Genomic DNA, 72,089 nt, shown 5'->3' with positions numbered 1-72,089 from the left:
CTGAGTGTTGTCATTACATGAATGCAGATGGGCATTTTTCACAGGTAATGGGTAACTTCCCGTTTCTTCTTTCACAAACGAATGTGTTAATTTATGTTGCCTAATAAAACCTATACAACAGAAGACGTTCAGCTTAACACACAGATTTGCAAATTCTACCTTAATTATTTGTATGTGGTCGTCCTCACGTTATCTATCATTGATTTGGGATAGAGCGACTAGTTTATCAGGTGACCATCGGCTAAAAATGCTTAGGCCTATTGGTTTGGTGCTGTATGAGACATTTTACTGCACAACAAAATGATTTCACGTTGGGCTTAGAGGGCAAACGGTTCGATTTTACTTGATGTGTATGTGACCTGGCTGGTGGGGACGGGAGAAGAAGTCTATCTGTGAGCGTGTTTGCTGTGCTGAAGACGCTTCCTTCCACTCGCTGAACTGAACTGCTGCTGCAGCGCATCTGGTGTTAAAAGAAGAGAGAGGTCGGATGTGTGTGAGGTGGTGGCTCATTTCAGGGCATTGTTTTTAATCGCTCAGGTTTTCAAAAGATAATTTCAAACCAACCTCAGTAAAATAATAATAATTATTATTATTAAAAACTGAAGTTTCAAAAGGGCACTTTCGTTGATAAAGGGCAGAGTTGGTGGTTTAGCACCACCTGATGTCTATGTGTGCACGCCACTGCATATATATATATATATATATATATATATATATATATATATATATATATATATATACAGCCCCGTCGACAGGGGGGGACAACCGGGTCTGTTGTCCCGGGCCCCAGGGCCAGGGGGGCCCATCAAAGAGCCCAGCAATTTATTTTTTATTTAAAGTCTATAATTTTTAAATAATCTTGAAATCTTTCATTAATATAAAATTATGTACTCATAATAAGCTCAATGGCTAAAATATATATGTTTTTTTTTACCTATCTGCATATTTTCCATTAAGTGCATACACCCCCGCCTCCCACTGGAAAATGGTTTGATCCAGCACCGACCGTAACCGGCTGGTACCCGCCCAACAGCGGGAAACAGTGGTGGATAGTTTAAGTAAATACAGAAATCTGGAGTGCAGAAAAGAAAGGAAAAATATTTACCTAACGAATTTTAATGTTGCATTGTGTTCCACGTTTGAAAAGTGCTGGAATTTAGGCTAAAGTACTTGAAAATGTTTGAAATTGTAACTACATCGTTTCACAACAAATAGCTGTCTGACTGAACAGTTCTCGTGAAGACGTTAAGATTTGAGGGCGTTTTGAAAATAAACATCCATTAAATACTGTGATAAAAAGCGAATTATTTCCAATCATTTCGATTATATGTATAAATATTTAACTTAATTAAGTTTAACGTGCTGGAAAATATTGAAATGGACCTTGAAAGTGACGTACAAGTGCTTTAATTCCACCTTATAAAGGTGTATGAACCCTGCAAATATGACTTTGTTCATTGCGCTGAGGCGCGGCGCGCGAGAAGTTACAAAATTCGAGAGGCGCGCGATCTCGCGAATCAACAGCGCGTGAGGCCCTAGCGCACGGCGGTGCGACTGCGATTACGTCATTTTCGCGCGAACCAGAGTCAGCTGTCAGAAACAGCTTTGATGTGTGGCTATATTATATACTATATGCCATAACTCAAGGATTGTCTGCTACAGAGAAAATTCAAATGACGTGCGCGGGGGGGAAGGGGGGGGGGGGGTGGGCACATGAAACTTTCTTGTCCCGGGCCCCAGCAAGACTGTCAACGGGCCTGTATATATATATTCGGAAAACCTGAATATATGGAATGAAAGTCTGAATATATGGAATGAAACCTGACGTCTTCGACGCACTCGCGCCATTTTGTGCTTTCACTTGGAGATACTGGGTACGGCTGCAGGCGGTGCGTTATGGGTGAGGCAGCAAGAAATCTCGTAGCAGCAATCCTCAGTAATGAGGAGATGATTAATACCCTGGCCAGTGCATGCACGAGCCAAAATAATGTTGGTAACCGATTTCAATTTCGTTCAAACGACGACGAAATTTTATAACTTTTTCGCCGCGGAAGGCGGACTGCGCCGAACCACACAGGCCAGACAAATCCAGAAAGAAACATGTGTTCCACCTCTCAGGAGCACCCCCCAACAGTCTCTAGTTACAATCTTTGCCCGTTTGCTAGAAAGGGGAGATACAAGAGGTAAGACATACAGCCGAATGCATTGCTTGTAAACATGTGTTCCATTCATAACAATAGGCATAACCCAAAATATCAGATACATCAGGGTTGCTAACTCTCACGCAATGAGCGTTAGACACGCATTTGACTGTCTTCACACGCCATACATTCGATTTCTTACGCTGAAAAAATGTAGTTCATCTATCTCTGATCTACATCTATGATTCAATGAGTTACTAGTTCGATCTGGCACCAACCACTGGTGACCCCCCCCACCCCGGTTAACGTTTGACAGACATACACATACACAAAGTTATGGCTGGTTGGTGTATGTGATATATGTAGCACAGTTTCTTATTGTACACTGTTAAGACACAAATGACAATGACAATCAGTAATTAAAATAAACAGTTATAAAGGCAGTGATGTTAATAACCTGAAAGATAAGTGCAATGTATTGTTTTTTATGTCTCTAAGGTTTCAAGCACTAAGCAGTTCATGTTCAGTGGCTCAGTCATACACCAAAGAAGTAATTCTCCTGCCAGATCACACAATCACGCTCGTGCCAAGGCGTGCCACAAAAGCTTGGCTTTTTGAAAATGGACATATAAAATCTACTTTGGAATTTGGCTGTGACTGGGACTCTGACAAAGTAATGCAGGCAATAATATCAGCCTTCCAGCCAGTCGTGGAGGGATGCAGGTAAGCAATTGATCTGGGGTGGGTTTCCCGAAACGTTCGTAACTCTAAGTACTTCGTAACCTCGTACTTACGAATATTCTTAAATTTACGAGTGTTTCCCGAAACTCTTCGTAACTTACGTCGTTCTTAGAGTCGTTCGTAAGTTAAGAATCTCCGGACCCATTCGTAACTCACTAAGTACTTCTTAACTCGAAGCTCTCGTGCAGTTCTACTTCAAAAATGATAGAGGCGCTAATTTCACTCGCGCGGGTTTTAATCACGGCATTACTACCTTTGCGTTTATGTGTATAATTAGCCTAGTAGCCTATTTTCTTTTGAAGTATTTACATCGCATATACCACAATGTGTCAACAGAAATCAAATGTACTACTTTGAATTATTTAGCATTAGTTTATATCTTCCCAATATTTAATTAAGTCTCTCCGTTCGTCATCGTGCAGTCAACAGCGTTTCAGACTCAAAATTAATGTATTCTTTGCAAATAAATGGATACAAGTTGGCCTATTAAGCTTGTTTTAACTTAACCAATAAAATGGATTGATTAATCGGTAGCACATATAAGTAACTTGGATTAAGGCTAGCAATTGTGCTTGTGTGATGAACATAGCAGCTCTTCAGAGTACTGGCTTTGAATAGAAGACATAATTTAAGAAGACGACGTAATCCACGAAGCCATGTAGTTCGCCTGAATACAGAATTTTGCCCTTAGCTCCACGACGCAGTTACTGACCGCCCTCCGATTTTATGCCACAGACTGTTCTGCAGACTGTTGGTGATGCCCACGGACTAAGCAAAGCTGACATAAATGTGTGCATGCTGTTACTAAAGTATTGCTTCGCCATGCATATATATAGTTTAAAATATATATATATATATATATATATATATATATATATATATATATATATATATAGTTTAATATATATATATATATAGTTTAATATATATATATATATATATATATATATATATATATATATATATATATATATACTAGCTGACAGTGGGTATTCACTCTGAAGCTTGTATCAAATCCCCTGGTGTCCCTTCAGTAGCTGTGGGGCCCATTATCCCCAGTGCCTTCTCCTCCTCAACAGTGAAGGCACTTGTGGACATTTGACCTCCACCAGTCTTAGCCCTCTCCTTTCTGAGTCCTGCCCCCTTATTTTTGACTTGACTACAGTTTTTTGAAAACAGTAGACTATACTTTTGTTTTTGGCTCAGTTCACTCGACAGAAAGTTTCATTTTCTCTGCTTGTTTGCCAGGGTTTTGAATAACGTGTGAAAGGTTAATTGTGTGCCATGATAAAAGCCTACGATCGGTCACAATTGCAAAGGTAATAATATGTTCTACTCATTTTTTCCTTATACTTGAAATGTCAACACTTATTAGTTGTTAGTTTTTATGATTGTCATTTTGCCAATGATGCTTTTGCGGCGTAATTATGAAAAAATGTATGTAAATCGGTGGTTCGGTTTTCGACTAGCGGAGATTTTCCAGTGCAGCTGCAGAGGCGGAGTCAACTAAGAACTACTTATGGCGCATTTCCACTAGGGCCTGCTTGGCGCGGTACGGTTCGATACGGGTCGGTTTGTGAGTGTTTCCATTAGTACCAGGACCCGTTTAGCCGGCCCCTTTGGGTACTTTTTTCGTACCGACTCGCTCGAGGTTCTAACCGTTCCGAAGCGGTACAGTTCTGTGACGTGGAGGAACAGCATGACACTGATTGGCCAGGGAGTGTCGTCACAGGTTGCGTCAGGAGAGCGACTCCTCCGCTATGCTATGGACTCCTCAGCCATTTTTAAAACCCAAGGAGCGAAGTCTGTTCCCTGGTCAAACGCCGAGGTACAAACCTTTCTGTTAATAATCAGCGATCAAAAAATCCAGGGCGAACTGGACGGGGCCACTAGAAATGTAAAGGTTTTTAGCGAGGTTTCCGCGCTAATGGCCACTCATGGCTACCAGCGGTCCGTTCAGCAGTGCCGGTCGGTCCAAGCTAAAAAAGCTTAACACGATTACCGGGCGGTGAAGGACCATAACGGACGCAGCGGAGCAAACCGCAAAGACTGGAAATGGTTCCAGCAAATGGATGTCATATACGGTCACCGGCCAGCCAGTAACGGAAGAGAAAACGTGCTGGACACGACGATGTCGGTGCTGGAGGCCACGGAGAATGGTGAGTGTATTGTGATTTCACAGTTTTACTACTAGGCTCGTAAAAGATGTAATATGAACGTAATATGAACGCATCTATTGTAAACGCAGGAATTTAGAGCTGTGTTTGTAGTTAATGTTACCACCACAGTCACTACTGTACAATAGCTAGCTCTTAGCCTTGCTAGTTGCTAGTTAGCTGTAGCCATAGCAGCGATGACGTGCTACACATTTTGTGCAGTTACGCTATATTGTTGTTGCTTTCACGGGAATGCTTGTGTTTAATATTTGTTATTTTTTACGTTCAAGATTCCCCTTCCACTTACGAGGCGAGCGGAGTTGGCGGAAAATGTTTCCTTCAACCGGGCTTTCCTCGGGGTGCTTGGCGAACTTGTGAACACCATGCGAGACAGACGCCAGTAAAAGCACACAAAATGTTGCTTGTAGTACTATAAATATTTATTTCATATAAAGCTATACGTATATATTTGCTTTTTGCACTTTTTTAAACTATAACTATAATTTACATATGTTGTACTTTAAATATCTATATTTCATAATAAAGTTTGATTTCATTTGATTGTATGACTGATGCTTTTTATGCAGGGTGTATTCAGCCTGTTTGAGTAATACCAAATTATTATCAATAATTAGAGCAACCACATACAATAATGAAGATAAAGATAAATAAGATACAATAATGCTATTTGTTAAGGGGTGTTGTGCCGGTGTTGTGGTCGCATACAAATGTTGTCACGACACTACAACCCGCGCGCCAACAGCGACTCCACCCACATTGGGGTGGTTCACCATTGTAATGGAAACACAACGCGACCGTACCGTTCCGTTGCGAAGCGACCCGTATCGAACCGTACCGCGCCAAGCAGGCCCTAGTGGAAATGCGCCATTAGAACTCGTTCGTAAATTTGGAGACTACAGCCCTATCCGGACGGGATTAGTTTCTCAGGGGGTCCTGGGGTAATTTTCTCTTTTACGGGGGTCCTCTGTGATTTTAATCCCGTCCGGAACGAGCATGTCCGTGTTTTTCTCAGACGTCCTCAGAGAAAATTACAGGCGGAATTACCTACTGTTTTTCGCTGTACTCCGTGGTCGTCTGGTAATTTTAGTCCCGTCCGGATCCACATGTCTGAGTTTATACATGCAGACATCACCTCGCGTTTAATAAAACAGCTATATGTCCACTGCCACGCACCGTAGTTACACGTTGGGCGCGCGTTTTCACGGAGATCCACGTAAAGACAGCGGCGAGCGAAAATGGATTTACTGGATTTTTTAATGGATTTATTTTATTTTATTTAACGGATTTATTTAGCTATTTACATTCATTAGCGATTTTTTATAATGTGTTTTCTGTATTGGTTTAACAAAATAGCTTAACTTAAACGGAGATCTTAAATGCTGAACTGAACAGTAGTAAAGTTAAAAGTTAAAAAGGAATCATCAGAGTTGGCAGTGTGACATTATTAAACATGCTATCACGTGACAAGGCGATGTCATGTGACCGAGAAAGCCAAAAACTCACGGGTCCTCCTGTTTTTTCAATTGCTGTCCGGATGCAAGAGTTTTATCACTGAGTACAAGGGTGAAATATTTTTCACAGACGTCCCCCTGAAAAACTAATCCCGTCCGGATAGGGCTTACGAAGGCTTTTGGGAAACACTCGTAAATTTGGCGTTCTTAAAGTTACGTCGTTCTTAAAGTTGTTCGTAACTTTCTAAGATCGTTCGTTATCGGGAAACCCACCCCTGCTTTGTCACATATTACTGGTTCTTTTCATTTTTGCAATAATAAGATAATGTACTATAGTTTGGAAGGTTGTGTGAAAAGGTGTATGTGAATTTAAAGATTTATAGATAATTGAATGCTGCTCATTTTAAATACAGTCTTGACTTTAATACTTCAATACTATTAAGAATTATTATTATTATTTTTTATTAACTTTAGTTTGTCAATATAAAATTTGCCAAATTGACTTACTGGTACAACTATCAGAGCACATTTTTGTGTGCAGACTAGGGATGCAAATTATCGATTAATTCATTAATCGTTAGTTGACTGATCTTATCGATCGACTTTCGATTAATCGATAAGCGGCGTTTTTCACCTGAATTTCAGTGTTTCAATAGGGCTTTTAAAAATATCAGCTAAATATACTGCTCAAAAAAATTAAGGGAACACTAAAATAACACATCCTAGATATCAATTAATAAAAATCTTTGAAATCAGTTGAAAATCTCTCATTTCTACCTGTTGTCTGTTCCATTTGCACAAGAGCAGTTGAAATTGATTCACAATCAGTGTTGCTTCCTATCTGAACACGAAGTGTGGATGACTTTGAGTTACATTGTGTTGTTTAAGTGTTCCCTTTATTTTTTTGAGCAGTGTAGTTAAAACACTTTGTTCAAAAAGTATATATTATATTATGATAATTATATTGTATTATATTATATATTGCTCAAGTAATTATGCATGAGGAAATTATGGTATAACAAAATACATTCTTTCATTTTAAAAAAGGAATAAATTAAGGACTGGCTCAGTTCAATTTGAAACATTAGACATTTAAAAAAATGTTTAAAAAAAAAAAGAAATTAAATAGAGAGCCAAACAGAATATTATTGAGCCCATGTTTGGACAATGTTTCTAGCTTTGTAGTGAACACATGCTGTAACGCGACCGGAGAGTGCCCAAGTTTCCACAACATCATTGAGCTTGTCAGTTAAACTGTCAGCGGTGTGTCTATCCGACATGTTCGTCGTAATCAGCACTGCAGATTTTAGCTGCCAGTTCTCGTCAGTGTAGTGGCACGTCACAGTAATGTAACTTTCTGTTGTTAGAGCCGTCCAACAATCTGTTGTAAGGGCTACAGTAGTAGCAGTAGATAGCTTTGTTTTTAGCTCACTCGTATTTTTTTGTAGCGAGCTTCGAAAACGCTCGCCTTCCCAGTGTAGCTGTGATTTTAGGTTGACCAGGTGCACTGGTGATATGCAGGACAGCTGCATGCATGGTGTTCAAATGATAATTGAGTGAGCTAGTGGAACTGTTGTACTTCAATACCGCATTACACACAGAACATTTGACTTCTTTGCCTAAATTAGCAATGTTGAAATTGTAGCGACTACTACTCCTCGCAGCGAATTCCCTAACAGACAGGCACTTGGCCCTTTAAGTGACACTGGGAGAGCGGCGCCTGCACGCGCCAGGGGAGGGGAAGAGAACAGTGCTATTGAGTTGCGTGGAAAATAAAGTTTCCCTCCTTGGGATTTTCTGGATTACGCAGTTTCTGCCTCGTTTCCCGAACACGCTTCAAAATGGTCCCACACCGTACGTCTTTTCGCCCGCTTCATTTTGTTTTCCACTCTGGTCTTTCGCGACACGTGTTCACCTCTCGTACGCTCTGTTCAAGTTAATACAGGAGCGCTCTCTAATGATTAATCGTGATTAATACATTTTGATCGAGTAACGTCTTAATCGACAATTAATCGAAAGTCGATTAATCATTTGCATCCCTAGTGCAGACCAATTACGTACTAAACCGTTTTTTTCCAAATATTGTAGTGATGTGTATTAACTTTAGCAGAAAATGTATTTTTTTATTTACATCTATTCATTTATCCATAATCATCTGCATTGGACAACTTTTCTAGTTGCATAGTTTCTATTGTCACTAAGCACTATATACTTAATTCTTGTCTGGTCTCTCTGTCACAGTACTGCATGTACTAATATTTACAGTGGCGGACTTAGCAATTTGGGGGCTCATGGCGAATTTAGCTAGGGGGCCCATCAACATTAATATGCGAGAAATAAGTTCAGGTTCACACTACACGATTTTAGGCTGGTTTTTCAGTCGCAGACTGTTTTTGTAGATCGCCAACAGAAACTGTGGTCGGAGGCAAATCGGGGATCACTCGGCGCTCGCTCAGTCGTGTAGCGTGAACTGCTGAAAGACGCTCGCCGAGTGGTCGCCGACTCATCGCAGACGACCGGCAGATATCTAGCATGTTTAATATGTAGCATGTTTAATATGTAGCCCAGTCGGCGACTGTGAGTCAACAGCAGCGTCTAGCTTCATACAACTTTACTACAACACTGTGTTTAAGTTATTGTGACAGCACTGGAGAAATAGTGCGATTGATTATATCTATGTTCACTGCAACAGAGAGATTAAATAATTCTGGCAATTTGGGACTATGGAGTGGTTAAACGATTAAAAAAAATAGTAATGAAAATGTGGAGTACATGTACATTGTTTTTTTTCTTCTACGTGGTGTTGCTGGTTCTCGCGAGAGTTTCGTTTTCATGTTCTCGTGTTTTTGGACGGCAGCCAGATGAGTCGGCGATTCCCCAGTCGTTTAATTCGTGAGCCCGCGTCGCCGATCAGTCATGTAGTGTGAAAGCCACAACAACTCGCGATTACAGCACAACCAGTCGTGTAGTGCGAACGGCACAAAAACCTGACGACTGAGAAGTCGTGTAGTGTGAACCTGGCTTTAGCTAGACAAGGGGGCCCTACAGTGGGAGGGGCCCAAGGCAATTGCCTAGCAACGCCTCTATGCAAAGACCGCCTCTGACGACAAGTGTGGTTCTTACACTTACAGATTATGAATTACCAAGGCTCACAGGTGATATGAGGATTTGTTTTGTGCTCGAAAGCTTTAGAACGACATGGCTGCTTCCCTAATCTCATTGCTGCTTATAGCCACTAACCATTAGATGGTAGTGATGTGTCGGTCGCGAACGAAGGGTTCATACACCTTTACAAGGTGGAATTCAAGCACTTGTACGGCACTTTAAAGGTCCAGTTCAATATTTCCCAGCACGTTAAACTTAAATGAGTTAAATATTTATACATATACTCGAAATGATTTAAAATAATTCGCTTTTAATCACATTATTTAATGGTGGTTTATTTTCAAAATGCCCAATCTTAACGTCTTCTTGTTCTCTCATGTTTCATACTGGAATTATAAGAGGCTCGTATTTGTTAACGTAATACAAGAGAGTTGTTCAGTCAGACAGATATTTGCCTGGTGTAGCGTCAGGTAAAAATGTTCTTTCACCGCTTTTGCAGGAGTTTTTTATTTTCCAATGCCACATATCGTTTCGGAGAACACTGTAGTGAAGCGAAGCTCGCGAAAGTATAAACGCTTCCACCGTTCGCGCAGGGTCGGCGTTCGCCAACCCCCCGTCAACAAAGTACGTTCGCCACCCCCTCAAATAAGGAGCCATTTGGGAGCCGAAAGAGCCGACTCTTTATGAGGAGCTGAGCCAAAAGATCCGGCTCCCTAAAAATAGCCGAAATTCCCATCACTATTAGATGGCACTATTAAACGAAAGGGGGAGAACAACAATGTAGCAAAAGAGAATTCAAATGTTGACCAACTGGGATTAAACAAACGAACAAATCTCGCTGCTAGTGTGCGGGACGGAACCCAATATATTCAGACATTCATTCCATATTCTCAGACTTTCATTCCATATATTCATACTTTCATTCCATATATTCAGAAGTTCATTCCATATATTCAGAAGTTCATTCCATATATTCAGACTTTCATTCTATATATTCAGAATTTCATTCCATATATTCAGAATTTCATTCCATATATTCAGGTTTTCATTCCATATATTCAGACTTTCAAGTGGTGAAAGTCTGAATATATGGAATGAAATCTGACGTCATCGACGCCATTTTGTGCTTTCAGTTTGTGATGCTGGGTATGGCGACAGGCTGCTCGTTATGAGTGAGCCATCTCGTAATTCAGGGAAAATTTCTCCATAGTACTGTTGGCTAGCGTGCTATCAGCTGTGACTGGCCTGATTCGGAGGTGCAGTTTGTATGTGTAATCATATTCATGTTCAGATTCACACTGAAATCCTCAGAACATTACACCAGAAGCGGTAACCGTGTCGCGGCACAAAGGGCTTCCATGCGGGAAGATGAACCTCTCAGTCCTCCTAAACTGAACAGTGTGCAGATCCGCGCAGCACGGACTGGTTACCTGCGCAGTACACTGTGTCTGGACATACATACTGACTGACAGCACGGCGCACATCAGCTGATCAGTGGGCCGCGCAGAGCGGGCCCATAGTTTACATCAGTGACTGTGTTTCAGCCATTCACACAGATATATATGCACTATTACAATACTACTGAATGAGTGGCACTGTATGAATGTCTGTTCTGTAGGTCAAGTCGTATTGCACAAGTAACCGTCCGCGCTGCGCGGACATGCACACTGGTTCGGTTTGAGGAGGACTATGAGAGTTGTATCTTCCCATATGGAAGCCCTTTGAACATGAGTAAATTTACACAAACACCGCAGCTCCGAATCAAGCTAATAACCGCTGGTAGCATGCTAGCCAGCAGTACTATGGAGAAATGTTCTATTTATTCTGCTTGTAAGCAGTACGCCACCATAGCTCGTGCACTGGTCAGGGTATTTATCGTCTCCTCCGTAGAAAGGATTACTGCTACCTAGGGGTGTGACGATACACTCAGCTCACCAGAGACACAATATTGGGTTCACGAGAACGAGACGTGACGAGATTTTAAGAAAACTAAAATGACAAATTATATGACTGGACAACATACTTTTATTTAACTGAGTTACACATGCATTTTGAAATGTTTTATTAGAACTCTTAACATGCATGATGCAAGCATGAACTTAATAAACTTGTCCTACAAATTGAAATTAAAATAAAATTTCATAAAAGTTAAAATAAATAAAAATATTTCTCCTTTTTTCAAGCGCAAACAATACAGCGAGTCCCCGCTTAACGACGGTGTTAGACCGAAAAGTCCATCGTTAAGCACGTATTAACGACGGACCGTATTAGTCGCGGTGTACGGCATTATTTTCATACAATGTTTGTATGGTCAGTGTCTTATCAGTCACTCCTCTTCCCATTTATCATTTCCGCCGGGTACCCAAAATGCTGCCAAACAAACGAGCCTGCCGCCATACCTGGTACCACAAACTGAAAGCACAAAATGGTGCAAGTGACGTCAGGTTTCATTCCATATATTCAGACTTTCATTCCATATATTCAGATTTTCATTCCATATATTCAGACTATCATTCCATATATTCAGACTTTCATTCCATATATTCAGACTTTCGTTCCATATTCTCAGGTTTCATTCCATATATTCAGACTTTCATTCAATATATTCAGACTTCATTCCATATATATATATATATGTGTGTGTCTGTGTATACTGTATATGAATCTATACATGGCACGTAGTGTATATTTATTGTCATATGGACAATATTAATTCCAGTAATAATATGATTACAAAGCCACATAATGGCTTTTAAATAGTCCACCATAAGACCACCTAACAAGTTGTTAAATAGTCCACCATAAGAATACCAAACAAGTTGTTTTACGCAAAGTGCATCCTAAAGAACAACCTACAACTCTAACGTGGGTATTTCTTCCTCTTACCTATTTGTGGTGGTTAGTTTTAATCTAAGAATTTCAATAGCTTTAAAAAAACAGTGCACAGTGCTCTGCCTTGAAGACTGCCACTTGCGTCCGTGTTAACCGTGTTAAGGTAATTTGTACATGGTGCCTTAGACGTTGCAGAGGCGACAGCAGTACATTTAAAATAACATTATCTACAATTTAAACTGCTGTATGTTTTCGTAGTCCGGCCCGTATTTTCTGGGACAAGTTGGTTTTTTTCTGATCTCCGCTATACTGTCAGCCCGCACCAGCTGGCCCAGTCCGCGGCTGCGGTCCAACTCGTTCATGTGTTTACAGGCTCAGTCCTCGGCCCGGTCTAACTCATTCATGTGTTTACAGGCTCAGTCCGCGGCCGCGCTGAGCAGGTTAGTCTGACTGGAGCGGGGGAGGTAATAACACCGTTAAACAGCAGCGTGACTACGGCCCGGGGCCGCAATGCGCGGCAGTGGCTCCTCCACGGGCCGAGTTAAACCACCGGCGGCCCACCAGCCCACTAACCCATCGGCCCACCGGGGAAATCCCCGGTAGCAATGTATGCCAGTCCGCCCCTGGTATGTAGGCTTACAAATTCATGTTTAACTGAATAAACCGTTGAACACGAGTAGCCTACATTTTATTGAGCATGTTTTTTTTTCAAAAAACAAAGTAGAACAAAGTATCAAAGTAGAACAGCTTTCTCAAGCAGTCATTGATGCATTTTGGAAACAGGAGATGAGCCCCTGGTCTAATGCACCCTCTGTATTAAGAAACCCTATCTCAAAAACTGACTTTTAGTCATTACTTGGGTAGCACGCATATGAGCCATTTTAATATAGATTAATCTAGATTAATTTCAAGATTTCAGTGAGATTAATCTAGATTTAAAAAATTAATCTATGCCCACCCCTAATATATATATTATTATATATATATTATTAGTGTTATTCCAGACGTGACGTGTTCTCCTCCAGTGTTATTACAGACGTGACGTGTTCTCCTTCAGCGTTATTCCAGACGTGACGTGTTCTCCTCCAGCCTTATTCCAGATGTGATGTGTTCTCCTCCAGCGTTATTCCAGACGTGACGTGTTCTCCTCCAGCGTTATTACAGACGTGACGTGTTCTCCTCCAGTGTTATTACAGACGTGACGTGTTCTCCTCCAGCGTTATTCCAGACGTGACGTGTTCTCCTCCAGCGTTATTCCAGACGTGACGTGTTCTCCTCCAGTGTTATTAGACGTGACGTGTGTTCCTCTAGTGGGCTTTATCAGGTGCACTTTCTCTCTCTGATCATTTCTGTTGATCATGCAGCATTTCTGTTCTCTTGTGCATTACATAATTAATTCACAAGCATTGCTGAATTCAAACACACACACACACACAGATACACACACACACAGATTCACAAACACAGACACACACACACACACACACACATACCTTGTGATATTTGTACATGCAATCATGAAATCTTCTATGAAGATCTGATGTTCTGTGAAGAACTGATATTAAATGTCATTTGATTGAACTGAAGCAAATTGTAAGGATCTGGTGGATTCCTCACGGTGGTTTACGAGATTAACAGATAGCATGACACAAAATAAATATAAATAAATTGTTTTGCAAGATAAATAAATAAATTGTTTTGCAAGTCTCAAGTAAGTCCAAGTCTTTATCCTCAAGTCCCGAGTCAAGTCTCAAGCAAAGACAGTCAACTCAAGTCAAGTCTCGAGTCAAGACAAGCAACCGTCAAGTCAAGTCCCAAGTCTGAAACTTGGAATTTCAAGTCCTTTCGAGTCTTTTTTTTTTTTACAGGCACCAACGCTTTACAAATGCTACACTGATGCATTTCTTTACTCGTTTTGTTGGTGTCCGCCAGCCAAAAGATGACAGATCATTTACATTTTATCTTCTCTTAATTACATAAATGTACTTAAACAAGAATGTTTCGTTACATCATTTTACACGAAAATAGCAAGCTTCATCGTAAGCAAAATGCTGTCATTACGAATGGTTATTCTAACCATTTGGATAAAATGTTTAAATATAGACTAATAAAAGGTTAGGGTTATTTGTTCATTGTTTTCTGTTATTGTGGGGTCACGGTGTAGGCTACTATTGTTACCTGGAGATTCAGTGGGGTCACATATTCTGATGGCTGCCGTCAGAATTGGTGACCCCAGTTAAAAAGGCTCACCTGTACATCCCATTCATGATTTCTTTGTTGGCTGCAATGGTGAGGGGATGGTAAATCTTGTTTAAGTACATTTATGTAATTAAGAGACGATAAATGTAAATATAAACATCTGTCATTTTTTGGCTCGTGGACACCAACAAAACGAGTAAAGAAAGTGCATCAGCATAGTTTACGTAGCATTCGTAAAGCGTTTGTGCCTTTGAACAGAAACTGTGAAATAGCGCCCCCTGTGGTCACAAAACTCGACGGTCACAGAATCTGGTATAACGCCGGTCTGCGTCAGAAGGACGGAAATGAAATTAATGGGGTGCACTTTATAAATATTAATATGCGTTTAAAAATTTAGATTTGGGGTAAAAAAAAATCAAGTCTTTGCAAGTAAACAGGTTCAAGTCCAATTCAAGTCCCAAGTTATTGGTGTAAAAGTCCAAGTCAAGTCTAAGTCTCTGAATGTAAGGAATGCCGTCTGATATGTCCCTCCCAGCTACACCTGCTACTAATTACCACGCCCCCTTTTCAGTCACATATATACACCTTCCCACCACTTCCTCGTCGCGAAGTATTGCCGTTCCCATGCAGCATACCAAGCGTTTCCATTGCCTGTTCGATCTCCTGTGCTTTGACCCTTGCTTTCTCCTCAGACCTCGCCTCCTGTCTAGCCCTCCTGTACCTCCCGGATTCTGCCCCCCCGTTATGACCCTGGACCGTCCTGACCATCCCACGAAAACGCTGCTGTTGTTACTGCACCTAGCGCTAGTGATACTCATGCCGTTTCTTGTAAACGTGACTCATTTGAATAAAAGCGGTATACTTCCGCAGTTGGATCCCTCTCTGTCTGGTCAATACGTTACACTGAATATTTTTTCAAGTCAAGTCAAAAGTCTTAATATTAATGACTCGAGTCTGACTCGAGTCCAAGTCATGTGACTCGAGTCCCCACCTCTGGTGTCCGTAGTTTATTGTTGTACTGAAGGTCACTATAAAACGAACGGTTAGACAAAGTCAGTAGTAGCAACTAATAAGTAAGAGAGAGCAGTAACCATTCACGCAGGCAAGATGAACAGAAGCAGTGTTGCCAACTCCTCAGTAAGGAAAGTAGCTATTGGTTGTCCTAAAAGTCGGTAAATTACATCATCACCTAATTTGCATAATACATGTTTTCGAAGCTGTAAAGGAATAACGTTGGGAGAGAAAAAAGTGAGTAAAAACACCTAAATATGTTAGAACTACAATGAACAACATCTGTTGCCTGCCTGAAATAGGCAGTCACTTCTCAAAATAACTACTTGACTTTAATGCTTTGTATAAATAATTTTTACGTAAATTACATCGTTTTTTTGCTGTGTTGTTAAATGTTAGTATAAGAGTAGCAGTTAGCAGGAATGAATGAGGTGAGGAATGACTGAGACTGTGTGAGGTAAATTCAGTGATTTCTTTTCGTGTCTCACTGAAGACTAAAGCATTTATATTTACATCCCGCTCTGTAAATACGGGGTCGGGCATCAGCGGCAGGTTTGGGCATGCCTCAGTTCATTTGCAGTGTGGACGTGGAGCGGTGAGGGTCTGCTCGGAGTGTGAGACTGCACCAGAGACCGTATATATAATGGACGGTACATCACCGTTGACTCCCATTGTGAACTTTTGAAGCCACCAAGATGGCCGTATGGACACCACCATCTTGGATGCGCTTGCGCAGTAGATGAAAATTGGAGCTAGAGCATGCGCATTAGAACTGGTAGGCAGGACAGTATCTCCGCCAGAGACCGTATCTCCGCCCCAACATTCGTTAGGATACGCCCACCAGTATAGACACTTTTGACGTTTTACAAAATAAACAAAGGTAAAAGGTTTTAATACTGCTGTCGAGAGTTTTGCTGTTGAGCACGTTCACGTTTGAGTGTCTGGTATTAGATGTCAACCAACGCAGCTATTAACTGTCAATCACCTTATCGCCACACCCGTTTAAATAACACTTAATAACTTATATAAAATTTGTTTATCGTAGAGAAAAACACTGGGAGAGAAGAGAGTTATAGAATTGACAACATAGAATTGTTCAAAAAACGTATTTTACGTGTAATAAAAATTCAAAGTTTCTCGTCCGGCCCGTTCACTTACATGGAAATGGGCGGGGTTAAAAGTTGTACTGCAGCCAGCCACTAGAGGGCAGCTGACTCACAGAGGTTTCACTTTTCACTCGTGTCGTCCAGTCCACTTATATATATGGTCTCTGTCAGAGGCGGACGAAGTACTCAATTTCATTACTTGAGTCAAAGTACAGATACCACTGGTCAAATGCTACTCCGATACAAGTGAAAGTTGCATGTTCAAAATCTTACTTAAGTGAAAGTACTGAAGTACTTGCTTTTAAAAATACTTAAGTATTAAAGTACACCTTCCGTCACATTTGTAAAAAAGTTATAGTTTAAAAGTATTATACATCCTACCAAATCCTCTTTGGGCATAATATTCATACAGTCTTTGATAATAATCCATAAGGCATATTCCAATGATGTACATCATTCAGGTAGTGGTAGCAGAAAAGTTTAACCTACACTTTAGTTTAAGGAACAAAAACATTTTCTAAAACCACAATTCACTGATTAGCCTAGCCTAACCTGTTTAAGCAAATTATGTTACCATATTAAAAGTCAATAATAAAATGACGGTTTTCTCTCTTTGCTAGTTAGGTATTCAGTCATCCAATACAACATTATGCTACAGTCAATATAAACAAAGACAAAGTAAAATTAGCAGTGTGGCATCTTGGTAGTCTAACCTTGCTACAACCTTTTGCAGTATGGCTAAAGCCCACCAACTCCATGCCACCCAACATGCTAACAAACTCTTTTCAGAACTAGAAATCACAGCCACATTAGAATTATTGACATTAATTCTACACTGACATTAGAATGGAAACATTATTTGACAAGATTCGATTAACCCACACGGTTTCCCTTCTTGATGTTTCCGTAGTTTGAATTACTTGCCAATATAATGTTAACATTATTTATAGTGATCCTAGCAGACCTAACAGTGGAGTGAGCAGGCAAAGTCATTTCACTAGCCTTACTGCAAAGCTCCTCTGACTACATAGTCACTTAACAAAACATTTAGGCTGCATACCGTAATATACTTCCTCAGGTGGGACGGTGAATTTTGGTATGCAGTGATATAGTTTGTTTTTGGCAAACAAAGCATGCATTTAAAACGATAGGAATGATTCATCCGTTCAGAAAACTGGAACATTTTGTCGAGATACGGCCATGGGTGCAAAAGAGCATGCCAGGGTTGCCAGCTCTCACGCATTGAGCGTGAGACACACGCATTTGACCGTTTTCACACGCTCTCACGCCACAGTTCCGATATCTCACGCTGAAAAAAAATCTAGTTTATTTACCTCTGATCTATATCTATCAACCACCGGCGATCGCGATATAATACTTAATTTGTGTCCATTTTTCACCGCCCCGGTAACGTTCGCCACCCCCCGATCAACAATTTACACTCGCCACCAAGTCCAGGTTCAAATCTCCCTCCAAGCGATCTTGAAAAGTTGGCAACCCTGGCATGCTCCATCACCGCCGTCTCCGCTCATGTTGCTGTTATTTAAGAAAAGAACGACTAGCGACACCGAAATTGATTTTACACCTCACAGACACATCCTTGATTGCTGATAGGCTGTCACCTGTGAAAATACTATCGGGGGAGGGGAGGAGAGTTGTGTGTGGAAGTAACGAGTAACGAGAGCTGGACAGAAATGTAGTGGAGTGATAAGTACTGTATTTGTTATTCAACTGTAGTGAAGTGAAAGTCATAAGTATTTTAAAAAAAATCAACTTAAGTAAAGTACAAATACTCAAGAACTGTACTTAAGTACAGTACTTAAGTAAATGTACTTCGTTACTGCCCACCTCTGGTCTCTGTATATATATACGAGTCTCCAAAAGTCTCTAATAACACCACAAAAAGTCACTAGATTTGTCGCTAGTCGCTTTTTACTACAAAAAGTCTCTAGAGGGTCTGAAAAGTCGCTAAGTTGGCAACACTGAACAGAAGAGAAAGTCCCGCCCGCTCGTAGGGCAACCACAACTGACGTCATCAAGGGGTGATCATTACAATATCTTTGCAGCATAGCTTACCATAAAACCCGTTTATTATGTGCCATTATAAGTTGCATGCCAAAGCAGACAAATTAAGATGTGGCTCAGGTCTTTTGTGCCTGCTGTGGATATCTTCTATTACTACTATCCTGTCTATATCATATAAACTGATCAGAGTATTAGGAATCTTGACATCTTACACAGTGGATTCGTATGAGACGTGATGTGACGCCATCCATGCTGTATAAACACAAACAGTAACAGACAAACACCACAGAGAAACGGAAGAGCATGTATGATGTGTGCACAATGCAAATTAAATTTATCTGTTAGTGTGTGTGTGAAATCCTGTGAAATTTGAAATCCTGACCTCATTAAATTTAATTTGCAAAGAAACCACTATGAAAAAAGACCAACACAAACACATGACTTATTTAAGGGAATCCTGAAAGAGAATCTTGGGAAATCTAAATTCTGCAGTTTGAGGAATTACAGCTTTTCACATGATTTTAATACTTTTTCATACATTCACTGATTTACCCCATTTATTCATAATTTATGTCTCTGCTCCACCTATCCCTCTATTAATCATTCCTCCATTAATCACCATCACTTTAATAATCATCATCCCTCTAATAATCACCATCTCTCTATTAATCCTCATCCCTCTATTAATCATCATCCTTCCAGTAATAATAATGCCTCTAATAATCACCATCACCATCCCTCCATTAATCACCATCTCTCTAATAATCACCATCCCTCTAATAATCACTATGCCTCCATTAATAATAATGCCTCTAATAATCACCATCACCATCCCTCCATTAATCACCATCTCTCTAATAATCACCATCCCTCTAATAATCACTATCCCTCCATTAATAATAATGCCTCTAATAATCACCATCCCTCCATTAATTATGATCCCTCTATTATTCACCACCTCTCTATCAATTACAGTAACCAAAAAGCTGTGTATCCTCTAGGTAAGCAGGAACATGAACAGTTCACCACACACACACACACACACACACACACACATTCACATATACATACACACACACACACACACACACACACACACACACACACATACACACACACATATACACACACACACACACTCACATTATATATATATATATATATATATATATATATATATATATATATATATAGTGGTAGGGATAGGGATTATTAGAGAGATGGTGATTAATGGAGGGATGGTGATGGCGACAAGCAGGGAACAACACAGGCACGAGGAATAGGGAACCGGAAGAGGGCGCGTAGCCCTACGTGGCAATATGTATGTATATACATACCGGAAGAGGGTGCGTAGCCCTATATATTGTCATATTGTCACGTAGGGCTACGCGCCCTCTTCCGGTTCCCTGTTCCTCGTGCCTGTGTTGTTCCCTGCTTGTCGATCCCTCCTTGTCGTTGTCATGGTTTTGCTCCGTCTGCCACGCCCGTGTCGTCAGTGTTTCCACCTGTGTCTTGTTAGCGTTGTGTATTTATAGTCCCTGTCTTTCCCGTTTTAAGGACCATGGATATGGAATTCCCCTTAATAAATCTGGCTCTCCTCAGCGTTTGTGTCCGCCTCCTCACTCGGCAGCGTATGCTGCGTTACACATATATATGCATACACTGTACATACATACATATACATTCATATACATTCATATATTTGTATTATCATGGTGCCATTGCCTTTATGGTGCATTTATATTCCGTGTTAAAGGTCAGCAGAGTAAATGAAGTATTTAATGTATTTTACAGAATATGACTGAGTAAATGAATAATGTTTAATGTATTTTACAGATCATGACTTCTCGTTCTCATCCTTCATGTTCTGGATCGTTAGCAGAGAAACTGGTGCTGCCATAGCTGTCAACGACAGATCTTAGAGGAGCCCATCCTCACAGCTGCACAGAAGACATGAGCTTCAGGAATGGAGATATAAAGAGTAGTGATGAAAGATGTTGACACAACAATATGGAAAAATGATTATCACTTACACATGAAATTCTGAAACCATTTCTCGGAGCGATTCACCAAGCAGGAAGTCCACTCCCTCAGAGTAACCTTCTTATTCCTGTTTCTGTCACATGACCTACACACAAAAATCATGGTCATCCAAACAATGTATGTAAAGATTGCAGTGTTAATGTACAACAGAAGTGCAATACATTTCCAGGTCAAATCACACTCGTCGATTTTACTACAATCAACAAAAGAAACTTTTCTTGTCAGGGTTGGCTCCAGTGTGATTCCTCCTGCCACCACAAGGAGGAGCTCACAGGCCAATTCCAGGATGGAGCCCTCACAATCAGTGGTGATCTGCCACAGCTGTCTCCCTTCCTACTTCCTACAAACAATTAAAAAGCGCCGTAATTAGACCCTTGATTAAAAAACAGAATCTCGATCCGCAGATTCTAGCCAACTATAGACCAATTTCTAATCTCCCATTTATCTCTAAAATTCTAGAAAAAGCAGTTTACAATCAGTTAAACCATTATCTCCAATCAAATGGTTCCATGAAAGGTTCCAATCAGGGTTTAGACCGAACCACAGCACTGAAACAGCTTTACTCAGGGTAGTGAATGATTTACTAATATCGTCCGATAATGGGCTCATCTCGTTCCTTATACTGTTAGATCTTAGTGCAGCTTTTGATACTGTAGACCACAACATTTTGCTGGATCGACTAAAAAACACGGTAGGTATTAAAGGAGTTGCACTCTCCTGGTTTAGATCATATCTGACCGACCGCTTCCAATGTGTAAGTGTTAATAATAAAACATCTAAATCTGTTCAGGTTAAATATGGTGTCCCACAAGGGACAGTCCTAGGACCACTTCTATTTACACTTTACATGTTATCCTTAGCACGACATCATGCATAAGCATGACATCAGTTTCCACTCCTACGCAGACGACACCCAACTATATTTATCGGCTAAACCTGATGATTTAGGTGTAAACAGTGAAATTGAGAAGTGTGTAGAAGAGATAAAACATTGGATGGCGTGTAACTTTCTAGCACTAAATCCAGATAAAACAGAGCTAATAATAGTTGGGTCTATGGCAGCGAGAGACAAGATATGTAATGTAGCATTGAATCTACATTCCTTTACTATAACCCCCAGCGCAGAGGTAAAGAACTTAGGTGTCACAATAGACCCAGATCTCTCGTTCGATTCACACATTAATAATATAACTAGGGTAGCGTTCTTTCACTTACGCAACATTGCTAAAATTAGAAACATATTAAATACTAGTCATGCGGAAAAACTAATCCATGCATTCATATCCTCTCGCCAAGATTATTGCAATAGTATTCTAGCTGGATGTTCTGGTAAATCGATAAACAAACTCCAGCTGGTTCAGAACGCAGCAGCGCAAGTTTTAACGGAAACTAAAAAATTTGATCACATTAGTCCTGTACTATCGTCATTACATTGGCTGCCAGTTAGATTCCGTATTGACTATAAAATAATTTTATTAACATATAAAACACTGCATGGCTTAGCTCCAGAGTATCTTAGTGAACTTATTGATCATTACAACCCAGCACGTTCACTTCGTTCACAGGACGCAGGGTTATTAACTGTTCCTAGGATCAAAAAGATCACAGCAGGTGGAAGAGCCTTTTCTTTTAAAGCTCCACAACTGTGGAAGAATCTTCCTGCCTCTATTCGGGACTCAGACACTCAGTGTCAATGTTTAAAACTCGACTAAAGACTTATCTGTTTAGTTTGGCCTTTGAATAATCTGTTACTGTATGTGATGTGGTAAATATGTATCTTTCTTCTCCGAGGTTCACTTGGGGAGTAACACTGCAGTTGGAGCCTACAATACCAGTATAATCGCTCCGACATGGAATGAAAACCTGGCGTTCATCACAAGACATTTACATTGACAATATCAACACCCAGAACTTCCATTCTAGTTACCTTATACTTAGCCTGATTGTGTGATTTGTTTGTAACTTGTGTATTCGTCTGTATAATTTGTTTTTGTGTAATTTGTGTGTTAACGGGCTGCCCAATGGAGGATGGGTTCCCTTTTGAGTCTTGGTCCTCCCAAGGTTTCTTCCTATTCCCCACCATCTAGGGAGTTTTTCCTTGCCACTGTCGCCTTTGGCTTGCTCATTAGGTATTGGCTTGCCCATAGTATTGTTTTTTTGAGTAAATCTTTTTATTGTCAGTTTTAATTTTAACACTGAACATAGGGGAGCAGAGTACATATATTACAGAGATTTCCATTGCACAGGTTCATAAGACAACACATACACATTCATCTCACAGAGTGAGTGAACTAATGAGAGAGGAGAAAAAAAAATAAAATAAATAAAAAAAAACACCCCAACCCCTCCTTACATAGACATAGTCCCTAGGCGCTAAGCAAGGAGCTCGTCACTCCATATCTTATTCTGTATCAGTCTTTTACGCGATTCTGAACAACAACAGCGTATCAGGCCTTGAAGACAGGGAGAGAGGTTATTCTGGAATTGCTGTAAGTGAAAGCTTTTCCATAAAAGCAAAAAAAGGCTTCCATGATATTTCGAATTTGGAGAGAGAACCGTTCAGAGTGCATCGAAATCGTTCCAGAGTACTATACCGAAGGACATCTCTGATCCACTCGGGATATGTGGGTGGAGCAGGGAGCTTCCATTTTAATAAAATTAGACGTCTTGCTAATAAGGTCACAAAGGCCACAAAATCAGAGCGATGTTTTGGCAAGAACAGTTCAGGTGGTGTAACACCGAATACGGCTGTGACAGGGTTAGGATCAAACTGTAGCTCCAAAACCTCTGATAGTGTTGAAAAGATTTCAGTCCAGAACGTGAACAGTGATGGGCACTGCCAGAGCATGTGTATTAGGGAGGCGGGACTTTGGTGGCAGCGATCACATTTTGGGTCCACATCTGGGTAAATTTTGTTAAGTCTAACTTTAGTCCAATATACCCGATGAAAGACTTTACATTGGATCATTCCATGTCTGGCACAATAGGATGATGAATGGATCCTATACAATATTTGCTGCCAGTCATCATCGGGCAGGGGCACACCTAGATCCTTCTCCCATTGTTCTTTAAGATTCAGTAAGGGTGTAGTTTGGACCGAGCTAATTAAGTTGTATAGATGAGAAATAATTTAGGAAAAAAGTTATTTGAGGTGAGTGGGCAAGACAGAGGGAGACCACTAAAATTGAAATGTTTCCGAAACTGTTTCCAAATTTTTACTGATGATTTAACAACAATATTTTTGATGGTGGGGGGGCTGCCTTCATCTAATGGAGTGTGTAGAGTGGCATGCAAAGAAAAGGGATGGGAGGAAGTAGTTTCCAACTGTAGCCACTCTGGAGGAGATTGTAATGTACTGTAACAGGTCCAGTATTGCAAGGCACGTAGATTGGCTGCCCAATAATGGAATTGAATATGTGGAAGTGCCATGCCATCTAATGATTTTGGTAGCTGTAATAAAGACTTACGCAATCGAGGGGGCCTTTTGTTCCAAATGAACTCCAGAATTAAGGTGTCTAATTTTCGAAAGAATGATTTGGGAATGAAGATATGTAGTACCTGAAAGAGATATGTCAGTTTAGGGAGAGTGTTCATTTTGACAGTGTTAATCCTTGCATCTAGAGATAATGGTAGTATGGACCATCGGGTTAAGTCTTGTTTAATGGAGTCCATTAGGGGAGACACATTATGTTTAAAGAGGTTTTGAAATTTATCTGTGATGTAAACTCCTAGATATTTAAATTTGTCATGTACTACTTTAAAGGGTAGGGTAGATAGTGGGTATTTGGTGGCGGCTGAGTTGAGGGGGAACAATTCACTTTTGGACAGACTTAATTTATATCCAGAAATAAAACTAAACGAATCTAGGGTCCTAAGTATAGCAGGTATTGAGGTGGGTAGGTTGGAGACATAGATAAGCAAATCATCAGCATAAAGTGAGAGCTTTTGTTCCCTGTTGCATCTGAGTATACCGGTTATATTGTCGTTGGATCTCAGTGCTACAGCAAGAGGTTCTATAGCCACTGCAAAGAGCAATGGGCTAAACGGGCAGCCTTGCCTTGTCAATCTTTGGAGCGGGAAGTAATCAGAATTGAGATTGTTAGTCCTAACTGAGGCTTGCGGATTAGAGTAAAGGAGCTTAATCCAGTTTACAAACTTCTGTGGAAAATTAAATTTTTCTAGTGTATAAAAAAGGTAGCCCCACTCCACCCGATCGAATGCCTTCTCTGCATCCATTGATAAAATGACCTCAGGGTCATCATGAGTAGGGGGGTTATAAATTACATTCAAAGCACGTCGAATATTAGAAAATGCATGCCTATCTTTAATAAAACCAGTCTGATCTGGAGAAATGATGTTAGTAACCACGATTCCATACGGGTTGCTAGAAGTTTTGCAAGCACTTTATAGTCCACGTTGAGTAGTGAAATCGGGCGGTATGATCCACATTGCAAGGCATCCTTATCTTTTTTTAAGATTAAGAATATGGAAGCCTGTGTAAGAGTTTGAGGTAAATTGCCATTGTCAAGCGAGTCTTGAAACATATCTATTAGTAGGGGAGCTAGTTTATTAATAAATTTTTTATAAAATTCCATCGTGTACCCATCAGTGCCAGGACATTTGCCATTCTGCATGCTCTGCACTGTTCTAGTAAGCTCCTCAACTGTTATAGGTTCTTCCATTTCAGTGGCATGGTCCATGTTCAAAGTTGGTAAGCCGAATTTGCTAAAAAAGGTATCCAATGCCATGTTGATATCGGTGTTGGAGGCGTATTCTGATGTATACAATGAAATATAAAATTGCCTGAACTGGTCATTTATCAATCTAGGATCTGAGATAATACCCGTGGGGGTTTGTATCTGATTTATTTGCCTAGCTACAGAGTGCTGCATTAGTTGGTGTGCTAGTAGCTTGCCTGACCGGTCTCCATGTTCATAATGAGTGGCCCTGGATTTTAGCAACAATTCATCCACGTAGTTTGTACACAAGAGATCTAACTCTGTCTGGAGATTTAAACGTTGTTTATATATCTGGGGGTCTGGAGAATTAGCAAGCCTGCCATCCAAGTCCAAGATCTGTTGGGAGAGTTCAGAAATTTTCTTTTTTCTTGTATAATTTGTCCTCTAATATAAGCTTTCAATGTCTCCCATAGAAGAGAAGGTGATGTCGCGGGGGATTTATTTACACTAATGAAAAAATCTATTTCCGCAGATATAAATTTGACACATCCGTCGTCTGCCAGTAACCGATTATTAAAACACCATGGTATTGTTGAAGTATAACCCTGCAAAACAGATAAGGTCATTATAAGAGGGGCATGATCTGAAAGAACTATGGCGTTATACGTACAGTCCCGAACCTGTGACACAAACCTATTATCTACTAAAAAAGAATCTATCCGAGTAAATGTGCGGTGGACATGCGAGTAGAAGGAGTACTGTCTAGTCTGGGGATTGAGATGTCGCCAAACATCTGTTAGACCGAAGTCCTTCATCAATACTTTGATTGACTTGGCAGCTTTAGACGGTGTATTGGGCTTGGTGGAAGATCTATCTATCTTCGGGTCTAACCAGCAGTTAAAGTCTCCTCCCACCACCATATGGTTGATTGATAAGTCCGGTAATTTGGCAAAGACCTCACTGAAGAAATGTTCATTATCCCAATTAGGGCCGTAAATGTTAACTAAGGTGACGTTAGTATTATAGAGTCTCCCTGTGACCACAACATACCTCCCGCATGGATCTGCTATAATATCAGAGGCTCGAAACGGACTTGCTTTATGTATGAGATTAGCTACGCCTCTGGCTTTAGCATTGAATGTGCTATGGCAGTGATTCTCAACTGGTGGGTCACGACCCAAAAGTGGGTCGCGGACACGTTCTGGGTGGGTCGCGGACAGTTTGTAAAAAAATTTATATGCTACTCTTCTAATTTTGTACTCACCTTTTATCCTGAAAAAAGACAGAGAGGCACCCGTCAGACATGCCAGGGCTCCAGATTGCGACTAAAATCGTCGCAATCACGACCATAAATTTAAATTTGCGAGTAATATAATTATTTCACTCCCCATCAACAAATGCGGGAATCTGATCACCAGCGTGACTCGCAAAGCAGCGGAGCGCTAATCGCTAAGCGTTGAAAATGGCCAAGCGAAAAATATCGCATTTTTCACAGTCTACATCTCTGTCGGGCCAGAGACCGTATCTCTGTGTCGGACCCAAAGAGGACACACTTCTTCATAACCGTACATAGTTTTAAGGTAATTTTAATGGGATCAAAAGTCACTCGTATGCATACTAGTAAAGTTTGTTTCACGTTCACATATTCTTAATTCTTTCTCTCAATAACTTTGACAGTATTAGCAAAAGTTCCAGAATATGAAAATTCTTATTTGTGGCAACTAAGACAAACATCTACAACTTTGTTTACGTCAGGAATAGACGTATTTTAAATAGCAGACAACATGTTATTTTAAATGTGCAACTTTCACCACTGCAACGTCTAAGGCACCATCTACAAATTACCTTAACACGGACGCAAGGGGCGGTTGTGAAGGCCCCAGAGCACTACATACTGTTTTTTTAAATAATTTCAATAGCTTTTAAAAGGTCCTTTATAAGACCACAAAACAAGTTGTATTACATAAAGTGCATGGTGTATGGCAACCCACAACTTTTTTTTCTTTAATGGTTCGCGACTTAATGACAATGAGAAAAAGTGGGTCCTGGGCTGAGACCAGTTGAGAACCCCTGTGCTATGGAATATTTGACCTACCCAACTTTTACGGAGTTTGTTATGATCTAGTATCTTCAGGTGTGTCTCCTGCAGAAAAACAACCTGAGCTCCGAGATGTTGTAGATAATGAAGTATTTTACTACGTTTAATTGGTTGGTTAAGACCTTTGATGTTCCAGCTAACGAATTTGTTGAGTGGATTGCAGATTGACTACCGTGAATGTCAATCAAAATACAACCGTCAGTGCAGATGTGCGATTCATCTACTACTATTTTATGTGACGCGATCTACGCACATTCCTTCGCGATCGACCGACACTTCCTTCGCGATCGACCGGTCGATCGCGATCGACGTAATGAGCACCCCTGCTCTATAGTGAGTCCTAAGAACCTAAACTCACTGCCCTGAATATCTCGCTCCCCACCCTTTAACCCCCCTCCCCACTGCTGAAGCATCTCCCCAATCGAGATACGCGCAAAACCACCCTCCCCTGTATTAACTGCGATGAAACGCAAAGAGCGACCACACCAACTAAACATACCCTCACACCCGTTCCGTTGGGGCAGCGGATCTTAACATAATAAACAAGACTTTCCCCTATATAGGGAAGAGTAACATCATTAAGGCAACCTTATAGCAAGCAAAGAGTTCCATGTCGATTTGAACAAGGGTTAATATACCTAGGGTTGTATTTAACACAGCCTAGTTATAGGTTGCCCGAATTACACATCTATACCGCGTCTCCAGAGCGGTGGTCCGCTGAATTGTACACCTTTATACAGAATATTCAGTTTTTCCCACCTGCGATCTCCGGTAACAACTTTAAGTCCTTGTGTATTAACTCCTGCGTGGACAGCTGATCTTCGAATTTGCGTACATGTCCATCTAGAAGAGTAATCCTTAGTTCAGCTGGAAAGTAAAGCCCGAACTTAAGCCCTGTGTATTCCCGTAGTTGGCGTTTAACGTTGTAGAACTCAGCTCGTTTTTTATCCACGGAGCTAGTGAAATCGGGGAATCGGGGGGATGGATAACCTCCTCCCCTGGTATTGCAGGGCTGAGATTTCTCTTGCACACCATAGGATCAACTCGCGGGTCTGGTAGAAATGCACTCTGATCACAAAAGGCCGTGGAGGTTCATCGCCTTTGGGTTTGGCCCGGAGAGATCTGTGTGCTCGGTCTAATATGGGCTTCTCCTCCAAGTTAAGCAGCTCCTGCAGCAACTCACTAACAAACTCAGTTGGACGGGGTCCCTCGGTTCCCTCCTTAACGCCAAACAAGCGGAGGTTGTTCCATCTCTGGTGTCCTTCTTGGTCCTCACACTTCGTTGCTAGTGTTTTGACCTCCGTCTGGAGCTTAAGCAGAGACGACTCCATCTTAGTTATGGCGTCACTGTGGGAGGAAGTTGTCCACGAAAGTTCAGTCAGAGCTTCGTTATGGTCGTCAATCCTCTTGGTCAGTGAGTCAATGGAAGATCGAAGCTCAGAGGTTAACCTGTCAATCGTCCCGCATATTTCTTGACTCAGCGTACTTATCGCTTTCTTGAACAACTCGTAGCTCAGGCTAGCCTCCGGGCCGTCTTCAGGTTGCGGTGAAGCGGGTGATTCGACCGTCGTGGTTTTGCTGCGGCCTGAACGAGACGATTCTGATTTTTGTCGATTAGCTGCCATAATGAACCATTACACGCACCCAATATGATGTAGAAGGATCCAGAAGTTTACAGAGATCAAAGTTGGTGGTTAGGTGCGAATAAAGATGCACATATTAAATTAAATTAGTCCACCGCCCCACGGAGCTGATCAGTTAAGCGTCATACCTACATGCACCCCTAGTGGCCCCCCCATAGTATTGTTAACCTTGTAAATCCTGTAAAGCGTTTTGTGACAACATATGTTGTGAAAGGCGCTATACAAATATATTTGATTTGATTTGAGTATGTCTTAGAACCTCAGAACATTCATCATACAATTATGGAAGGAATTACGGAGGATAAATACTCATTATTCAGAACAACACTATGAAACATTGCTGTGTGTGTGTGTGTGTGTGTGTGTGTGTGTGTGTGTGTGTGTGTGTGTCTCACTAGAAGAATGCAGTAGCACAGTGCTCCTCTGTGTGTGTGTGTGTGTCTCTCACTGGAAGAAAGCAGTAGCACACTGCTTCTATGTGTGTGTGTGTCACTGGAAGAATGGTGTAGCACAGTGTTCCTGTGTGTGTGTGTGTGTGTGTGTCTCACTGGAAGAATGCAGTAGCACAGTGCTCCTGTGTGTGTGTGTGTGTGTGTGTGTGTGGTGTGTGTGTGTGTGTGTGTCTCACTGGAAGAATGCAGTAGCACAGTGCTCCTGTGTGTGTGTGTGTGTGTGTGTGGTGTGTGTGTGTGTGTGTCTCACTGGAAGAATGCAGTAGCACAGTGCTCCTGTGTGTGTGTGTGTGTGTCTCTCACTGGAAGAAAGCAGTAGCACACTGCTTCTATGTGTGTGTGTGTCACTGGAAGAATGGTGTAGCACAGTGTTCCTGTGTGTGTGTGTGTGTGTGTCTCACTGGAAGAATGCAGTAGCACAGTGCTCCTGTGTGTGTGTGTGTGTGTGTGTGGTGTGTGTGTGTGTGTGTGTCTCACTGGAAGAATGCAGTAGCACAGTGCTCCTGTGTGTGTGTGTGTGTGTGTGGTGTGTGTGTGTGTGTGTCTCACTGGAAGAATGCAGTAGCACAGTGCTCCTGTGTGTGTGTGTGTGTGTGTGGTGTGTGTGTGTGTGTGTCTCACTGGAAGAATGCAGTAGCACAGTGCTCCTGTGGAATCCTCTTATGGTGCAGCTTCTTTAAATCCCTCCTACTCAGGTTTCCATCCCTGTTGCGATCCAGCTGAGCAAATTTCCTCTGAGAGTGAGAGAGTGTGAAAAAGAGAGTGAGAGAGATAAGGAGTGAGTGTCAGAGTGTTATCATGGTTCATCAGACCACCACGTTGTCTTGGGACCCTTAAAAAACTACCTTAAACTGTACAGACTGGGATAAAACTTATAGAAACAATAAACAAGAATATAATGTAACGGTCCAGTTATCTATTAATATCTTTTGAACAGTCCCACAGTGTCTTTGAAAGGTCCAAACCCGAAGTTATATTTCAAGAAGGCTCAAAAAGAAACAGAAGTGCGAAATGCGAATTCTTCTAACGGGATGAGAGAAAGCGGACATTCAATTATATCATATTACGAAAACTCTGGCATGAACCTCCTACAAACAGCGATTTTTTTACAGCGTGCTTGCGATCACCGACATCGATTAGACAGCGCGATCGGAGAAAAATGGCCGCGGCTCAGTCATTATCATGTGGGGATATCCAAGTCCCTAAAGAATGCATGTCAATGAGAAATAGAGTATGTGAGTGTGAGAGAGTTAGACAAAGTGACTGAGTGAATGAATGAGTGAGGGAGTGAGCAAGAAAGAGTGAATGAATGAGTGAGGGAGTGAGTGAGAGTGAGCATGAGTATGGTTGAGAAATCTCAACCATAAAAAAACCAATGACACTGCCAAACTGAACTGTAATACAATAGTTTTGCAAAAAAAAATTTTTTCCAATTACACTAGATGCAATCGATCAGCCAAGACACATTTATAGTTAAAATTCTGCTTTAGTGTAGAGCAAATGTTGCACATAAAATGTAGCAAAAAACACTGGAGGTCAACAGCAACAATAACAGTCTATGTAAACAACACTTTGTAAATAAGTCTATGTAAATAACAATGCTGTGTAAGTAACAGCCTATGTAAATAAGTAAAATGTACACAAAGGTTTTTTTCATCTGCTCAAACCACATCCAGGTCACTGCCCAATAATGTTTTATAATAATGTTTTTATTTCACTTTTATACATCACAATGAGTATTATCATCCCTAAACATCAGCTAGACTGTGAAAACTTCATTAAGACCTAAATGTGATTTTACCAACTTTAGTGAAGTGTGGGCAGATGTTTACGAGGCCATTGAAGTTGCTGTTGACGTCCAGTCATTATGTTAGCAGTTAGCAGGTTTTGTTCTGAACATGTTGTCATCACTAGTTAACTGTGTCTGTGATGTTAGTAGGTGTGTGCGGTAAACAGGATGATGTCAAGTGTGTGCAGTAAACACGATGATGTCAGTAGTTGTGTGCAATAAACTGGACAGGGCCGGCGCCACGGGGGGGCGAATGGGGGCGTCGCCCCCTCAGGCGAGGTGTCCCGCCCCCTCAATGTAAAAAATAAGACCCATTTATTTTACAACAATCGCTACATGGTGCCCCCTCGGCCGCTCGACAATCGTTACACGCCATCCCCCGATCAAGAACTTACGTTTTCTGACACCCCCTCACTGTATATGTTCTGGCGCCGGCCCTGAAACTGGATGATATCAGTAGGTGTGTGCAGTAAACAGGATGATGTCAGTAGGTGTGTGCAGTAAACTGGATGATATCAGTAGTTGTGTGCAGTAAAATGGATGATATCAGTAGGTGTGTGCGGTAAACAGGATGATGTCAATAGGTGTGTGTGTAACGGTGTTAAATTGTTAAATCCTGCATAAATGGGTTGAGACTTTTATTTTGTAATCGGTCTATACCGTTTTGCATTGTGGGATTTCTGCAGCGGGAAGAGAATTACATTGCTGCAGGTAGGTGGGATAATCGTGGGTCTGAGATAAGTTATTAAAATCCATATTTGCACTATTTTGTATGTCTTAGATTCAACATCAATTTAACCTAATATGTAAGGTGATCTATAAATCGGATTTGTGTGATGTTTTCTCGTTTTGTATTTTTTTGTTGACCTTAATGTATTCGTATTGGAAAGTCCAAATTATAATACGGCATTTGTTTTGTTTAGGCAGACTCCACATTTTATCCCACCCTAAATATCATTTTATCAACCCATGTGCAGGTAATTTATTACATTTGTATTTTAAGTTGTTTGCATTTTGTATGTTCTATGTGCACCTCGTGGTCCCGCTAGCATGTGCGATCCAAAGCGTGACTAGCCTGGAACGTTATGGCTGCATTCCACGTGCAGTACCGGTGGTGACCACTGAGTGTACTTTTTGTTCATGTATATATATTTTTAAAATGGATGAAGAAATGTTTTGTGTGAGAAGCAGCGGGAAGAGAATTACATTGCTGCAGGCAGACTCCACATTTTATCCCACCCTAAATATCATTTTATCAACCCATGTGCAGGGAATAAATGACTTCATCCAATTGAGCGTCCTCATCATTTTCAACACAACGCAGAACAGTTACAAGTGCAGTAAACAAGATGATGTCAGTAGTTGTGTGCAGTAAACTGGATGATGTCAGTAGTTGTGTGCAGTAAACTGGATGATGTCAGTAGTTGTGTGCAGTAAACTGGATGATGTCAGTAGTTGTGTGCAGTAAACTGGATGATATCAGTAGGTGTGAGCAGTAAACTGGAGCAGAGCTGAAGCAGGTGATACTGAGGTTTATTTCAAACACTACAGAAACCAGTAGCGAACCGTGACCATTAAACCTGGGCCCGCTCCCCCACCCCCGGAAAAAAAATTGTTTCCTTTCCTAATTAACTGCAATAAATAAATAAAAAACAACTGAGACGACAGTACAGCTTTAGAAATGCAATAAACAATAATATCTGTACTAGATAACTTCTTAAGCAAAATAAGGTTCCAACAAAATAAGGTTCACAGCTCCGTGTTCCTCGGGAGCGGAATATGTAAACAACGTGCACGAGGGCATCAAAGGAATGAATCGAAACTAGCTAGCGGTGGTACGCTAACAACAGCTAGCGTCGCCACAGCGGGCGGAAATTATCATACAGTTAAGCCCGCCCACTAAGAGGGAAGATATGATTGGTCAATTTTGCTGTCATTTGAAACTGGTATTGCGCTGAATTATAACTGCCAGGCCCTCTGTAAAGGAACAGCGGGCATCACAGTCCTGATATGGGGAGACACAGGCTCACAGGCTTCCACTTAACCCCTCACCTTCAAACACAGATTGAATAGACACGGGTGAATAATTTATTTGCTTATATTTCTGTAATTGTTTAGATGTCGATTGTCAAATTGTAAGTAGATAAAACATTTTTTATAAATTCTATATATTTATATTTTAAGAATATTTTAGGCCCTCTGAGAGGGCATAGAGGGCCCTGACAGTTCCCCACTGATGGTAACACTCAAACAGACGACGTGGTGGGCTGAAGTCAAGACAAGGTCTGACAATGAAGCAAAATAACACACACACACACACACTCACACACACACACACACACACACACACACACACACAATACATGCACATAACACACATAATACATGCACATGACATGCACATAATACTCACACACGATATACACACATTAGAGTGTAAGTGTGACAGTAAGAGTGCACGTGAGTGTGACTGTGATAGTGAGAGTGCACCTTGCGAGTGTGAGTGTGATGGTAAGAGTGCACGTGAGTGTGACCGTGTGTGAGAGTGATGGTGAGACTGCACGTGACTGTGACCGTGTGTGAGAGTGATAGTGAGAGTGCACATGAGTGTGACCGTGTGTGAGTGATAGTGAGAGTGCACATGAGTGTGACCATGATAGTGAGAGTGATGGTGAGACTGCACGTGAGTGTGACCGTGTGTGAGAGTGATAGTGAGAGTGCATGTGGGTGTGACCGTGTGTGAGAGTGATAGTGACATCTTCATTGTATTTTAATTCATTTAGTTTCCTTTTATATACTACACCAGATTCATTGTACATGTATTGTTACCTGTGCAAGCTGCATTCTGTGTGAGTGTGAGAGACAGCTCTGTGTAGGAGCTGCTGTATAAGGTTTTCCCATTCTACTGAGCAGAAGGAACCAGTCCAACAGGCGGTATGGAAACTGGGCTAACTCTTGATCTGAGCACTCCTCTGCAGACCCTGCATCAAACATGCACACACACACACACACACACACACACACACACACACACACACACACATACACATATACACAAACACACACATGCATACACATATACAAATACACACACACAAACACACATACACCAACACACACACGCATACACATATACAAACACGCATACACACATACACAAACACACAAACACACACACGCATTCACAAACACACATAAATGGAACTGGATATTTGTGCTTCACACTGGACACATTACATTTGCACTCATTGGTAGTTTCTACTAATAGAATACATTTTTAACATGATGAAATAGTTGTTGAATTGTGAATAAGTAACGAAATACCAAAGCAAGGTCCATCGTGTGCCTTTGTGATGTGACGTTTCTTGCGACAGGCGTCCTTGTGGAGTAAACACTCATTACTGTAGGTCTTCCCCAGGACACTGCATACTGGTGTCTCCTGCCTATGCATACACACATCTTATTTATGTAAAAAATTATAGATTTCATGTTTTACCATTATATGTGATTACCCTTTAGAGTGTTTGTGTTTGTTATATGCACACTAGAGTACACCAAAGAGAACAGTTAAAAATGACACAAGGCCCTACCAAATTGTTAACTGCATATAAGCTATAGAGACAGAATTAAAAACAAAAACTATGTGAGACTGGGCTGGTAGAATGGGTTTAAATAACCCATTGTTAGGTTGTAAGGGTGTGGAAAACCATTGAAAGTATTTTAATGATCTGTTCCTTCACTAAGAAGCCACACACACACACACACACATACACACAAATATTCATGAATGGGCATTCAAGTGAGTAACAAGCATGAATGAATATCAGATTTCTCTTCAAAAAAACATTCAGTGCAGCAGTGCAGGCTTCATACTACACACTACACGTTACATGCTTCATACTACATGCTTCACACTACATGCTTCACACTACACGCTACACACTACATGCTACACACTTCACACTACACGCTACACACACAAAGTCTGATTGAAAACTCCCAATGGAGACAAACTGCTGTCGCTCAACAAGGTAAGACTGGAACACACACACACACACATATACACACACACACACACATATACATACACACACACACACACACACACACAGCTCAACCTCCACCCCATGGATATGGATTGGGGTGTGTGCTCCACCTTTAGTTTTCCTAAAGTCTACAATAAGGTCTTCTTGGTGTTGAGAACCAGGTTGTTAGTGGTGCACCACTCTGCTAGGTGCTGGACCTCTTCTCTGTAGGCCGACACATTGTTGTTGCTGATGCAGCCAATCACCGTTGTGTCATCTGCAAACTTAACAATTGTGTTGGAGTCGTGTATAGGTATGCAGTCGAAGGTGAAAAGAGAGTATAGCAGAGGGCTCAGCACGCAGCCCTGTGGGACACCGGTGTTGAGGACGAGAATTGAGGAGGTGTGGTTCTGTAATCGGACATGTTGGGGTCTGTTTGTTAGAAAGTCCAGTAACCAGTTGCTGAGGGAGGTGTTAATGCTGTAGCGCAGGGCTATTCAACAGAACTTCATCTGGCCCCCGGCCCGTCTACCCGCGGAGAAAAATTAAAGCCTGGTTTATACTAGATGCGGCCCGAGGGTCCGCGCGGCGAAAATGACGTAATCGCTGTGGTTCCGCCCGTGCGTGAGGGCCTTGCGCGCTGTCGATTCGCGAGGTCGTGCACCTCTTGAATTTTGTAACTTATGCGCATCGCGCCTCAGCGCAATGAACAAAGTCATGTTTGCAGGGTTCATACACCTTTATAAGGTGTAAAGCACTTGTACGTCACTTTCAAGGTCCATTTCAATATTTCCCAGCACGATAAACTTAAATAAGTTAAATATTTATACATATACTCGAAATGATTCGAAATAATTCGCTTTTAATCACATTATTTAATTGTGTGGTTTATTTTCAAAACGCCCAATCTTCACATCTTCACGTTCTCTCATGTTTCGTCCTTCATTTGTATGGATGAAAAAAAAGATATATTATTTTATATTTCCTATTTTTTAACATATAAGTAATGTGATTTTTATTTTACTTCTACAGCGCAGAATCACAAGCAGGTTGCAGAGCTTTCTGTGTTTGATCGACATAGAGATGCTGAGGACAATCACACACTGCACGGTCCATGAAGCCCACAGAGCAGATCAGAGCTGGAACCTGTCTGTCAGCGAGTTGATTGCTTTCATCGCAGTGCTTTTTCTGCGGGCAATACTCTGTCCGGTTGGAGCGGTGGCCGATTGTTGGTCTAATGGCGCATTTCCACTAGGGCCTGCTTGGCGCGGTACGGTTCGATACGGGTCGATTCGCAACGGAACGGTACGGTCGCGTTGTGTTTCCATTACAATGGTGAACCACCCCAATGTGGGTGGAGTCGCTGTTGGCGCGCGGATTGTAGTGTCGTGACATCATTTGTATGCGACCACAACACCGGTCGATGCCCCTTAACACATAGCATTATTGTATCTTATTTATCTTTATCTTCATTATTGTATGTGGTTGCTCTAATTATTGATAATAATTTGGTATTACTCAAACAGGCTGAACACACCCTGCATAAAAAGCATCAGTCATACAATCAAATGAAATCAAACTTTATTATGAAATATAGATATTTAAAGTACAACATACAGGGTTGCCAACTCTCACGCATTGAGCGTGAGACACACGCATTTGACCGTTTTCACACGCTCTCACGCCACACTTCCGATATCTCACGCCGAAAAAAAATATCCAGTTTATTTACCTCAGATCCACATATATCATTCAATACGTTTCTAGTTCGCTAGCTCTGGCGCCATCCACCGGCGATATAACACTGAATCTATGTCCATTTTACGTTCGCCCCCCCCCGCTCAACAAAATACACTCGCCACCGGCTCCAGGTTAAAATCTCACTCCAAGCGAACGTCAAAACGTTTACAATAGATGCGTTCATATTACGTTCATATTACATCTTTTACGAGCCTAGTAGTAAAACTGAAATCACAATACACTCACCATTCTCCGTGGCCTCCAGCACCGACATTGTCTAGCACGTTTTCTCTTCCGTTACTGGCTGGCCGGTGACCGTATATGGCAGGGGTAATCAATTAAATCTTTCCGCGGTCCATTTTTGGCAGATAGCTCAGACCTTAGGTCCGGGTCCGCGGTGGCGAACGAAAGTTGTTGAACGGGGGGGGCGAACGTAACACTCAAATGGGTGGTGAACGTAACGTCTGAAAATAAATTCTCCGGTTTAAAATATAGTCTCCCGTTAAAATTGTTTTGGCATTTGGGTCCGTATCCAGTTAATCAGGATTGTGATTGGGTCCGGACAGGACGGCGTTCGGGTCCGGATCCGGACCGCGGTCCGCCATTTGGTGATACCTGGTATATGGCATCCATTTGCTGGAACCATTTCCAGTCTTTGCGGTTTGCTCCGCTGCGTCCGTTATGGTCCTTCACCGCCCGGTAATCGCGTTAAGCTTTTTTAGCTTGGACCGACCGGCACTGCTGAATGGACCGCTGGGAGCCATGAGTGGCCATTAGCGCGGAAACCTCGCTAAAAACCTTTACATTTCTAGTGGCCCCGTCCAGTTCGCCCTGGATTTTTTGATCGCTGATTATTAACAGAAAGGTTTGTACCTCTGCGTTTGACCAGGGAACAGACTTCGCTCCTTGGGTTTTAAAAATGGCTGAGGAGTCCATAGCATAGCGGAGGAGTCGCTCTCCTGACGCAACCTGTGACGACACTCCCTGGCCAATCAGTGTCATGCTGTTCCTCCACGTCACAGAACTGTACTGCTTTGCAACGGTTAGAACCTCGAGCGAGTCGGTACGAAAATAGTACCCGAAAGTACCGGCTAACCGGGACCTGGTACTAATGGAAACACTCACAAACCGTTGCGAATCGAACCGTACCACGCCAAGCAGGCCCTAGTGGAAATGTGCCATAAGAAATATGCTGTGCCTGCAGTCAGGGACACGATGTCGCGTGACCGCTACAAAGAAATCATGCGGTACTTGCGCTTCGATGACAAGGACACCCGTGCGGAACGTGTAAAGAGTGACAGATTTGCTGCAATCTCGGACATCTGGCAATGTTTTGTACGTAACTGCACCCTGTGTTACACGCCAGGACAACACATCACCGTTGATGAGCAGCTCTTTCCAACCAAGGTCCGCTGTCCTTTCCTGCAATACATAGCTACAAAACCTGAAAAGTTTGGCATAAAGTTTTGGATTGCTGCTGATTTGAAGACCAAGTATATGTGCAATGCTCTTCCATATTTGGGAAAGGACCCCAGTCCTCCCAAGGGAGAAAGACTGTCAGAGAATGTCGTCATGAAACTCATGGAACCATATCTGGACAAGGGCAGAACCGTCACCACTGACAACTACTTCACATCCCTTCACATCACAACACGTATGCCTACAACGAGCACAAGATCGTTTGTTATCAGGAAACCCACCCCTGGACCAATATGATTGTAAAGACGCTATATAAATAAATTTGACTTTGGACTATTATTACATGAATTAAGCATAAAATGCGAATGAAACATATAAAACTGGCTAGTCTGTGTCTGGTGTGCTTTGAGAAAATCGCATGTACGCCTACTACAAATACAACGCGAGGATTTATTTCACTTAGAATGTTTAGCGCGATTCAAACCAAAGGATTCATTCCTATTCAGCATATGAATAATTATCTTTGCGCTATAAAGAAAGATAGATTGTAACTTTTGAATTGCTTCTTGGAGCTGTGATATACAGGAGCTGGCCAGGCTGAATTTCCTTGGAAAGGAGAGCGGGGGTCGGCGCTTCAAACACGCACCATGTCTTTAGCAAGACAAAGGGCACTAATCTCTTCACAGCGGGGAAGTGGGCTACTCGGTGGCTGATTTTCCTCGCGACTTTTTTCGTAGCGTTGGCCTTCCCAGTGTTAATACTGAATACATGAAAGATCATAAGTTGTGTCTTTATATCAACCACATGTCACAGTGTTCACATTTAGAGGCACATGGTCCTGTGGTCCTTTGTCCTTAAGGGCTGGAAAGCTGAATATTGGTTTCAAGAATAATTCATCATTCCTTGGTTGGAATGTTGTCAAGTTTGGTGTCTCTAGACTGAGTTCGCCAAGCTAGTTCCAGTAGGCTACGTCCCAATTTTATGTACAGTTCGGATTTGGAGTTACAGAGATCTCTGTAATATTTGTATCTTCAGTTCTGGATTTTAACACAGGACTTCCAATGGGTTTAAACTGTGGGCAATCAGATAAGGTTGGAATTTAGAATTTTATGGTCCTTCCTGACTGTGGTCCCAGTGTCCTCCTTTGTGCTTTGCTTTGCCTTAAGCATTTTAATTACTAACCGGCAATTGGGTTGTCACGTCTAGCCCTTCCCTCCTCCCTGGTCCCGCCTAGCTCCCCTCTCTCCATTCGTTCCTCCCTCTGTCTGTCACGCCCCCGTCTTTAGTGCCCACACCTGTGTCTCGTTTGCTCCCCTGTTTTAGAGTATATATTCCCCTCAGTTTTACTCCCCTGTGTCGGTCTTTGTGTTTCTATGTGTTCATTTCAACCCGTGCTGGTTCCCCCACGTTCGGTAGCCTGTACCCTCCTGTTACTCCTTCCTCGCGCTGGTCTGGTTTGTTCCGTTCGTCTTCCTGGTTTTGATTCTCATTTCTCGTAGTAGTTCGTTTAGTTATTCCTTTGTATGTTTTGCCCTATGTTGGTTTGTCTCACCTTAGTGGTTCCCTCTCTGTCTCCTTGGTTAGAGTTTTATGCCTGCCTGTTTGTAGTTCATGTCCTGTCGTAGCTCCGTTCTGTTCTTTCTGTAGCGTCATTGACTATTCTGGTTATTGTGTTTATGCTTGTGCTTGTTGGTTGTATGTTTGTTCAGTTAAGCTGCCCTGTGTTACGAGTGTTTTATGCCCAAGTGTCTTAGTCCTTATTTAGTTGGTTGTTTACCTGTCTAGTCCTTGCATGTTCTCCCCAGTCTACTCATCCCCTTACTTGGTTGCTCTCCTTTTGTTTAGTGTTTGTTTGTCTTATTTAAATAAATCACTTGAATACTTGCGTTTGCGTCACCCGCCCCTGTGATTCGTTACATAAAGACCGACCTAAGTATGACGCAGCAGGTACAGCCAGCTTTTTCTAGCCTCGCAACATCTCGTGTTGGCGATAATTTTCGTGACAGATTGGACAATCTCCAGTCATTTCTGGTAAAGGATCCTAGGGGTGCTCCCATATGCCTGCCCTCTCTTGCTCGTTGCCCGGATGTCTACACTGGAGAAAACAGATCAGCAGAGATGTTTGTACTGCAGTGTACTGAGTATGTCCGAGTACTGACTTGTCCCCCACCTCCAGACAAAGCACTTATTTTGTTTTTTCGATCATTACTGGAAGGTAAAGCGCTTGAGTGGGCGGACATAATCTTAGCCACTCGGATTGACGAGGCGTGGACCGTAGAGGGGTTCTACAGGTTAATGCGTCTTAGGTTTGCTGGAGTGACCCCACCTGCAGTAAACGTCTCCCCTGTTCCTGACGCCGTCCCCTCGGCGCATCCTGCTCCTGACGACGCCTGCCCTGCGTCCCCGGCTCCTGACGACGCCTGCCCTGCGTCCCCGGCTCCTGACGACGCCTGCCCTGCGTCCCCGGCTCCTGACGACGCCTGCCCGGCGTCCCCGGCTCCTGACGACGCCTGCCCGGCGTCCCCGGCTCCTGACGACGCCTGCCCGGCGTCCCCGGCTCCTGACGACGCCTGCCCTGCGTCCCCGGCTCCTGACGACGCCTGCCCGGCGTCCCCGGCTCCTGACGACGCCGTCCCGGAGTGCCCGGCTCCAGACGACGCCACCGCCCCGGCATCCCCGGCCACCTCTTCGTCTGATGGCGTCCGCCCGGCTACCTCGGGCCCGGATGACGTCCGCCCGGCTACCTCGGGCCCGGATGACGTCCGCCCGGCTACCTCGGGCCCGCATGACGTCCGCCCGGCTACCTCGGGCCCAGATGACATCCCTGTCCCCAGGGCCCCCTTGGCTTCCATGCTCATCGGGGCCTCCTCATCGCCTGGGCGCCACGGGGCCTCTTCAGCGCCTTTGCCTCCTGTGCTCACAACCCAGAGGAGGACGTTGCCTGTCCCTGCTGCCCGCCAGCGGACCCGGCCTGTCCCCGCTGCCCGCCAGCGGACCCGGCCTGTCCCCGCTGCCCGCCAGCGGACCCGGCCTGTCCCCGCTGCCCGCCAGCGGACCCGGCCTGTCCCCGCTGCCCGCCAGCGGACCCGGCCTGTCCCCGCTGCCCGCCAGCGGACCCAGCCTGTCCCCGATGCCTGCCAGCGGTCCCGGCCCACACCTGCGGCCCGCCGGCCCGTCCCTGCGGCCCGTTGCCTGGCCTCCCAGGTCCCTGCGGCCTCTCAGTCGGCCTCCCTTGTCTCCGCTGTCCCTCAGCCGGTCCTGACGGTGCCCCTGGACTTTTCCCCGGCTCCCCTGGACACTCCTCCGGCTCCGCCAGCACCCCAGGACGCTCCTCGGTCCACGCCAGCCCCCACGGTGACTGCTTTGCCCGCCTGTGGGCTTGGGGCTGGTTCTGAGCTGGACTGTTCGGACGCTGATGCTCTCGTTAATTCTGTTTTGCGCTCAACTGTGTTCCCCTTTTTGCCCTGTCCCCTCCCTGGTTTCCTGTTGGTCCCTGTCCCAGTGTGTATGTCTGTCCGTGTCCTTGTGCCCGTCCCTGTGTCTATGTCTGGTGGTCTCATCCAGGTCCCTGTGCCCGTGTTTGTTCCCCAGGTTGTTACCCATTTCGTCCCCGTCCCGGTCTCCGTTGTCGTCCGCCTGTTGTCTCCAGTGTCCTTGGTCCCTTCTGTTTCGGCCCCGTTGGTTCCGTCCCCTGTTTCTGTCCCCTGTCCAGGCCCGTCTGCTCCTGTCCCCGTGCAGCCTCCAGTCCCTCATCCCTGTCTTCCCTTACGTACGTCCTGCCCCGAGTCTGTCGTCCCTGTCCCAGTCTCGCCTGCTGGTCCCTGTGTACGTCGTTTTGTCCCTGTCCCCGGTGTCTGTTCCTCCCTCCCTGTTTGGCGTGCCCCGGTGTTGCACGCCCTGAGGGGGGGCTCTGTCACGTCTAGCCCTTCCCTCCTCCCTGGTCCCGCCTAGCTCCCCTCTCTCCATTCGTTCCTCCCTCTGTCTGTCACGCCCCCGTCTTTAGTGCCCACACCTGTGTCTCGTTTGCTCCCCTGTTTTAGAGTATATATTCCCCTCAGTTTTACTCCCCTGTGTCGGTCTTTGTGTTTCTATGTGTTCATTTCAACCCGTGCTGGTTCCCCCACGTTCGGTAGCCTGTACCCTCCTGTTACTCCTTCCTCGCGCTGGTCTGGTTTGTTCCGTTCGTCTTCCTGGTTTTGATTCTCATTTCTCGTAGTAGTTCGTTTAGTTATTCCTTTGTATGTTTTGCCCTATGTTGGTTTGTCTCACCTTAGTGGTTCCCTCTCTGTCTCCTTGGTTAGAGTTTTATGCCTGCCTGTTTGTAGTTCATGTCCTGTCGTAGCTCCGTTCTGTTCTTTCTGTAGCGTCATTGACTATTCTGGTTATTGTGTTTATGCTTGTGCTTGTTGGTTGTATGTTTGTTCAGTTAAGCTGCCCTGTGTTACGAGTGTTTTATGCCCAAGTGTCTTAGTCCTTATTTAGTTGGTTGTTTACCTGTCTAGTCCTTGCATGTTCTCCCCAGTCTACTCATCCCCTTACTTGGTTGCTCTCCTTTTGTTTAGTGTTTGTTTGTCTTATTTAAATAAATCACTTGAATACTTGCGTTTGCGTCACCCGCCCCTGTGATTCGTTACATGGGTCCTCCCTTCTCTCTGTTTCTTAAGTGGTGTGTACATCTCTGTACTCACCACGTTACATTATTAGCATCTGCTACAAACAAGCTTAGTGTCACAGTTAGTGTGTTACTTACAACAATGTAATGTTCACCCAGTTAGCTTGGTATTGACTTGCCACCAGTGCACCAGTAGAGAGGGTGTTCAGTCATGGAGGCCTCATAATGTGCCCGCACCGAGCCAGGCTAAGTGCAAGTACCCTGTCAATCTTGATCTTTTTAAAATGTAATGCATTAGTTGCATAAACATTTTCCTTGTGTTGGGACACTGAAAGACACCTTGAAGATCATATAGATTGTGTTTGATCCAGTTCAAAAAGTTGTTGCTGCAGGGCTTTTTATGTCAGAATCATTATTGTGAAATTTGAATTCTGTTTTTAATTTTTATTTTATAATCACTAATTTGGTTGCTATTTTCTTTATATGCCGACCTATATGTTTTTTTAATCTGAAAAACATTTGTGTGTGTGCGCACTTTTAAATTGTATTTCTTCATTTACCAGTTTAAGCTATTATACATCAGAAGTGTCATAACAGACCATTACAAATATAAAGTGATTTGCGACTACAGTGTCACTCAAATATTTGGGACTTGACTTGAGACCAAAGACTTGAGACTTGACTTGGACTTGAGATCAAAGAAAAATGACTTCTGAGCATCTAATTTGGATTAAGTAACTTGGATTAAGGCTAGCAATTGTGCTTGTGTGATGAACATGGCAGCTCTTCAAAGAGTATTGGCTTTGAATAGAAGACATCATTTAAGAAGACGACGTAGTCCACGAAGCCATGTAGTTCGCCTGAATGCAGAATTTTGCCCTTAGCCCCACGATGCAGTTACTGACAGCCCTCCGATTTTATCATATGATTTTATGATACTTTTGTGTCGTAATAATAAAAAAATGTATGTAAATCGGTGGTTCCGTTTTCAACTAGCAGAGCTTTTCCAGTGCAGATGCAGAGACAACTAAATTTGAAGACTACGAAGGCTTTTGGGAAACACTCGTAAATTTGGCATTCTTAAAGCTGTTTGTAACTTTCTAAGATCGTTTGTTATCAGGAAACCCACCCCTGGACCAATATGATTGTAAAGACGCTATATAAATAAATTTGACTTTGGACTATTATTATCAATGTGGTACTCCAGACGTGTTTTTGTAGTTGTGCTCTATATTGTACTCTAGGGCCCAGATAAGCGTGTTTTTGTGGCAGACTAACCATGGGCAGGTTGTCGGGCACACACATTTCGGTACAGAAACCTTTCCATTTTTTATCACCTGACACCAGGACCCAGTCGGACTGTAGCATTTCAGTACTGCACAAAGGGTTGCTGCAAAGACAATAGTAAAGAGAGTGCTTTATATACATTAAGATATAGACATTATATACATAAAGATATATACATATATATATATATATATATATATATATATATATATATACATTTTATACATTGATATATGCATTATGTACATTATATACATTAAGATACAGGCATTACATACATTAAGATATATGCATTACATACATTAAGGTATGCCTTGTTCTTCCTTTTTCATTCATTAAATCCCCCCTTATGGCTAAAATGAGTTTGATGAATTAGTCACTTAATTTGACTGTCTACATTTCATACCCATGGCATTCATCTGCCAACCCCTTCATTCATCCTTCCATTCTCTTATTGGAATAATCACAGATTACACTAATAAACAAAATAACAATCTGCATATTGGCTATGTATATTCCTTGTTTACTTTCATTCATTCATCCATACTCTAGAACAGGGGTACTCAACTGGCGGACCGCGGTCCGGATCCGGACCCGAACGCAGTCCTGTCCGGACCCAATCTCATTCCTGATTAACTGGATACGGACCAAAACAAAACCGTAGCATTTATATCAGGGCTATTGAAAAAACACTCCGTCACGAGTGTTACGTTTGCCACCCCCGCTCAACAACTTACGTTCGCCACCCCCCCCCCCCCCCCCCCCAACAACAAGCCTGCCTGGTTGATGCTTCGCGAGCGGCGCGAGGGTCCGCGCGGCGAAAATGACGTAATCGCTGTGGCTCCGCGTGTGCGCGAGTGCCTCGCGCGCTGTCGGTTCGCGAGGTCGTGCACCTCTCGATTTTTGTAACTTCGCGCCGCGCTTCAGCGCAATGAACAAAGTCACACACCTTTATAAGGTGGAATTCAAGCACTTGTACGCCACTTTCAAGGTCCATTTCAATATTTTCCAGCATGTTAAACATAATTAAGTTAAAAAAAACGCCCAATCTTCACGTCTTCACGTTCTCTCATGTTTCGTCCTGGAATTACAAGAGGCTCGTATTTGTTAACCTAATACAAGAGAACTATTCAGTCAGACAGATATTTGTTGTGAAACCAAGTAGTTACAATTTCAAGCATTTTAAAGTACTTTAACCTAAATTCCAGCACTTTTCAAACCTGAAACATATAGCAACATTAAAATTGGTCAGGTAAATGTTCATTCCCCTGTTTTGAGGGGTGTTTCTACCGCATATCGTTTCGGACAAAACGCCTATCGTTTCGGACAAAACGCTCGCGAAAGTATAAACGCCTCCACCGTTCGCGCACCGTCGTGACCCCCCCCCCCCCCCCCCCCCCCGCTCAACAACTTACGTTCGCCACCCCCGCCGCACCGGACCTCAGGTCACAGGTATCTGCCAAAACTGGACCGCGGACAAATTTAGTTGAGTACGCCTGCTCTAGAAACTCACTCTACAAACTCATGGATGAGGCTTCAACCAAATGTGACGGAAGTACTACGCCAGTATAATGGACGCATGGCACCAGCGTGACGAAGTGTGTGTGTTAGACAAAAGACACAGAGACAACTCTCTTCACGGGCAGTCGCTCTTTATTCCTGCACACAATCAGCACCAACATCACTGTTTTAGCTGTGGCTTTCGTACTCTCTCTCTAGCGATGTTCTCAGAGTCTGCCAGAATATACATACCGTTGATATGTACTCATGTCCGCATACACACTGTATACACACTATGACACCAAAGGGATGGCAGACATTATTACTCAAACATGAAAAGAAAATACAATGCTATAACGATCGTATAGTGATTTAGGACAACGTGCCGCTTTTTTTACATAGTTGACCAGCCTGGAATTGTGACGGGCGGGGGTGAGCAACAAAAAGGAAGCGATCACGCCAAGTCTCAGGGAAAAAGGATGGTTTAATAGAAAGTGTGCAAACCTAAAACCCGTGCAATATCTCCAAATTAAGGATATAATGACCAGCGGTCAACTGGTACAAAGACAAGACATATATAGGCAAACAAACGACCCTCAGGTGAGACGGATCACGGGCTCCGCCCACCTGAGGGACGCACATGACGTCACCAAACAACAACAACAACAGCCGCTGTGGACGGAGGTGGCCAGTAGGGGGCCGCCTCACCGTGACAGAAATGGATAATATTTCAAAGAATAATGGTGAAACAATACAGTAGGGGTGGGAGTCCTTTACTATCTCACGATTCGATTCGATTCCGATTTTGGGGGCCACAATTCAATTCAAAAATCGATTTTCGATTCAAAACGATTTTCGATTCAAAAAACAATTTGATTTATAAAAATGTCTGCTTCAGTCTATAAAATCTGCATGATCTACTACAGTCTGCTTTGCAAGACAGAACGACAAATACAGAAAATTAAGTTTCTTTCACATTTAATTAACAAAAGTTAAGTGCTTTGGTAAAATAAAATGGTTTTTGTTGTTACCAAAATTCTTGAGCTTCATTTTGCGAGCTGTCAGGGCTGGCTCGGATGCAGTTCCCCCAGCCGTCGCTAGGGGCACCAGAGTCAGTCCCAGACTAAACCGACGTAACCGTACGTTCTCAGCCAGTCTCTGCTTTCTCTGTGATTGCTTATCGTTTAATGGTGTCTCGCCACCTCTCTCTGTTATGCTTTCTCTTTACTTATTCGAGTATCTCATGCGTCGCTTTCTGACCCATCTCAAGTTTTCCCAATCCTGTATGTCTTCCTATCCGTTTTGCCTTTATTTTTGGGAAGGGTTTTATTTTGCTGCAGCGTTTTTTGCCAGTTACTTCTGCTGGTGTCCTTGGTTTTGTTTTCGTGTTGCATTTATCCGCGCTGTTTTTTAGTTACTGTTGTTGTTTTGTTTCTTCCTCCCGTCTCACTACGGTTGAGTGTTATTTTTCACGCGTTGTATTTTCCGCATTGGTTTTTTGTTTCTATTCACTACGTGCCCTCGCGGTTTTGCTTTTTATTCTCTTGCGCATTGAGTCTTCCGTGTTGTTTTGTTTGTTCGTTCTGGGTCGCTGTGCGCGTTTCCCTCTCACTAATACATTTGACGAGTGTGAAACGTCTTGCTCTTGCGAGCCGGCACTTGGGTCCACCCTTCTCTATATTATTTCTCACCCTTCTCTATATTAACGCTCCCGTGCTCACCGCGTTACACACGCCTTGCACACGAGCTACATTGTGTCCAGTTCGGTCTTCCCCGGCATTCGGTAAAAACCAAAATGAACCCATATTTTTGCCTTAAATGAAGACCAGACAGGTTGAATATCTCTTTCCTCCATGTGTTTTGAACCTTTTCCGCGCATGAGTGTGTCCCAGAACATGCTGCGTAAAGTCTCGCGTAATTTTGTAATTACGTAACGCGACACTTCACCACAACTTAGAATCGATTTTGGGACATTTAAAATTGATTCTGAATCGTAGTAAATGAGAATCGATTTTTGATATATGAATCGATTTTTTGGCACACAGAATCAGCCATAACATCATTTTTTCAGCTGCGGCTTTTATACTCTGGCAATAAAAATAACATTTATGTCTAGTGAGTGATTTCAATGGCGGAGTCTGCAAGCATAGCGTGGTTAGGCCTCGAAAGATTTAAACAACCAAAACACTTCTAATATTAGTTCGATGCTATGAATGTAAAAAATTATTATTAAATTATACATTAAATTAATTAAATTATTAATTATTATTAATTAATAAATTAATATTATATTATTAAATTATCTGACTTGAAATGGTGAAATTATTTCCGCCGCTCATTTTCACGAGTCACCTCTGGCGATGTTCTCAAAGTCTCAGGACCCTGCGTAACTCCAAAGTCTCAAAGGATATGGAAAGCCGGAAGAACAAAAGGTGTGAAAGCAGTTACGTAGCTGACTCACAGGATGTTGTTATTGTATAACAGAATTACAAAACTTGTAATGAACAATAAAAATAGATAAATGTTAGAAAAAAAGAAAACAATTAGATATGAAGGACTAACACCTTGCAATTTTGGCTGAAATAATTCATAAATCGCTATGCACATTTTTAACTCCATTACACCCACCCCACCTGAATTATGCCAAAATTACATGCACAAGGTAAACATCAAAAGCATATACAATACCACAGTACCAAGGGGGTTTGTCAAAACTGACTGCCTACCATCAAAAGTGCCCCATGATGACAAAGCGGCAAGAGAGGAGCGCCAGTCTCTCAAGCCAACCACAGGCTGTAGGATGCCTTCTACACCCCATACCACCCTAATCAGTATACACCATGAGGCCACTTATCAGTCAACTAAACTAGCAACTCTAATAGCAAAATAAGGGGGGGAAAGAAAGGAGAGAGAGGAAAAAAAAACTAAACATAGGCCTAAAGTGAGCACAATAGCAATATCTTGCTCCCTAATATCTGAACAATTGAAACATCGATCTGCAATACAGCCTTAACATTATTTTTAGCGTCACTGATGACATCTTGTCTATACATAGTGTGTATTAATTGGCTTGCTGGCCTGACAAATCGACCATAACGAGACCTGACAACTATGAAAGCGTGTGTGCCCTCAATCTGAGTTTCGGGTACTACTGAGTGCGAGTTTCAGGCTGATCAGCTATATGACCAAGAGGTTCCTGATCAGTAAATAGAGAGGCAACGTCATCAAGGGAAGCTGCAGTGTCCGAATAATCTGAATGGTCACTTGCACTTGCACTGAAATTGCTCTCAAGATTTGTGGCAGGACATGCTAGTGGTGACTCCTCTAGCCATTTCAGGGTTCTACCTTTAGAGCTGGAGCGTTCTTGGATTCCTTCAGGCTCAGGAATAGGGTTCGCACCGCTTCCCACTGACGGGCACTGTGTCACTCTGCCATTAGTCACACAAGCCTTCCTGCAGACCATCACATGCAGCTGGTCGCAGACCAGCACATGCAGCCAGTCAAGCTTCTTGTATGGACTAAGCTCGGATCATTATCCCACAGAACTCTGGCTACCTGTTCAGCAGATTGGTTTTTGCAGAGAAAGGCTTGCGCCAGCCTAGTGAGCTAGAGATCAGTGATGACCAGCACGTCAACAGACTTGTTGTTAGAGTTCTCTGCTGACCAAAAATCAATACAGACCAGTTGTAGTGGTCGTGATGTAATAATGTTCTCTAAAGGTGCTCGAGCATCTGGCTCTGCGGTTTTACTGACCACACACTGATGGCAGTGGCGGACGTAATCTCTCACACCTTGGTCCAGATGTGTCCAAAAGAATCTCTGCCTCACTAAACTGAGGCTTCTAAATTGGCCCTGGTGTCCCACGTGGTCAAAGTCAAAGTCAAATTTATTTATATAGCGCTTTTTACAACACATGTCACAAAGCAGCTTTACAATCGTATGGGTCCCTAATCCCTAATGAGCAAGCCAAAGGCGATAGTGGTGATGAAAAACTCCCTATAGTGTGGGGATTAAGAAGAAACCTCGGGAGGACCAAGATGGTCATGAATGCCTCTCAGGACCTCGTCTTTGAGCGAACTTGGGACAACAAACTGGAAACGTTTGGTTGTCGAAAGCTGGATATCCTGTAGAGAATTCCATCACTGGCTACAAGTTTCTCTCAGACTTTCAAGTATCTCAGGACCAGCATCGTCTCTCTCACCCTCTTGCGTCTAGACGGTCTGCAGTGTCTTTCCACATACATCAGTACTCTGGAGAGGATCTTGTCTTTGATCTGAGCATCACTGAGCTCTTTTGCTGAGTAGGCAGGTAAGGCATCGTGACCTGTGTAAGGTAAGTGGCTCAAAGCCTTGATGGCACAAGATCTGACACTGGTATCCCACTCTTTATGAGAGTTTAAAACTGCAGACATATCATCATTGCTCACGGCCTTAAAACACTGTATTCTCTGCAGTGAACTCTGTAGCTTGTCCGGGAGGTCGGTTGACCATCTGAAGGCATCCTGAACCGTGGCATTGGACACCACGTTGGCATCCTGGACAATGTTAGCAAATGGCTCATGCAATAGTCTATAGCCCACATTTGACTTCACAAATGGCACTCTGCTTAGGGCATCTGCAATAACATTTTGGGGACCTGGAATGTACTTAATGTCAATATCATATGAGGCCAGCTTAGCCACCCAGCTCTGCTCACAGCAGTCCAGTTTGGGCTTTGACATAAATTCAACGGATTGTCAAAAAAGATTCAAAATGATTGTCATAAATTCAACTAATTGTTATCAGTGAAAAGTGTGAATTTGTGTCCCTTGAGCCAATGGCTAAATTTATCACATATAGACCAGGGCCAGGAATTCCAACCAGTGGGCCGGATAATTTTTCTGAGACCGCGACAATGATTTACTAGGAGATGCTATGGGTCTGACCCTATTACCGTCAGTCTGCACATGCGACAGCACAGCGCCTATGCTGTCCTGTGATACATCAGTTGACAACAGGAATGGACGGTTGAAGACAGGGTGAGCCAGGACTGGCACTCGGGTGTCAAGTCTGTTAGTCTCAGCTTCTTTGAAGGAGACATTCGCTGAATCTTACGTGCGCCTCTATACTTTCTCTTCTGGCCAGATAGCAGTTCAAATAGTGGCTTGGCTATGGAAGAGAAACTTGACACGAAATGTTGGTAATAATTGATAACACCAAGGAAAGATCTAACATGTCTCTGGCAAGGCCTTACACCATCCTGCTCCATAATTCGATTTGACATAAGGTCAGCATTGGTCAGCTTCACAACAATCTCAACCTTTTCAGGGTCAGTGGAGACACCTTCCCCATTAATTATATGTCCAAGGAACTTAACAGAGTTCCGGAGAAAGAAACATTTCTTGGGAGCCAGCTTCAAATTATGACTACATAGTCTGGTGAACAGTAGCTCTAAACGGTCGAGGGCAACTGTCTCATTCGGACCAAAGACAAGTAAATCATCTAAGTAGCACAGTAGGCTCATGAAATTCGGATCCTCGAATATGCTCATCATCATCCGCATGAAGCTTGCAGGGCTGCTACAGAGCCCTATGGCGAGGTGATTGTATTCATACAGTCCCATCGGTGTGGTGAAAGCTGAATACTTTCTATCCTCCTCATGAAGCGGCATGTTATAAAATCCTGAAATGAGGTCCATAGTGCTAAACATCCATAGTGCTAAACAGAGAATTTCCTCCAAGCGCAGCCATGTAATCTGCCTGATAAGGGAGGGGATGTGCATCTTTCAAGGTCCTCTTATTAAGCCACCGGAAGTCTGTGCACATACGCAAATCTCCGTTCTTCCTCCAGACCAGCACTAGAGGAGATGCATATTCACTGGTCGACTTGCGGATTATTTCACGGCCCTCCATCTCATTCAGGAACCTGCATAACTCCTGGTACTGACTAGGCGGCACCCTCTTGAACGGGAGGCGGAAAGGCTGGTCAGAGAGGTGAATCCTGTGCACAAATCCCCTAGATTCCCCACAGTCGAGGTGGTGACGAGAGAAGACATCCTCATAGCGTAGAATGAGGTCAGTGAGTTGAAACATACCTTGCTCAGACACATCAAAGGATGTCACGTCCAGTCCACCCAGTCCAATTTGCTGGAGTCTCTCGAGTGCATTGCTTGAATTCGTCCAGCAATGTAGGCCCGCTAACATTGACAGGAACTGCTCCGATTCTGGGTCTGTATTGGAGGATGGGGACAACATAGCTGCCCAATAGTTGGCACATTTCTTAGACTGACGAAGCATGTGCTTAATCACATCAGTCCCCAGGATCAAGTCATCGTGCTGGCCTTAGACAACCAAAGTAGGAATGACCATCTCACATCCATACACTTCCATTTCAATATTATTATTACTTGGCCTTCACTTGTGCACCCCCGCATCCCACAAGCATGATATCCATGTCAAACTTGTCCTGCATGCGTAACATTCCGGCATCAATGAGTCTCATCATGCCTTACTCATGGTGTAGGTCCTAGATCCACTGTCTAGCATTGTTCCTAAAGTGAACTTCCTTCCAATAATAACAGGTGTATAGAATAGGCTGTCACTTCTACCAATTACACATATGTTCTGGAAAATAACATTATGCGAGCTTAGTTTTGCCATCTCATAAATCATCTCTGCGTCGAGTCCTCTCTCATGAGAGTTTCCTTGAGCACCTGTACAGCCTCCCTCCACAGACAGGTCGGCTAATTTCCCTCACAGTAATAGGAAACCCTATTACTGCATTCATTGCGAGAATGACCAGGGGTGAAGCATCCAAAGCACAATCTTTGCTTGAGACAGTGAGCCTTCATGGTATGTTTGCAAACTAGACATGCCCTATCAACTGAATTAGGAAGAGATCTAACCCCATTCCTAGGAAGGGGATTAGCCCGCTGCTGCACCTCATGCAGGTATTCATGTATCCTCTTTTGTATGTCTTTTGCAGTCCAGTCACTGATCGGCTTACATCTAAATGTCAAGGATAACTCTGGATCAGGACAGTGTTTAACAAACATTCGGGCTACTTCTTCACTGATATTGTCCATTCTCCGGCCTTGTCTGTGCAGGCCTTCAACAGCTAGGTCAGCAGCTTTGTTTAGTCTGATCCAGTAATCAACTGGGTTCTCCCTAGGTTTGGGCAGTGTGGAGTAAAAATCGGCTAGGGGTAGACAGGATGGAGCATCACTGAAATATTGCAGGAGTAGAGTGTAAATAATCTCTGGGTTCTGTCGTACATCCAACTAATCATCACAACGCAAGCCAACACAGTCATGGTCCTGTGGTAGGGAACTGGTCTTGTGACCGGAAGGTTGTGGGTTCGATTCCCAGGCCTGAGGTCATGACTGAGGTGCCCTTGAGCAAAGCACCTAACCCCAACTGCTCCCCAGGCGCTGGGCTAGGGCTGCCCACCGCTCTGGGCACATGTGCACCACAGCCCCCTAGTAATCACTAGTGTGTGTGTGTGTGTGTTCTAACTGCACAGATGGGTAAAAAACAGAGGACAAATTTTGATTGCGGTGAAAAATCACACTTGACAAATATGGCACATTTCACATTCAATTCTTACAACATCATTGGCTTTGCCTACCAACCGGCTCATAATCTCAGCCTGATCAGAAACCGGGCACTTCTGTTTTCTTAGGAGAGCTTTTTTCATGTCAATCCATTCACAGAAAGAATAATTATCAGAGCCATCCCCTCTAAATCTGAGCAGTTCCTTCTCTGATACGACATACACAGACGCTGACACTGTACAACTAGTGCTATTTGTGTCAGAAAGTCCGTCAGTGCTTGTATTACATTGTGAAGTGTTGTGTGGGGAGCTACTAGTGTTAATGACACCTGCTGACATAAGCTTAGATTCAATAGACTCACCTATCTGGACACCTAGTTGGCCTACCATGTCAGTGAATGGATGTAGCACCAAATCAGCAGAGGTGGGACCAAGTCAGTGTTTTGCAAGTCTCAAGTAAGTCCAAGTCTTTATCCTCAAGTCCCGAGTCAAGTCTCAAGCAAAGACAGTCAAGTCAAGTCAAGTCTCGAGTCAAGACAGGCAACAGTCAAGTCAAGTCCCAAGTCTGAAACTTGGAATTTCAAGTCCTTTCGAGTCTTTTTTTTTTAAACCAATGTTGCAGGTATATTTTAAATGTAAATAATAGACATGTGTTCTTTTTTAAATCTGTATTCTCCTCAAATCTTGATAAAACATGTGCAACTGAAAACACAAAGTATAAAAAAAAATTAAATTACACCTCTTTATTGCACATTTCAATTTGTTAAAATTAGCTGCAAAAATATTCATACTTTAAACTACAATTTTCCAGAAATAAATATTCTGTGAAAAAGTCATAAGTAGAACTCCATGTTCAAATAAAAAGTGCTGATATTTTCACAGTACAATACAAAGAACCATAACAGCATTTTCCCTCTCTTCTCTTATCTGGTTTCTTGGAGAACATGTGTGTCCATGTGTGAGTGACACAAGACAAACAAATATAAGAACTGAACAATTAACAGGAATCAGGAATGCAACTTTAGACATTTCAGTAAACTATTCTGCATTGCATTTGCAAAAGACCAAACTGACCAAAAGTCTGTATGTCATTTGTGCACGATGAGGCCGTAGAATGATGTCCCCATAGCTGAAAACTCGCTCCACTTTTGTCAATATATATTTTTCTCGACGTAGATGTCTTCAAATACACAATCCATGCTGAGATAGAACTGGATATGATGGTGACAGAGAGAGGCTCTCTTCAGATACAGAACCCAGGGTTGCCAACTCTCACGCATTGAGCGTGAGACACACGCATTTGACCGTCTTCACACGCTCACACGCCACACATCCGATTTCTCACGCCGAAAAAAAAATCTAGTTTATTTACCTCTGATCCTTATCTATGATTCAATGAGTTACTAGTTCGCTCTGGCACCAACCACTGGCGATCGATCGATCGCGATATAATACTTTCCATATAAGATGGAATTTGTGTCCATTTTACACCCCGCCCGGTAACAATTCACGTTCGCTGACCCCCCCATTTGATTGGTTGTGCTGCAGCTCATGCACACACACACACACACACACACACACACACACACACACACACACACACACACACACACACACAACGTACAGAGTGTGGAAAAGCAGAGGACCGGTCTGCGTCAGAAGGACGGAAATGAAATTAATGGGGCGCACTTTATAAATACTAATATGCGTTTTAAAATTTAGATTTGGGGTAAAAAAAATCAAGTCTTTGCAAGTAAACAGGTTCAAGTCCAATTCAAGTCCCAAGTTATTGGTGTAAAAGTCCAAGTCAAGTCTAAGTCTCTGAATATTTTTTCAAGTCAAGTCAAAAGTCTTAATATTAATGACTCGAGTCTGACTTGAGTCCAAGTCATGTGACTCGAGTCCCCACCTCTGCAAATCAGCTCCATCATTACTGGGTGTGGAAGCGTGTGTGCCCTCTCTCAAGAACTGCCCTGCTCGTGAAATACCAGAGTCCTGACAATGGCAAATACCTCTGGAACCCTCAGTCTTCGAACCTGAGGAACCTACCCCACAACCATGAAAAGTACTGGGACCAACACCATTATCTTCCAAACCATAAAACAAAGCACCCCCTCCCCCTTAGGACAAAATCGCTCTGAGGCCCTGGCAAGGAATCCTGAGACATGGCCAAATTTAGGAAACAGCGTAGCAGTAATAAACAGTAAAAAAAAAACAAAGAATGAAAACAAGAGCTAATAGCAATACACAGCTTGAAATGTTACATGTACTAACAGATTTTTCTTTCTTTTACACAATATATTTAACTAAAAATGTATATAAATATAAATCTTCAACAAGTTCAAATCTTCAACAACAAGGCATAAAGGCCAACAGTCCCTCGATCAACTGACACCAGTCCTCACGTCCTGCATTGCAACCACGCGGTGATCTGTGTAGAGCTGATCTTGAGATCCAAGGGGTCACAGCACCATTGTGATGGATGTACTATGCCAGCATAATGGACGCGCAGCACCAGCTTGACGAAGCATGTGTGTTAGACGAAAGACACAGAGACAACTATCTTCACGGGTAGTCGGTCTTTATTCCAATCTGCAGTAACATCACTATTTCAGCTGCGGCTTTCGTACTCTCTCTCTGGCAATGTTTTCAAAGTCTGCCAGAATATACATACGGTCGATATGTACTCATGTAAAAAAAAAGTCAAAAGTCAAATTTATTTATATAGCACTTTTTACAACACATGTTGTCACAAAGCAACTTTATAATCGTATTGGTCCGGATCCCTAATGAGCAAGCCAAAAGCCACAGTGGCAAGGAAAAACTCCCTATGATGGTGGGGATTAGGAAGAAACTTCGGGAGGACCAAGACTCAAAAGGGAACCCATCCTTAATTGGGTGGCCCACTAGCACAAGTCTGTGGTGCGCAGGATGGTTCTACAGATAAAGTTATGGTCCTTGTTCCCCGCCCAAGTAGTCACAGTCCCTTCGGTGCAGATGGTGAGCCTCAGGTAGGAGCTAGCATCGGCATGTCCTCTTGCGGAAATGGCACATCCAACCCTGGCATCAGTACATCCACCGGCAAGCCAGACCATCTCCCAGGTGCTTGCATGCAATCGTCTTGGGTAGAAGCATGCAAAAAGATAGACAATAAAGACTGAGCGTGTGGACATCAATTTAAACCATCATTGATATAAATGTACACAGCTCACGTGCCAGTGATTAGCATGTGGCTCCGGCAGGCTAATCTATAGCAACATAACTAAAGGAAGGGGATCGGAGGTGACCACAGTCATGAGGGCTCACTGAGACATTGCTTTCCAGTCAAGTCATTGTCACAACTGAGTTATTCCATGACACAGCTGAAAGACAGCGTCAACATCTCAGATTACCAGAAATCTCAACGTCTGGGGCCCCCGAGCCCCACACCTTGCAAGAGGATAGGTGAGTCTTAAGTCTAGATTTAAAGATTGTGTCAGAATCTCGGATTTGAGCTGGAAGACTATTCCATAATTGAGGGGCTTTAAATGAGAAAGCTCTGCCTCCGGCTGAAGTCTTACGAATTTTTGGAATTAGGAGAAATCCAGCATTTTGGGAGTCCAAAGGGCGAGATGGGTTGTAGGAAGCAATGAGTTTACTCAGATATTGTGGGGCAAGACCATTTAATGCCTTATAGCAGCGGTCAGCAACCTATGGCATGCGTGCCACCGTTGGCACGCCGAGGCATAATCACTGGCACGCGACATGCTGGACCAGCATCAGCAAAAAAAAAACCTGCGTGAGCGGCGGAGGCGTTTATACTTGGCGATCGATCGCGATATAATACTTAATTTGTGTCCATTTACACCTCCCTTCCGCTAACAAGTTAAAGTCGCCGCCCCCCCATGAACAATTTTAAGTTGCAAGAGTGGGACTAATATGATTTTTCTAGCCTTAGTTAGGACTCTAGCTGCAGCATTTTGTACAAGTTGTAGCTTCTTTATGGACTGTTTAGAGCATCCAATTAGAAGACTATTACAGTAGTCCAATCTCGACGAGACAAAAGCATGGACCAGCTTCTCTGTATCAGCTAATGAATGTAAGTGTCTCAGCTTGGCGATATTACGTAAATGGAAAAAGGCAGCCTTAGTGACATTGCATACATGTGCGTCAAATGAAAGATCAGAATCAATAGTGACACCTAAACTTTTTGCAGTAGATTTAGGTGTTAATGACAACCCATCTAGGGTAAGGGGAATATCTGCCCAATTGCTTTTAGCAGCTTTGGGCCCAAGAATCAGCACCTCAGTCTTATCTGAGTTTAGTTGAAGAAAATTAGACACCATCCAGTTTTTAATGTCCTGGACACAGTTCTCAATCTTGAGATTAGTAGTGAGATCATCCGGATTGGAAAATATATACAACTGAGTATCATCTGCGTAGCAATGGAAGCTAATGCCATGCCTACAAGTGATGGTGCCCAGTGGTAGCATATATAATGAGAATAATATGGGGCCCAGTACAGATCCTTGTGGGACACCATATTTTACCTTAGAATGCTCTGAGCATTCGTTATTTACTAGCACAAATTGGTAACGATCTGTCAGGTAGGACCTGAACCAGGAGAGTGCTTGACCTCTTATGCCAATGAGTGTCTCCAGCCTATTAAGTAGAATATTATGATCAATGGTGTCAAAAGCAGCACTGAGATCTAGCAGTATGAGAAAAGAAATGCGTCCTTTATCAGAGGATATTAAGAGATCATACAGTACTTTAGTAAGTGCTGTTTCAGTGCTGTGATGGGGTCTAAATCCTGACTGAAATAACTCTAATACATGTTCTGTCTGTAAGAAGGAAGAGAGTTGTGAAGAAACTACTTTATTTAAGATTTTGAATATGAATGACAGATCAGAAATTGGCCTATAGTTTGACAGTTCCTGGGGGTTAAGACCAGGTTTTTTAATTAGCGGCTTGATGACTGCTAGTTTAAATGAACTGTGAATGTAGCCCAGGCTCAGAGATTAATTAATTATAGTAAGCAAAGGTTCTACTTTGTTTTGCAGTAATTCTTTAAGTAGATGGGTTGGTACGGCATCTAGTATGCATGTGGAGGACTTAGCAGATTCCACCAGTGAAATAAGCTCCTCACGACCAATTGGGGAGAAGAACTCTAACAGGGTGTCAGAGCTGACCAGACAGCTGTCTAGGTGCATTTGCATGTTGACAGGCTCTGAGATAGCACTACAAATCTTTTGATCAATCGATCAATTGTCCGCATACACACTGTATACACACTACGCCACCAAAGGGATGGCAGACATTATTACTAAAACATTGTCTACTGATCGTATAGTGATTTAAGACAACGTGACATTCTTTTTACATAGCTCTGTTGACTAGCCTGGAATGGATAATATTTAAAAGAATAACGGTGAAACAAAATACAGTTACGTTACAACATACCTGCACACAATAAGCAGTAACATCATTTTTTCAGCTGCGGCTTTCGTACTCTCTCTGGCAATAAAAATAACATTTATGTCTAGTGAGTGATTTCAATGGTGGAGTCCACTAGCATAGCATGGTTAGGCCTTGAAAGTTTTAAACTACCAAAACACTTCGCTACGCAGAAAAATCTTATATTGGTTCGATGCTACGAATGTAAAAAAAAGAGTATTATAAGTTATTAAATTATTATTTGACATGGAATTGTGAAATTATTTCCGGCGCTCATTTTCACGACTCACCTCTGCCGATGTTCTCGAAGTCTGCCAGAATATGGAAAGCCGGAAGAACAAAAGGCGTGAAAGCAGTTACGTAGCTGACTCGCAGGATGTTGTTATTGTGTAACAGAATTACAAAGCTTGTAATAAACAATAAAAGTAAATAAATGTTAAAAAAAAAAGAAAACAATTTGATATGAAGGACTAATACCTTGCAATTTTGGCTGAATTAATTCATAAATCGCTAAGCACATTTTTTACTCCGTTACACCAACAAAACACAGAATGCGTGGTCAACATGTGGTTGATGTTTCAGGCCAACTGGGTGGGAACATAATCACGGGTGCTGCTATCTCTGAGAATGGTGTGCTAACGCATATTCCCATTATTGGGGCTGTATGTACAGTTTTCCCTAAGGAAAAACTTTTGTTTTTTTGTTTGTTTTCGTTGTGCTCTGCAGTGCTGTCTTCAGTGCTGTATCACAATGACATGGTCTGTCAACAAATTACAGTACAAACAGTAAAAAACTAAATGTGAATCTTGTCTAGTCTCTTGCAATCAATCTCCCACATACACTAAGGTGTAACTTACAATATACAATAATTGCATCGGTGGCATCGGTGTGGCTGAGCATGGCCTCATCTACCAGGGCGGGTAGGGTGGGTTTTACAGAGGAGCAGTCTGGTGTAAAAGTGAGCTCTAGAGTGGGGGTGGAGTGGGATGCCAGGCCTCACTATTGGGCCTTCTGGAAGAGGCTTAATTCAGCAAAACACTGATGAAGGTAGGTGTAAGCCTGATGACCCTGAGAAGAGCTTGCGGTGATGTGACTCCTGTGAAGAGCTCGTGGTGATGTGACCCCTGTGAAGAGCTCGTGGTGATGTGACCCCTGTGAAGAGTTCGTGGTGATGTGACCCCTGTGAAGAGCTTGTGGTGATGTGACCCCTGTGAAGAGTTTGCAGTGATGTGACCCCTGTGAAGAGCTCGTGGTGATGTGACCCCTGTGAAGAGTTTGTGGTGATGTGACCCCTGTGAAGAGTTTGCGGTGATGTGACCCCTGTGAAGAGCTCGTGGTGATGTGACCCCTGTAAAGAGTTTGCGGTGATGTGACCCCTGTGAAGAGCTCGTGGTGATGTGACCCCTGTGAAGAGTTTGCGGTGATGTGACCCCTGTGAAGAGTTTGCAATGATGTCGTATGAAGAGAGTGGGCTGGGCTGTGTGAGGTGTTAATGAATCTACTGGCCAAAATGAGTCTTTATTATATGTGACCTGATTTCTGCTGTTTGATCAAAATAATGTTAACATTTACGGCATTTGGCAGACACCCTTATCCAGAGCGACTTACTTTTTTTTTTTTTTTTTTTATCTCATTTTTATACAAGTGAGCAATTGAGGGTTAAGGGCCTTGCTCAGGGGCACCTCAGTCATGGCCTCAGGTCTGGGGATGGAACCCACGACCCTCCGGTCACAAGACCAGTTCTCTAAGCACCAGGCCACGACTGCCCACTTTGTTAACTGCATGTTTATCAATAAGTATTTATAAAAAACTTAAATATTATTTTTACAAACATTTTTAATGTCACCTCACCAAAATATATTTTCTTAGTGAGGAGACTTCTAAGGGTTGCTTGTGTGAGCAGTTCAAGGGGGGGTTGTCATTTTGGGCAATATAGTATGCAGAAAAATGTTATGTAAATGTTGAAATGTTGAAAATTATGTTTAGACATAAACACATGAAACATGTAGGATGCATGTATTGTCAGGTTATTCATGAAAAATAAATGTTCATGTTACATACTGCATGTTAAAGTTGATGGTCATGTGACTTGTCCTGTATCTTACCAGGGTTCGTCCTGCCCAGGTATGGTTTCAGCAAGTTTTCTGCTTGTCTTTGTCTGCGCTGGGCTCTCCCTCCCTTACACACACACACACACACACACACACACACACACACACCACACACACACCACACACACACGCACACACACACGCACACACACACGCCACACACACACACACACACACCACACACACACACACACACACACACACACCACACACCACACACACACACACACCACACACACACACACACACCACACACACACACACACATCTCAATTGTACATTACACACACATTACAATTTTATTGCAATGTATTGGGAATTGCTGTGATCAGAAGCCTGTAACTGATCTAAAAATCTTTTTTTTCCCTTCATTGTTGCATTCCATGAAAAGATTACAGTCCTGGAGCCCATGTGTGCAGAAGAATGTTATGGTTGGGGGATGGTAGTAAAATCTGTTTTATCTGATGTTTGCCTGTGTTTGTGATGGAAGAGAGGAGGAAAGATTTTTCTTTCTTTCTTTTGTATTTTTATTCATTTTATTTCAAATTCTATAATGGCCAAGACTCTTATTTAACATATTCTATAATTACTATAATTATTTAACATTTTCCTTGTGTTTTAAATTATTCCTGTTACACCTCAGCAGCTATTAAAGTTTATGCCACGTATTTGACAGTTTTTCTGTTAACTGAACTGAGAGATGCAGAGATATTATGAATATTAAGGGAATATAAGAAATCATGTGACATGCTATTTGAATATCTCTCTCACATCTTTAACTACACCTTGGTTTGAAGTGCTCCAGCAGTTATTACCATGGTTACTTACCAGAGTTATGTTGAGGTGCAACATCATAAGCAGCAGGACAAGCAGATGTGGGGAGAGTTTCATAGTGTAGCACAGAGGATTATCACTTATTACCCTGAGTGGGAGGTGTGTGGCTAAGACTGTAATACACTAGTATGCATGTGATGGTTCAGGCAATTGCTCACTGGGTTTCTCCACCGATGGGTACTTTCTACAAAAACAAATGTAAATTTGTTTATTTATTCTTACTTCATATACTTAGAAGCCATGAATATGCAATCTTATTATAATCATTTACATTATTTGGACACTCAAACCTCTTCCAAAAGAAATCAGATATTGTGTAGCATCAATAAAGGTGTTTTATTTAAACATTGGGCTATAAAAACACTACATGGAGCTTTAAAACTGAATCGCATGTGGTCTGTATGCTTTACTATTCATAAATATTTCATATTACAGTTTTCTCAGTCAATTTTCTTGAATCATGGCATTTTGCACAATAGTGAATGCTTTTCTGAAGACAATTTCTACAAACAGCACCATAAAATATATTACCAGCAAAGGTTTTAATGTCAGTAAACATGTTGGCGTCATCAGAACAACTGTCCTGCTATAACTATTAGTTTATCTGTTAGTCCTGCTGTCGTATTAACACTCTTCTAGTGGGATCAGTGTTATTATTTGGGGCAGTCATGGCCTGGTGGTAGGGAACTGGACTTGTGACCAGAGGGTCGTGGGTTCAATTCCCAAACCTGAGGCCATGACTGAGGTGCCCTTGAGCAAGGCACCTAACCCCAACTGCTCCCCGGGCGCCGGGCTAGGGCTGCCCACCGCTCTGGCCATGTGTGATCCACAGCCCCCTAGTAATCACTAGTGTGTGTGTGTGTGTGTGTGTTTTCTGACTGCACAGATGGGTTAAAAGCGGAAGACAAATTTCGATTGGGGTGTAAAAATCACAATTGACAAAATATGGCACATTTACATTGTCTTTGTTAGTTTTGTCATTCTTCCTTGTTGTCCTCGTTGAAAAGTGCTGGAATTTTGGCTAACATAGTCTACTTTAAAATGCTTGAAATTGTAATGGTATTTTGTTTTACAACAAATAGCTGTCTGATATTTACAAATACACAAGTACATAAATGTGATGTCAGGAGATACATTATTTAAATGTCAGGAGATACATTGTTACTGTTAAAAATTAACTTCCAATAAAGTGAGTATTGGAAAAACTCATTTTGCTGCTGAGTAATCTAACTTGTAATCTAACAGTTACTTTTGAAATCAAGTAATATGTAACATAAATTACTTATTAAAGGAGTAATCAGTAATCATATTACTTTTTCAAGGTAACTAAGCCATCACTGTTGGTGAAGTATAATATATTTTGAATGACGTGACAAAAGTCATTGATAACGTAGGAAACAGCAGACAGTTATACAGAATAATTTACTTGATTATGTCATGCATTTGTTATTTATTCAAAATGAATGAGAAATTTTGTCCAAAATTAATGAGAAATTGCACAAGATGATGGAGGTTGGAAAAGTAATTTTGAGAAATTCAATTCTGATCTTTAAAATGCACCAAAGGGACTGATAATAATTTTAGTTTTTAGTTTTAAGACAAACCTCACTGTGCTCATGCACATGTGAGTGGACGTTAGACTCCTAGAGGGTTAGACTCCTGGAGGGTTAGACTCCAGGACATTAGACTGCAGCCCCAGAGGAATCATTACAATAAGAATATGGCTGGAATAATACCCTGACCGTGTCACTAAGATATTGCAGAATAACTCTGAAGGTGACTGCAAGTACACCTGGAAGTTCAGTTCTGCTCTGACTCAAGACATTTGGTAGTATTTTGTAAACACTCCTATGCTACGTTTTGAAATTTATTAAATTCTTACCAGAATTTCCTCGTCTTTCTTCTTTTCACTTTGTTTATGATCACAGCATTTGTGCTGACTCTGCTCCCCTGCTTGATTGTGTATTGTAGCGTTTCTGCAGTGAACAACATAACTCTTCTCTCATCCTTCTCTCATCCTTCTCTCCACCCCCTATTTTCTGGGAAACAGGCTACACTGTTGCCAGAATCAGTGTGCATACGTGCACATGCATACACACACATGGATGCCTGTACAAAGCACACATGCATAAACACCCTTCACATAAACTATGAAAAACATTTAAATGTACCACAAAGCCTTCAGCTTGATAAACCCAGCACACAGAATACACAACACACAACATACAGAACACATAACACACAACACAGAACACATAACACACAACACACAACACATACCACACAGAACACATAACACACAGAACACATAACACACAGAACACACAACACAGAGAACACAACACACAGAACACATACCACACAGAACACATACCACACAGAACACATAACACACAGAACACATAACACACAACACAGAACACATAAAACACAGAACACACAACACAGAACACATAACACACAGAACACATACCACACAGAACACATAACACACAGAACACATAACACACAACACACAACACATAAAACACAGAACACAGCTCTTCTATCTCTTTTCATCCCTATTCTCACCCTCTGCTGGTCTGTTTTTTCTGCCTTTATGCCTGTAAGTCTTTGTGTTTGAAGAGTCATGCCAGCCTCAATGAATACCAGAACCTTCCTCTTTCATGTTTGCTTCTCTCTCTGTTTCACATAAAGGTTCATTATATTTAAAACTCTACACACAAAACTCACAATTGCTCACACAAAATGCAAAATGTCTCAAATCTCCAGCAAAATAACACACAACATTCAAAATGTCATAAACACATCTCAAAAGCAAGCACTGACATCACATTGCCAACACCTTTGTCATAATATGACATTTTGGATTCATCATGTTCACACTGTTGATCAAAACCTAAAGCTCTTCTTTCATTCATGGGATTCTATGTTATACAAAAGTGCAGAGAGACGGTGAAATACTCACAACACACATAAACAGTTTTCAAACCCAAAATATTTATTTTTTCCAAATAATTTGCTGTTGTTAATATAATATTTGTACAGTGCAGAAAAAAAATCCAACCACCACATGAAGTTGGACAGACACCAAACACATGTCTGAAAAAGCTGGGGGGTGTTGGCTGTGGTGAGGGTATGGATTGGGGGGTGTTGGCTGTGGTGAGTGTATGGGGGGTGTTGTCTGTGGTGAGGGTATGGGCTGGGGGGTGTTGTCTGTGGTGAGGGTATGGGCTGGGGGGTGTTGTCTGTGGTGAGGGTATAGGCTGGGGGGTGTTGGCTGTGGTGAGGGTATGGGCTGGGGGGTGTTGTCTGTGGTGAGGGTATGGGCTGGGGGGTCTTGGCTGTGGTGAGGGTATGGGTAGGGGGGTGTTGACTGTGGTGAGGGTATGGGCTGGGGGGTGTTGTCTGTGGTGAGGGTATGGGCTGTGGTGAGGGTATGGGTAGGGGGGTGTTGACTGTGGTGAGGGTATGGGCTGGGGGGTGTTGTCTGTGGTGAGGGTATGGGGGGTGTTGTCTGTGGTGAGGGTATGGGGGGTGTTGGCTGTGGTGAGGGTATGGGCTGGGGGGTGTTGTCTGTGGTGAGGGTATGGGCTGGGGGGTCTTGGCTGTGGTGAGGGTATGGGTAGGGGGGTGTTGACTGTGGTGAGGGTATGGGCTGGGGGGTGTTGGTCTGTGGTGAGGGTATGGGCTGTGGTGAGGGTATGGGCTGGGGGGTGTTGACTGTGGTGAGGGTATGGGCTGGGGGGTGTTGTCTGTGGTGAGGGTATGGGTAGGGGGGTGTTGACTGTGGTGAGGGTATGGGCTGGGGGGTGTTGTCTGTGGTGAGGGTATGGGCTGGGGGGTGTTGTCTGTGGTGAGGGTATGGGGGGGTGTTGACTGTGGTGAGGGTATGGGCTGGGGGGTGTTGGCTGTGGTGAGGGTATGGGCTGGGGGGTTGTCACTAGTTCACCCGCCAGCGCCAGGTGGAGAAGAATTCCTCAATTGGATTGAGAAAAGGTGAATATGGAAGCAGGTACAGAACAGAGAAGTGAGGATGGGTCACAAACCAGTTCTGAACCAGATGTGCCAGATGAAAACTGACATTGTCCCATATGACCACAAAACTTTGTTGATCTAGATTCTGCCGACCTTGGACAAGAATATTGAGAATTGCATCCAGAAAAGTTATGATATGAGCAGTGTTGTAAGGACCAAGTGTTGCATGGTGATGCAGGACACCATTATTGGTAATGGCAGCACACATTGTAATGTTTCTCCCACGTTGTCCTGGGACATTCACAATGGCCCTTTGAACAATGACATTTCTCCCCCTTCTCCTGGTCTAAGTGAGGTTCAAGTCCACCTCATCTATATAAATATACTCATGGCAGACATTTGCATCTGCATCCATCTCCAAAATTCTCTGTAAGAGACAAGAATATATATTTGCACACCTGGGCACAACCCAAAAATCTTGATATGTGCAAGTCTAATATACTGGAATTAGTTTTGCATACATACATTCACAAAGTCTTCACTCTGATGCTGTTCCTTTCAAATGGGACCCTGTATAGCTGCTTCATATGTAAGTGATTATTCTGCAGGACACGATGGACAGTGGACAAGCTTACTGTGTCCATGTTATGGAAAACAGTTGCATCGTTGACTATGTGGTGCTGGATCTCGTGGATTCATGGTTCAAAACAGACATCTTGACATTTGACCTACTTATAGGCCTATACTTAGCCAATGATTCGTTGGTGTTCAATAAAGTAATGAGTGCTTACACATATGAGGAGTGGGAGTGAATCACTGGTGATTTAGTGTGGCATTTTGATAGGTTGTGTTTGAAAGATGAAATCAAGTAACTTCCTGTTTGGTCTTTGTGTGTTAGGTAGAATCTTGTGTGTAGAGTTTTGCAAAATGTGTGTTTGGAAATTGAAAACTGAGTCAGACACTGAGAGTTAGTGTATGGTTTTGCAGATATGGTGTGGGGTTATGGTGTTTGAAGGGCATGTTTAGAAAATTGTGTGAGGAGAAAAGATTTAGTGTGTAAACAGTTGAAAAAAACTGTAATATTGTGTTCAAAAGCGCATTTTCTTACAGTTTTTTGCATTTGCTAAGACACAAAAAGTGGTCCTTATAGCACAATTTCTGAAACAACTAACCCATGTAGCCTATCTATTGACCGGGTGTGCCAAACCTTAAGCACATTCTCTGCCTTACACTCATTTAGAAATGCTAAAACACACTTTTTGCAAAACTTTAAACACAGTTCTTCACATAAGACACAACATTCAAAACTGAAAACCATGTGTTTCTTTTAGAAAACACTGCCACACAACTGCTACACTCACCTACCAAAATACCATACACAGTTCTCACACGTTACAACACTTCTAGCTAATTTTTACTAATCGTTATCAGAACTTGATCCCTATAAAGAGGCCACAAGTTGCAAATCTTGGTTTGCACAACAATGGAGGCTAATACTTCACAGAGAGGTAGAGGATGAGGAAGAGGACAAGGAAGAGGAAGAACACAAACAACCATCACGGATGAGATTCAGTCCACTTTGGTTGACCATGGAGGCCATCGTGAACATTGTCATATCAATCAACAGTATACCTTTACGACAACTACAACAGCACATCATTACTGACAACATCACTTTCAGCAACATTCAATCAGTGAGCCTATCTGCACTGGGCCGACTCCTGAGAAGACATCAAGTGCATATGAAGCAGCTACACAGGGCACCATTTCAGCGCAACTCTGACAGTGTGAAGGAACTGCACTATGAATATGTGCAAGTATGCTCTGCTATCCTCTTACTTATACTTTACTCCAGTGTCCTGTGCCACACAATGTTGAGTATGATATATGCCCATTTCATTCGGTCAAATACAGTACTGTAATACTGTAATGTTTAGTTTCAGAGAGTAATGGAGCTAGATGTTGCAGCAGTGGAACACAAGTTCCTTTATATTGATGAAGCTTCAACCTTGCCAAAACAAGACGCAGAGGAAGAAACGTCATAGGACACCGTGCCATAGTCAGTGTCCCTGCAGCATGGTGGGAACATCACAATGTTTGCAGCCATTTGCCACAATGGTGTTGGCCATCATCATGCTACTTTTGGTCCTTACAACACTGCTCACACACCCCCCCCCCCCCCCCCCCACCCGGTCAACGATGTGGAACACACCTGCATCCCCGGTAATAGTATTATTTTTTCTTGTGAGAGGTATTAAAAAGGTCTTAAAAGTCATTGAATTTGAGATTTAAAAATGTGCAGATACCCTGGACATGGACGTGCAGTGACATGGACGTGTTGTGACATGGACGTGCAGTGACATGGACCTGCAGGGACATGGACCTGCAGTGACAGGGACGTGCAGTGACATGGACCTGCAGTGACAGGGACGTGCAGGGACATGGACGTGCTGTGACAGGGACCTGTAGGGACATGGACGTGCTGTGGCATGCACGTGCAGTGACATGGACGTGCAGTGACATGGACCTGCAGTGACATGGACCTGCAGTGACATGGACGTGTTGTGACATGGACCTGCAGTGACATGGACCTACAGTGACATGGACGTGCAGTGACATGGACCTGCAGTGACATGGACCTGCAGTGACATGGACGTGCAGTGACATGGACGTGCAGTGACATGGACCTGCAGTGACATGGACGTGCAGTGACTCCTCCTTTTTTAACTCTGTGCTGGTTGTTTTTGACTCTGCCTATTTTGTTGTACTGCTGCTGTCCGCCTCTCGTGATTTTCACGTTTGTGCTCCTGTTTACAGAGTTTGGGTCATTAAATGCTGTTTTACCATGCCCTAATCTGCACATGGATCCTTCTCTGCCTTCTGAGTGGCGATTGTTGCCCTTGTGAAGCTCCTAACTGACGCTCTTTCTGCTCTGTGCTTCAGTCCAGGATTTGGATCTAAAGTCCTTTATCTGCCTCCACCTTTACCAATGAAGAGGATTCACTCTGCAGGATCAGGTCCACATCTTCTCTTCTGCTTTAGTTTGACCTTTCTCTGTTCTTGTAGTGTTCACTACCTTTGGTGAGTTGATGTGTTTAGCAGGGTTGCCAACTTTTCAAGATCACTTGGAGTGAGATTTGAACCTGGAGGGGGTGTCGAGTGAAAATTGTTGGCGGGGGGGGTGAACGTAAGTTGTTACCCGGGGTGGTGTAAAATGGACACAAATTAAGTATTATATCTTGATCGATCGATCGCCTGTGGTTGGCGCCAGAGCGAACTAGTAACTCATTGAATCATAGATGTGGATCAGAGGTAAATAAACTAGATTTTTTTTTCGGCGTGAGAAATCGGAAGTGTGGCGTGAGAGCATGTGAAGACGGTCAAATGCGTGTGTCTCACGCTAAATGCGTGAGAGTTGGCAACCCTGTGTTTAGTGAGTTCAGATTTGTTCTGTTCAGCAGAGCTAGATGGTAATCCTTGTATATGATTGTGATTCTTGATGGTTACTGTGCTCCTGTTAGTTGTGTGACCCTGTGTGAGTCATGTATATATCCTTGCATAGTCACAGGTTATAGGGTCCCCATACTCAAATAGCGGCCCGCGGGCCGGCTATATATTTCTGGCCCGCGAGCTGTTTTGAAAAGTTTTTTTTTTTTTAGGAATCTTTCTTTTCAATCGCGCTATCCGCTCTTATTTTGAAATCGCGCACCGCGATCTCAAGACGATGCCGGGGATTGCCTTTATGGCAACAACAAACAAGTAGCAGACGCCCAAAAGCGTTTAACCACCCCCATACCCCCCCCCCCCCCCCCCCCCCCCCCGTAATCGGCCGCTTCAGTGATTGAAAAAAAAAAATGTGGCCCGTCATCATTTCTATTTGAGTACCGCTGTTATAGGGAGTTTTTTTTTTTCCTTTTTGTTTTGGACTGGGGTTTGTATTTGTTTATTTGTTCATAGGGAGTCTGGTTAGAATTGTAGAGAAGTTATTTATGCTTTCTTTCTAGTTTGGGATTTAGTTTTTTTGGCATACAGCCACTGATGCTTCACATAATCTTTTCACCAGATCTTTGTTTTAAGGTTAAATTTCATAATCCACAATCAAGCAAGATTTTCAATATCACTGGTATCAATACAGACACAAATGAGGTGCACAGATGAGAATTTTAACAGCCTACAAAATTATATGCATGTTGGATGATCCATTTTTTTCATTTGTAGCAGTAATCAGAACATTTGATGATGCTTTTACAGTATAACAATATAATATAAATGTGCAGGCTGCTGTGGCATTGTAATCAGCAGTACACTAAACTGTAATCCAATCAGTAAGCAGCCTACTTATCACAATACCTGTGGTTTGAGTTTGCTTGCATATTCACTTGAGCACAGCTACTTGAACCAGCACAGCTATTTGTGCACAGCTACATTTTGAGGGGTGGGATGTAGCACTAAGAACACTTTTTCCCCAGTGTGTCTTTTAAAGTAGCTGGAGGCTTTTTATTTATTTATTTATGCATGTTTAGCATAAAGACACTCCACACAGTGATTTACATATTTATCAGGGTGATAAAATATGTATTCTCTGGGAATTAAACCCATGAGTTTGCAGCTAGCACAGTGCACAATCTGCTACCCCAGGCAAACTGCAGGATAACGCAATCAAACTGCAGGATAACAGCCAGCTGCAGGATAACACAATCAAACTGCAGGATAACACAGCCAAGCTGGGGCAGGATGTTGCACCAAACAACATATAACTCAAATCTTGCACAATTATACCTACGAATAACCACTCACAACAAACACTGAAGGGTATTTCAATGATACAGGTGTTGCATCTAGCTGTATCTTGTAATCACATCTGTTGCTGCTGTGTGTTTCTTCTCTCTATAATTCCCAAGCTTCGCCAAGCTTCTCTCTCCATTATGCTTCATGTCCCTGATCCCTTATTTGTTCCTGTCTGCTTTATGGCTGCCCCTCCCTGAGTCTGTGAGTCAGTCCAGCAGTGTGATCATGTTTGCAGTGTCTCTCTAGTCTGTGGGTCAGTCCAGCGGTGTGACCATGTTTGCAGTGTTTCTCTAGGAGATGGGAGTTCAGGTGCATATTTCAGCCAAGAGTTCACTTACACTTTTGATATATTTTTTTTTTTGGTTTTTGTTTGCTCTGGATTTCTGTGATACTGGTATTTGCTTGTTATTCAGATTCTGAGTTTGGTACTTTTGATTGTATGTTTGGTACTTTTGATTGTATGTTTGGTAATTTTGATTGTATGGCTGTCACGTTGAGGGCCCCGACCCCTCCCTTTTGGGCGTGTGTTAACGTTGTCCACGTGCTTTGTCTGCGTCAGTGGATCTCCGTGGTTGTGGTTATGTCGTATGATAATCTGTCTCATCTGTGAATCGTCTCGTAATCACATGGGGCTAATGTGGTTTGTCTATTTAATGTGCGCTCGCGCAGTGTCCTGTGCTCGTCGTTGTCTATGGTTTACACCAGGGGTAATCAATTAAATCTTTCCGCGGTCCATTTTTGGCAGATAGCTCAGACCTTAGGTCCGGGTCCGCGGTGGCGAACGAAAGTTGTTGAGCGGGGGAGGGGGGGGGGGGGCAACGTAACACTCAAATGGGTGGTGAACGTAACACTCGTCTCCGGTTTAAAATATAGTCTCCCGTTAAAATTTTTTTGGCATTTGGGTCCGTATCCAGTTAATCAGGAATGTAATTGGGTCCGGACAGGATGGCGTGCGGGTCCGGATCCGGACCGCGGTCCGCCATTTGGTGATACCTGGTTTACACGTTGCTGTGTGGAAGTGAATGTTCTACGTGTGCTATTGCGCAATATCTGTGTTTTCTGTGCGCATTAAGCGCTAAAATAAAAGTGACGTCTTGGAAGAAAAGGATTTCGTGTCTTGTCCTTCGTCCAGCCACCGAACGTCACAATGGCCTACATGTACTAAGCATTTGTCGGGTTGGTTGCCATCTGTTTTTGTTTAGTTAGAAAAGCATCTGCTTTTTGTTTGTGTTTATTTCAGATCTTCCATTCTGTTAAGGCTCAAAGCCAAAACAGTTTGAAGTAATTTCAAAAATATAGCAAGAATGTACAAAAATAACAGGTAATGTGGGATTCCAC

General features: G+C 42.7%; 1 protein-coding gene across 1 annotated transcript; it reads right to left on the bottom strand.

The window, feature by feature from the left end:
* Positions 1-20,231: 20,231 nt before the first annotated feature.
* sparcl2 (SPARC-like 2) lies at positions 20,232-64,462 on the bottom strand. Its single transcript, XM_076987801.1, has 9 exons — positions 63,868-64,462; positions 61,980-62,169; positions 61,146-61,218; positions 44,567-44,678; positions 34,817-34,935; positions 34,322-34,473; positions 30,325-30,437; positions 20,822-20,916; positions 20,232-20,728 (listed from the first exon to the last, which is right to left on the bottom strand). Exons 2-9 carry the CDS (start codon positions 62,040-62,042, stop codon positions 20,694-20,696), a joined length of 762 nt encoding a protein of 253 aa, XP_076843916.1. The 5' UTR covers positions 62,043-62,169; positions 63,868-64,462; the 3' UTR covers positions 20,232-20,693.
* Between the last annotated feature and the right edge of the window lie 7,627 nt (positions 64,463-72,089).

Source organism: Brachyhypopomus gauderio, unplaced genomic scaffold (assembly GCF_052324685.1).
Source record: "Brachyhypopomus gauderio isolate BG-103 unplaced genomic scaffold, BGAUD_0.2 sc56, whole genome shotgun sequence".
NCBI lineage: Eukaryota > Metazoa > Chordata > Actinopteri > Gymnotiformes > Hypopomidae > Brachyhypopomus > Brachyhypopomus gauderio.
This window is presented reverse-complemented; position numbering and strand designations above follow the sequence as displayed.

Bases quoted from the DNA above. Each gene is read 5' to 3' on its own strand.
- sparcl2 (XM_076987801.1), bottom strand. From the start codon at position 62,042: ATGAAACTCTCCCCACATCTGCTTGTCCTGCTGCTTATGATGTTGCAC. The intron at 34,936-44,566 runs GTTAGTCTGCCA...GTGTATGCATAG, and splicing joins TGCCCGACAACCTGCCCATG to GCAGGAGACACCAGTATGCA. The intron at 30,438-34,321 runs GTAACAATACAT...TCTCACTCTCAG, and splicing joins ACAGAATGCAGCTTGCACAG to AGGAAATTTGCTCAGCTGGA.